Source organism: Phyllobates terribilis, unplaced genomic scaffold, assembly GCF_046119375.1.
Source record: "Phyllobates terribilis strain yellow unplaced genomic scaffold, ASM4611937v1 Scaffold_8__6_contigs__length_399053987, whole genome shotgun sequence".
Lineage (NCBI taxonomy): Eukaryota > Metazoa > Chordata > Amphibia > Anura > Dendrobatidae > Phyllobates > Phyllobates terribilis.
The window spans coordinates 53,310,507-53,382,595 of NW_027362768.1; the positions used below are offsets into that span (position 1 = coordinate 53,310,507).

The following is a 72,089-nucleotide window of genomic DNA, read 5'->3' on the forward strand; positions in this document are numbered from 1 at the left end:
TGAGGACACGGCAGATGTTTTGGGACACATGCTTGTGTAGTGCGGGGATGGCACACTGGGCAAAATAGTGTTGGCTGGGGACCGAGTACCAAGGGATGGCCATCGCCATAAGGTTGCGGACGGATTCCGTCTCCACCAGCCTAAAAGGCAGCATTTCCAACGCAAGCAGTCATGAAATGTGTGAATTTAGGACTGTGGCCTAAGGGGCGTTGGCTGCAAATTTGCGCTTTCGTTCAAAGGTTTGAGATATGGACAATTGAACGCTGCGGTGGGACGTGGACGTGGACGTTGATGCTGTTTCTTGAGAAACTGCCATAACAAGTGAAGACTGAGAGGAGGGGGCATCTTTGCATGCAGTATGGACAGGGGATTGCCTTGCACACACAACAGGGGGTTTTATTGCACGCACAACAGCGGAAGAATCAGTGGTGACTCCCGCTGACACTGGTCGTGGACCCTGGGGTTCGCCCCACAATGTCGGGTGCTTTGCTGACATGTGCCTGATCATGCTGGTGGTCGTCAGGCTGGTAGTTTTGTCATCCCTGCTGATGCTGACCTGGCAGGTGGTACAAATGGCCTTTTTGGGGTTATCAGCAGAGTCTTTAAAAAAATTCCAGACTCTGGAAGACCTACCAGTTGTACTGGCAACGTCCCTCGTGTTGGTGTTACAGGGGGCGGTTGACTGCCTTCTGTCTGCAGCCACCACCCTGCTTCTTTCTGCCTGTTGGGGTACTCTGTCTCCCTATCCCTGTGTGCTGCTGGCCTCGCTCTGTGTGTCCGTCCTCCTGCCATGTTGGGTCAGTTACTAGATCATCCACCACCTCCTCCTCTTCCACTTGCGCACCACGGTCCTCCTCTTCACTTTTTGGCAATTGTGTCTCGTCATCGTCCACCTCTTGTGGCAAATTGCCAGCGTCGCCTTCCTGTAGTCGTGGCTGTTCAAACATTTGGCCATCGCTACATGGGATCTCCTCTTCCACCACTTCAAGCAGAGCAGGCGAGGGGCCCGAATATGGAAATGGACCAGTGAACAGCTCTTCAGAGTGTCCAACTGTGGGATCAGTTGCTGTCTGATGACACTCGGCATGGTGGGAGGAAGGAGCATAAGGGTGAGGAGGAGTATGCGGTCGAGACTCACGGCTACTAACACTTGACCGTGTGGAAGACAGACCGGAGGTGGTGGTGCCCAGGTGACTGGAAGTATAATCTGCTATCCAATTAATAACCCGTTCACACTGATCAGTTCGCAATAGTGATCTTGTTGTTGTGTGCTTCCCTAGTAATTCGGTCAAGATCTGGGAGCGAGAAGATGTGGCTGTTGGTTGTGGCACATTTTCACCTTGGCCACGGTCCCGTCCTCTGCACGCACCATCACCAGAACGTCCAGTTCCACATCCCTTGCCATCCACATTGCCCATTGTAAATGAAATAAAATAGCTTACACTCGCACTATCAATGACAAAAGGGCAATAAAAAGGAGATTAGAACCGTGGAACTGCAAAACCACAGTTATAATTTCCTGGTGTATACCAGACTTGTTAAAATAGATATATTTGTGTCTGAACAGTCAGCGACACACTCAAACTGTTTTTTTTTTATGGAAAAAAGGCAAGCAGGTTGATAACACCCAGATTTGAACCATGGAAGAGGAAAACCACAGTTCTATTTCTCTGGCCTACACCAGACTCTTTTAAACATATATATTGGTGTCTGAACAGTCAGCGAGACACTCAATTTTTTTTGTGGGGGGGTTGAAAAATACCAAAAGGTTAATAAGAAGGGTATTTGTACAGTCTGAGGAAAAACAAAACAAAACAGGATATAGATGAAAAAAAATGAATTTTTCCTGGCCCCTGAGACCTGGGAATAAGTCTAGCAATTTGACCAGTAGGTGCACACAGGACTGTAATGCAGTGTTTGTTGGTATAACCACTGCGTCTCCTATACAGCCTATACAGCCTGCCTGCCTGCCTGCCTGATATCTGGGATGGATATTATTCCTGAGAAGGACTGTTTGTTTGATTTGGCAGGCTTTAGAAACCCTACGCTAACTATTTCGCAGTATAAATCTCTCCCTAGCACTGACCCTACACTGTCTCATCCGGAGCTTCTGTGTCCAAGATGGTGGCGCCCGGTTTTAAATACTCGAGGTGACGCTGTGCGGCCAGCCAATCACTGTAATGCCCACAAATAACATGGCTGCGGAATTACAGTGACTGGCTGGCAATCCCTGCATGTTCATTGGCTCTGTAAAGAGCGCCAAACGTGCAGGGCGGAGACCCAAGCTCCCGCCCGAGTAACCTGGAAATGCTCGGTGCTCGCCGAACATCCCAAGTAGTGAGATGCTCGGGCGAGTACCAAGCAGTGTCGAGCATGCTTGTTCAACACTAGCAGGATGTTCTTTTAAAATCTGGGGTGAAGCAGGGGTGCCCCTTATCACCATTACTTTTTATCTGTGCTTTGGAACCTCTTTTATGTACAATCCGTAATGATAAGAAAATTTGTGGTGTACCTCTACCTGGCGGGAAAAATCTTGAAGCAAAAATAATTGGTTATATGGATGATGTAGCAATTTTATGTCGTAATTCACCATCTTTGCAAATTTCTCTTAAACAGATTCAGTCCTTCTGCGTAGGATCTGGTTTTTAGGTTAAATATAATAAATGTAATATTTTAAATATTGGTGATATGGTTTTATACGATGTAAACATTCTGGTAACAAGTTCTATTACTATTTTAGGTGTTTCTTTTAATGAATTAAATGATGGTCTTAACAATTGGGAATCAGTAGCCCAGAAGGTGAACACAAAAATAAGCATGTGGAATTTGAGAAAATTAACTATGGAGGGTAAGGTGTTGATTATAAAAATGGTGATTTTACCCCTCCTTTTATATCTCAGTCTGGTGTTCCCTCCCCCAAAGAATATGTTGAAAAAAATTACTAAAGTTTGTTTTGCCTTTTTCTGGAGCTCAAAAATGGAGAAACTAAAGAAAAAGATCGTGATAAAACCAAAATGCAAAGGAGGCAAAGATTTTCCAGATTTTAACAGGTTCCTTTTAATAAAATTTTTCTGTTTCTGTTTTAATTCCCTTTTTAAAGATAACTATTGGTCCTTTTTTATGCATTTTAATGCTGTTTTTTTATGAGAAGGTTTGGGTGGTTTAAGAATGTTTTATCTTCCCCATACGCTTTTAATCTGCCAAAGCATTATACCATTTTACAGAAAATCGTAAAAAAATTTAATCTAGAGGGAAAAAGTGTTGAAGAAATAAGAGATAGTAAAAAATTGATTAAAGAATTTTGTAAACAGGAGGTTTTATGTGATATTGGGAATTAAGTTGGTGAACAAACTGTAAATATATGGAAAATTATTAATGTAAATTATCTTTTTAATGTGCAGAAAAATATGGCCTGGAGCTGTGCGCATCAGTGTCTTCCTTGTCGGTCATTCCAGTACAAAAGAGGATTTGTGTGATCTGCCATCTGCCCAAGAAACGGATACCAAGAAGAGGAGACAGTGAGACATTTATTATGGACTTGTGACTTTGCGAAGACATTCTGGCGAAGATTATTCCCCCTGCTGGGCAGAGTGGCAGATCTCCAGGACTTGGACTATACTGCTGTCATTTATGGACTTATGGGATGCCCGACAGAGGATCAAAAAATAATGGCATGGAAGACACTGAACTGCGCCAAACTTGCTCTCTGGAAGGCCCGAAACATATTGGTTTTTAAAAATGATGTGTTATCAGTGGATGATGTTTTGGGTTTCTGTCTAAGTGAAATGTATATTTATTATTTATTAGATAAGAAAAAGAATGTGATTTTATCAAACAAATGGCATGTAAATTTGTGGAATACAGTGATATGAATCTTTGTTGTTTATGGTTTGTTTTATAAATATTGTCATTTTCTGTGAATATATTTAATTTTAAGAAAATGTATGTAATTATATGTAAGTTTTAAATAAAAGGTTTTATCCCTGCGAATGGGAGAGCCAAATCAAAAAAAAATCTGTTCTTATTTAGTATATGTGCTTTGCTTTTACCAATATATTGTATTGTAAAGTTATCTATCTATCTATCTATCTATCTATCTATCTATCTATCTATCTATCTATCCCTTTCTTCCTGAGATAAGCTGCAATAATGCATTTGTCGATTCCTACACCGTTGCACACACACCATATACCTAGTCAGTGGCCTTGTTATCAGCTGCAACTCTTTTAACTCAACTGTCCCATCAGTACCACGCATTTAAAAAAAATTTGGAAGCCGCTATGATTTCTTTAGTGAAATGCTGGCTCCCTCTGGTGGAGCACTGACTTCTTTAATTTTCTATCTGTGGATGAAAAAAAAGATATAAAAAAGTTTGGTCTGAGATGTTGTTTTAAAGTGCTACCTATGTCTGTCAATCAGAGCATCCTATTGGTTTTCACCCAGGCAGATAGATTGCTTGCAATAGATGTAATGAGTGAATGGAACAATGGAATAATGCAAGAGAATGGGACAATGGAACAATGGAATAATGCAAGAATGGAACATCATTGCACGTGTCATAATGTGCTCCTGGCCTTTATCTGGCTGTGCTGCTGCAGTCCGCTTCAGTCTGCAGGGAGCCTGCAGACTAGGAAGAAGGTGGACCGCTGCTTGTTTGTTCACTAATTAGTTATCCTCTCCCCATCCTCTTGTCTTGACGCGCGTGGGACAGCGGGGGGAGGGGAGAATGTGTGAAAATAGGCAGACTCGTGCAGATTAAAAATGTGTGCGTGGGCTGCAGCTGCAACAAGCAGTAAAGTTGTGGGTTTTAAGGTGTCTATTGATGAACAACATGTCTTCTTAAGGGGAGACTTTGTCCCTATCCCTACAATGGGTGCCTTCTTGAAGCCAGGGTGCAGTCATAGGCCAAAACCAATTCAGGTTATCGCTTCTCTGCCTTTTTGCTAACATCAAGTATAGTATCTGTTCTCATTTAGTATATGTGCTTAGCTTTTACCAATATATTGTATTGTAATGTTATCTATCTATCTATCTATCCCTTCCTTCCTGAGATAAGCTGCAATAATGCATATGTCCTTTGCTACACAATTGCACACACACTGTAAACCTAGCCAGTGGCCTTGTTATCAGCTGCTACTCTTTCAACTCAACTGTCCCATCAGTTGGGTGTTGCTGAGTACCACGCATTTAAAAAAAAATTGGGGGGCCGCTACGATTTCTTTAGTGAAATGCTGGCTCCCTCTGGTGATGCACTGACTTCTTTAATTTTCTATCTGTGGATGAAAAAAAAGATATAAAAAAGTTTGGTCTGAGATGTTGTTTTAAAGTGCTGCCTATGTCTGTCAATCAGAGCATCCTATTGGTTATCACACAGGCAGATAGATTGCTTGCAATAGATGTAAAAAGTGAATGGAACAATGGAATAATGTAAGAGAATGGGACAATGGAACAATGGAATAATGCAAGAATGGAAGAATGGAACATCATTGCACGTGTCATAATGGGCTCCTGGCCTTTATCTGGCTGTGCTGCTGCAGTCAGCTTCTGTCTGCAAGGAGTCTGGAGACGAGAAAGAACGTGGACCGCTGCTTGTTTGTTCACTAATTAGTTATCCTCTCCCCATCCCCTTGTCTTGAGGCGTGTGGGACAGCGAGGGGGAGGAAGAATGTGTGAAAATAGGCAGACTTATGGAGATTAAAAATGCATGCGTGGGCTGCAGCTGCAAGAAGCAGTAAAGTTGTGGGTTTTAAGGTGTCTATTGATAAACAGCATGTCTTCCTAAGGGGAGTTTTTGTCCCTATCCCTACAATGGGTGCCTTCTTGAAGCCAGGGGGCAGTCATAGGCTAAAACCAATTCAGGTTATCACTTCTTGGCCTTTTGGCTAACATCAAGTGTAGTATCTGTTCTCATTTAGTACATGTGCTTTGCTTTTACCGATATATTGTATTGTAATGCTATCTATCTATCTATCTATCCCTTCCTTCATGATATAAGCTGCAATAATGCATTTGTCCTAGGCTACACCGTTGCACACACACCATGTACCTAGTCAGTGGCCTTGTTATCAGCTGCTACTCTTTTAACTCAACTGTTCCATCAGTTGGGTGTTGCTGACTACCATGCATTTAAAAAAAATTTGGAGGCCACTACGATTTCTTTAGTGAAATGCTGGTTCCCTCTGGTGCAGCCCTTACCTCTTTAATTTTCTATCTGTGGATGAAAAAAAAGATATAAAAAAGTTTGGTCTGAAATGTTGTTTTAAAGTGCTACATATGTCTGTCAATCAGAGCATCCTATTGGCTTTCAGGCAGATTGATTGCTTGCAATTGATGTAATGAGTGAATGGAGCAATGGAATAATGCTAGAGAATGGGACAATGGAACAATGGGATAATGCAAGAATGGAAGAATGGAACATCATTGCACGTGTCATAATGGGCTCCTGGCCTTTATCTGGCTGTGCTGCTGCAGTCAGCTTCAGTCTGCAGGGAGCCTGCAGACTAGGAAGAAGGTGGACTGCTGCTTGTTCGTTCACTAATTAGTTATCCTCTCCCCATCCCCTTGTCTTGAGGCACGTGGGACAGCAGGGTGAGGGGAGAATGTGTGAAAATAGGCAGACTTATGCAGATTAAAAATGTGTGCGTGGGCTGCAGCTGCAACAAGCAGTAAAGTTGTGGGTTTTAAGGTGTCTATTGATGAACAACATGTCTTCTTATGGGGGGTATTTCTCCTATTTCTACAATGAGTGCCTTCTTGAAGCCAGGGTGCAGTCATAGGCCAAAACCAATTCAGGTTATCGCTTTTCAGCCTGTTGGCTAACATCAAATGTAGTATCTGTTCTCATTTAGTATATGTGCTTTTACCAATGTATTGTGTTGTAATGTTATGTATCTATTTATCTATCCCTTCCTTCCTGAGATAATCGGCAATAATGCATTTGTCCCTTGCTACACCGTTGCGCACACACCATATACCTATTTAGTGACCTTGTTATCAGCTGCTACTCTTTTAACTCAACTGTCCCATCAGTTGAGTGTTGCTGAGTACCACACATTTAAAAAAAAATTGGGGACCGCTACAATTTCTTTAGTGAAATGCTAGCTCCATCTGGTGGATCACTGACTTCTTTAATTTTCTATCTGTGGATGAAAAAAAATATATAAAAAAGTTTGGTCTGAGATGTTGTTTTAAAGAGCTACCTATGTCTGTCAATCAGAGCATCATATTGGCTTTCACCCAGGCAGATAGATTGCTTGCAATAGATGTAATGAGTGAATGGAACAATGGAATAATGCAAGAGAAAGGGACAATTGAACAATGGAATAATGCAAAAATGGAAGAATGGAACATCATTGCACATGTCATAATGGGCTCCTAGCATTTATCAGGCTGTGCTGCTGTAGTCAACTTCAGTCTGCAGGGAGCCTGCAGACTAGGAAAAAGGTGGACTGCTGCTTGTTTGTTCACTAATTAGTTATCCTTTCCCCATCCCCTTATCTTGAGGCCACTGGGACAGCGGGGGGGAGGGGATAATGTGTGAAAATAGGCAGACTTATGCAGATTAAAAATGCGTGTGTGGGCTGCAGCTGCAACAAGCAGTACAGTTGTGGGTTTTAAGGTGTCTATTGATGAATAGTGTTGAGCGAGCACTAAAATGCTCGGGTGCTCGTAGCTCGAGCTGAGCTCACCGTGATATTCGGCTGCTCAACCCGAGCAATGAGCCCAATGTTAGTCTATGGGAGACCCGAGCATTTTTGCGGCGGCACCCCCGGCAGTCTGTAGAAAGTCTAAAAAGTGCACAAAACAATAGTGTCAGTGTTCAAATGACATGGGGACAGCATGGGGATCGCCCCAGGAAGCATTTCTGACCCCCAGGTCACTGCTGTCAACAACGTGGTCAGAGGTATTAAGCCACTTTTACAGGCTCACAATAAAATGTTCAAAAACTAAACTGAAAAGGTTTTCCTGTGAAATATGTTAAGGAACTTTCTTTCCAGGGTAAAGATTTGTGTATAAGGTAAAATAAATAACCAAAAACAAAAATACTCCTCCACACCTTGGGCTATGTTCACAAGTAGCATTTTTTATGAGTTTTTGCACTTTTGTATTGCTTTCAACCGTGACAAATGCATTCACCGGGAAATGTCATTTTAACATTTTACAACCTTATCTGGCCATGTGCTGTGTGACATATACATACAGTGCTGAAAAGACATGGGAACAGCATGAGGAAGACCCCTTGAAGCATCTCTGACACCCAGGTCACTGCCTAAAAGTGTGCCCATCAGAAGTGATCCTTGCCGCATCAGAAGATGCAGACTTGCAACTATCCCCGTGCAAGTCCTTGTCCCAGGGCAGTGTTCAATTGTACCTCCCACATTCCTTGCAATGCAAGCGCAAGTATGCAGCCTGCCACCCACCCCCAGGCTGCAATAACATACTGCTTGCTTGCTTGCAATTGAAATTGGGCCTTTTAGGCATGTGGAGGCAGAATCTGGCCACCACGTCATGGCTGCGTCGGCGACCTGGTATCCATACTCAGTCCCCAGCTGCCCGGCGGCTGGGTGTCCACGCTTGGTCCCCAGCCGCCAGGGGGCGGCCGAGTGTCCATAAACGGTCCCCAGCCGCCCCTATTTGAAGGACAGCCTAACCACAAACACGTGGACAAGTGAATGTGGCCAGGGATGGTCCATCTGACTGACGCCTTCACACTGGGTTAATATTGTGGAAGCCGGGACACAGTTGGTCACTGGGATGGAACAAGTCCTCCAGACAAAGAGGATTGCGGGTCCTGGATCAATCAGGCTTCAACACATAGTTCAGAAGGTAGACAGCAGCAGTGTTCGGCCTCTTATACAACGAGTAAATTATTCATGATCATGAGGCCATCCATCTCCTTAGCTTTCTGTTACTTGGAATGCAAGCGCATGTATGTAGTAGCGGCTAGGCCTGAGGTGGTCAGCGTTTTGGCGCATATCCTACCTCCTCTGAAGATTGCTGGATGTTTTCCTGCTACTATCCCAGTTCTATGACTCCGTTAAAACAAAGCTTCAGGTGATGAATGATGGATGAAGTGGTGGCAAATGAGAAAGAGCAGGAGGAACAGGGACCATTCATATCAATATCAGGCCAGTCAACCACACATGTCTTGTAGGATATGTTTCTGTACCAAAAGGAATGGTTCGGCTGCACAATTATAGGGCATACAGTGAGTACAATGCCTACCAAAAATTTCGAGGCACTCTAATGCCCCTTGGAAGTGACATGGAGGTCAGAGTGCCTTAACTAAACTGCTTTTTCCATTTACAGCAGCTTGGTCTCCTGTACACTGTTGGCCTGAGCAGTGAATGGATGGCTTTCCAAAAATTATGAGGAACTGCAATACCTCTTGAAGCAGACGTGGATTACAGCGTACTAAAAACCTTCAACCCATTATTGGGGAGTGGGTCTCCCTTAGTGTTCGCCTGTGGATTGAAAAGCAAAAGCTGACTAAAATTAGGAGGAAATGCAATGCCTGTTGGAAGAGTCGTGGAGGTTAAACATAATTAAAAACAACATTTCAATGCCCCTTGGAAGAACTGTGGAGTTCAGAGTGGTTAAACAAGACAGTTTTAATGCCCCTTGGAAGGGACGTGGAGGTCACAGTAGCTTAAAAAGACAGTTTTATTGCCCCTTGGAAGAGTGGTGGAGGTCGCAGTGGAATAAAAAGACAATATCAATGCCTCTTGGAAGCGTGGTGGAAGTCATAGTAGCTTGATAAGACGGTTTTAATGCCCCTTGGAAGAGTGGTGGAGGTCACAGTAGCTTAACAAGACGGGTTTTAATTCCCCCATGGAAGAGACGTGGAGGTCACAGTATCATAACAAGACAGTTTTATTACCCCTTGGAAGAGTGTTGGAGGTCGCAGTGGAATAAAAAGACAATATCAATGCCCCTTGGAAGAACTGTGGAGATCAGAGTGGTTTAAAAAGACGGTTTTAATGCCCCTTGGAAGGGACGTGGAGGTCACAGTAGCTTAACAAGACAGTTTTATTGCCCCTTGGAAGAGTGGTGGAGGTCGCAGTGGAATAAAAAGACAATATCAATGCCCATTGAAAGAGTGGTGGAGGTCACAGTAGCTTAATAAGACAGTTTTAGTGCCCCTTAGAAAAGTGGTGGAGGTCACAGTAGCTTAACAAGACAGTTTTAATGCCCCTTGGAAGAGACGTGGAGGTCACAGTGGCTTAATAAGACAGTTTTAATGGCCCTTGGAAGAATGGTGGAGGTCGCAGTGGATTAAAAAGACAATATCAATGCCCCTTGGAAGAGTGGTGGAGGTCACAGTAGCTTAACAAGACGGTTTTAATGCCCCTTGGAAGAGATGTGGAGGACACAGTAGCTTAACAAGACAGTTTTAATGCGCATTGGAAGAGTGGTGGAGATCGCAGTGCAATAAAAAGACAATATCAATGCCACTTGGAAGAGTGGTGGAGGTCACAGTAGCTTAACAAGATGGCTTAATGCCCCTTGGAAGAGCTGTGGAGTTCAGAGTGGTTTAACAAGACAGTTTCATGCCCCTTGGAAGAGTGGTGGAGGTCACAGTAGCTTAACAAGATGGTTTTAAAGTCCCTTGAAAAAATGGTGGAGGTCACAGTAGCTTAACAAGACAGTTTTAATGCCCCTTGGAAGAGACGTGGAGGTCACAGTAGCTTAACAACACAGTTTTAGTGCCCCTTGGAAGAGTGGTGGTCGCAGTGCAATAAAAAGACAATATCAATGCCCCTTGGAAGAGAGGTAGAGGTCACAGTAGCTAAATAAGACGGTTTTAATGCCCCTTGGAGGAGTGGTGGAGGTCACAATAGCTTAATAAGATGGTTTTAATGCCCCTTGGAAGAGAAGTGGAGGTCACAGTAGCTTAACAAGACAGTTTTAATGCCCCTTGGAAGAGTGGTGGAGGTCGCAGTGGAATAAAAAGACAATATCAATGCCACTTGGAAGAGTGGTGGAGGTTACAGTAGCTTAACAAGTCGGTTTTAATGCCCTTTGGAAAAGTGGTGGAGGTCACAGTAGCTTAACAAGACAGTTTTAATGCCCCTTGGAAGAGACGTGGAGGTCACAGTAGCTTAACAAGACAGTCTAATGCCCCTTGGAAGAGTGGTGGAGGTCGCAGTGAAATAAAAAGATAATATCAATGCCCCTTGGAAGTGTGGTGGAGGTCACAGTAGCTTAAAAAGATGGTTTTAATGCCCCTTGGAAGAGACATCTAGGTCACAGTAGCTTTACAAGACAGTTTTGATGCCCCTTGGAAGAGACGTGGAGGTCACAGTAGCTTAACAAGACAGTTTTAATGCCCCATGGAAGAGCTGTGCAGTTCTGATGGTTTAACAAGACGGTTTTAATGCCCCTTGGTAGAGTGCTGGAGGAGACAGTAGCTTAACAAGACAGTTTTAATGCCCCTTGGAACAGTGGTGGAGGTTGCAGAGGAATAAAAGGACAAAATCAATGCCCCTTGGAAGAGTGGTGGAGGTCACAGTAGCTTAACAAGATGGTTTAATGCCCCTTGGAAGAGCTGTGGAGTTCAGAGTGGTTTAACAAGACAGTTTCATGCCCCTTGGAAGAGTGGTGGAGGTCACATGAGCTTAACAAGATGGTTTTAAAGTCCCTTGAAAAAATGGTGGAGGTCACAGTAGCTTAACAGGACAGTTTTAATGCCCCTTGGAAGAGACGTGGAGGTCACAGTAGCTTAACAACACAATTTTAGTGCCCCTTGGAAGAGTGGTGGTCGCGGTGCAATAAAAAGACAATATCAAAGCCCCTTGGAAGAGAGGTAGAGGTCACAGTAGCTAAATAAGACGGTTTTAATGCCCCTTGGAGGAGTGGTGGAGGTCACAATAGCTTAATAAGATGGTTTTAATGCCCCTTGGAAGAGAAGTGGAGGTCACAGTAGCTTAACAAGACAGTTTTAATGCCCCTTGGAAGAGTGGTTGAGGTCGCAGTGGAATAAAAAGACAATATCAATGCCACTTGGAAGAGTGGTGGAGGTTACAGTAGCTTAACAAGTCGGTTTTAATGCCCTTTGGAAAAGTGGTGGAGGTCACAGTAGCTTAACAAGACAGTTTTAATGCCCCTTGGAAGAGATGTGGAGGTCACAGTAGCTTAACAAGACAGATTAATGTCCCTTGGAAGAGTGGTGGAGGTCGCAGTGGAATAAAAAGACAACATCAATGCCCCTTGGAAGAAAGGTGGAGGTCACAGTAGCTTAACAAGATGGTTTTAATGCCCCTTGGAAGAGCTGTGTAGTTCAGAGTGGTTTAAAAAGATGGTTTAAATGCCCCTTGGAAGAGTGGTGGAGGTCACAGTAGCTTAAGAAGAAGGTTTTAATGTCCCTTGGAAAAGACGTGGAGGTCATAGTAGATTAACAAGATGGTTTTAATGCCCCTTGGAAGAGACGTGGAGGTCACAGTAGCTTAAAAAGATAGTTTTAATGCCCCTTGGAACAGTGGTGGAGGTCGCAGTGGAATAAAAAGACAATATCAATGCCCCTTGGAAGTGTGGTGGAGGTCACAGTAGCTTAAAAAGATGGTTTTAATGCCCCTTGGAAGAGACATGTAGGTCACAGTAGCTTTACAAGACAGTTTTAATGCCCCTTGGAAGAGATGTGGAGATCACAGTAGCTTAACAAGACAGTTTTAATGCCCCTTGGAAGAGCTGTGCAGTTCTGATGGTTTAACAAGACGGTTTTAATGCCCCTTGGTAGAGTGCTGGAGGTCACAGTAGCTTAACAAGACAGTTTTAATGCCCCTTGGAACAGTGGTGGAGGTTGCAGAGGAATAAAAAGACAATATCAATGCCCCTTGGAAGAGTGGTGGAGGTCACAGTAGCTTAACAAGATGGTTTTAATGCCCCTTGGAAGAGACGTGGAGGTCACAGTAGCTTAACAAGACAGTTTTAATGCCCCTTGGAAGAGTGGTCGAAGACATAGTAGCTTAAAAAGACGGTTTTAATGCCCCTTAGAAGAGACATGGAGGTCACAGTAGCTTAAGAAGACGGTTTTAATGCACCTTGGAAGAGACGTGGAGGTCACAGTAACTTAACAAGACAGTTTTAATGCCCCTTGGAAGAGTGGTGGAGGTCGCAGTGAAATAAAAAGACAAAATCAACGCCCCTTGGAAGAGTGGTGGAGGTCGCAGTGGAATAAATGGACAATATCAATGCCCCTGGGAAGAGTGGTGGAGGTCACAGTAGCTAAATAAGATGGTTTTAATGCCCCTTGGATAAGTTGTAGAGGTCACAGTAGCTTAGCAAGAAGGTTTTTAATGCCCCTTGGAAGAGACATGTAGGTCACAGTAGCTTAACAAGACAGTTTTAATGCCCCTTAGAAGAGTGGTGGAGAACGCAGTGGAATAAAAAGACAAAATCATTGCCACTTGGAAGAGTGGTGGAGGTCAAAGTAGCTTAACAAGATGGCTTTAATGTCCCTTGGAAGAGTGGTGGAGGTCACAATAGCTTAACAAGATGGTTTTAATGTCCATTGTAAGAGACGTGTAGGTCACAGTAGCTTAACAAGAGAGTTTTAATGCCCCTTGGAAGAGTGGTGGAAGTCGCAGTGAAATAAAAAGACAATATCAATGCCACTTGGAAGAGTTGTGGAGCTCACAGTAGCTTAACAAGACGGTTTTAATGCCCCTTGGAAGAGTTTTGGAGGTCACAGTAGCTTAACAAGATGGTTTTAATGCCCCTTGGAAGAGACATGGAGGTCACATTAGCTTGCCAAGACAGTTTTAATGCCCCTTGGAACAGTGGTGGAGGTTGCAGAGGAATAAAAGGACAATATCAATTCCCCTTGGAAGAGTGGTGGAGGTCACAGTAGATTAACAAGATGGTTTTAATGCCCCTTGGAAGAGCTGTGGAGTTCAGAGTGGTTTAACTAGACCGTTTTAATGCCCCTTGGAAGAGTGGTGGAAGTCATAGTAGCTTAAAAAGACGGTTTTAATGCCCCTTAGAAGAGACATGGAGTTCACAGTAGCTTAATAAGACGGTTTTACTGCCCCTTTGAAGAGACGTGAAGGTCACAGTAGCTTAACAAGATGGTTTTATTGCACCTTGGAAGAGACGTGTAGGTCACAGTAGCTTTACAAGACAGTTTTAATGCCCCTTGGAAAAGACGTGGAGGTCACAGTAGCTTAACAAGACAGTTTTAATGCCCCTTGCAAGAGTGCTGGAGGTCACAGTAGCTTAACAAGACAGTTTTCATGCCCCTTGGAAGAGTGGTGGAGGTCACAGTAGCTTAACAAGATGGTTTTAATGCCCCTTGGTAGAGTCGTGGAGGTCACAGTAGCTTTACAAGACAGTTTTAATGCCCCTTGGAAAAGATGTGGAGGTCACAGTAGCTTAACAAGACAGTTTTAATGCCCCTTGCAAGAGTGGTGGAGGTCACAGTAGCTTAACAAGACACTTTTAATGCCCCTTGAAAGAGTGATGCAGGTCACAGTAGCTTAACAAGACAGTTTTAAAATCCCCTTGGTAGAGCTGGGGAGTTCAGAGTGGTTTAACAAGATGGTTTTAATGCCCCTCGGAAGAGTGGTGGAAGTCATAGTAGCTTAACAAGACAGTTTTAATGCCCCATAGAAGAGACGTGGAGGTCACAGTAGCTTAACAAGACATTTTTAATGCCCCTTGGAAGAGACGTGGAGGTCACAGTAGCTTAACAAGATGGTTTTAATGCCCCTTCGAAGAGACGTGGAGGTCACAGTAGCTTAATAAGACGGTTTTAATGCCCCTTGGAAGAGACTTGGAGGTCACAGTAGCTTAACAAGACAGTTTTAATGCCCCTTGGAACAGTGGTGGAGGTCGCAGTGGATTAAAAAGACGATATCAATGCCCCTTGGAAGAGTGGTGGAGGTCATAGTAGCTTAACAAGACGGTTTTAGTACCTCTTGTAAGAGCCGTGGAGTTCAGAGTGGTTTAACAAGACTGTTTTAATGCCCCTTGGAAGAGACGTGGAGGTCACAGTAGCTTAACAAGACAGTTTTAATGCCCCTTGGTAGAGTGGTGGATTTCGCAGTGGAATAAAAAGAGAATATCAATGCCCCTTGCAAGAGTGGTGGAGGTCACAGTAGCTTAACAAGACGGTTTTAATGCCCCTTGGAAGAGATGTGGAGGTCACAGTAGCTTGACAAAACAGTTATAATGCCCCTTGGAAGAGTGGTGGAGGTCACAGTAGCTTAACAAGACGTTTTTAATGCCCCTTGGAAGAGACGTGTAGGTCACAGTAGCTTAACAAGACTGTATTAATGCCCCTTGGAAAAGATGTGAAGGTCACAGTAGTTTAACAAGACAGTTTTAATGCCCCTTGGAAGAGTGGTGGAGGTTGCAGTGGAATAAAAAGACAATATCAATGCCCCTTGGAAGAGTGGTGGAGGTCACAGTAGCCTAACAGGATGGTTTTAATGCCCCTTGGAAGAGACGTGGAGGTCAGAGTGGTTTAACTAGACCGTTTTAATGCCCCTTGGAAGAGTGGTGGAAGTCATAGTAGCTTAAAAAGACGGTTTTAATGCCCCTTAGAAGAGACATGGAGTTCACAGTAGCTTAATAAGACGGTTTTACTGCCCCTTTGAAGAGACGTGAAGGTCACAGTAGCTTAACAAGATGGTTTTATTGCACCTTGGAAGAGACGTGTAGGTCACAGTAGCTTTACAAGACAGTTTTAATGCCCCTTGGAAAAGACGTGGAGGTCACAGTAGCTTAACAAGACAGTTTTAATGCCCCTTGCAAGAGTGCTGAAGGTCACAGTAGCTTAACAAGACAGTTTTCATGCCCCTTGGAAGAGTGGTGGAGTTCACAGTAGCTTAACAAGATGGTTTTAATGCCCCTTGGTAGAGTCGTGGAGGTCACAGTAGCTTTACAAGACAGTTTTAATGCCCCTTGGAAAAGATGTGGAGGTCACAGTAGCTTAACAAGACAGTTTTAATGCCCCTTGCAAGAGTGGTGGAGGTCACAGTAGCTTAACAAGACACTTTTAATGCCCCTTGAAAGAGTGATGCAGGTCACAGTAGCTTAACAAGACAGTTTTAAAATCCCCTTGGTAGAGCTGGGGAGTTCAGAGTGGTTTAACAAGACGGTTTTAATGCCCCTCGGAAGAGTGGTGGAAGTCATAGTAGCTTAACAAGACAGTTTTAATGCCCCATAGAAGAGACGTGGAGGTCACAGTAGCTTAACAAGACATTTTTAATGCCCATTGGAAGAGACGTGGAGGTCACAGTAGCTTAACAAGACGGTTTTAATGCCCCTTCGAAGAGACGTGGAGGTCACAGTAGCTTAATAAGACGGTTTTAATGCCCCTTGGAAGAGACTTGGAGGTCACAGTAGCTTAACAAGACAGTTTTAATGCCCCTTGGAACAGTGGTGGAGGTCGCAGTGGATTAAAAAGACAATATCAATGCCCCTTGGAAGAGTGGTGGAGGTCATAGTAGCTTAACAAGACGGTTTTAGTACCTCTTGTAAGAGCCGTGGAGTTCAGAGTGGTTTAACAAGACTGTTTTACTGCCCCTTGGAAGAGACGTGGAGGTCACAGTAGCTTAACAAGACAGTTTTAATGCCCCTTGGTAGCGTGGTGGATTTCGCAGTGGAATAAAAAGAGAATATCAATGCCCCTTGCAAGAGTGGTGGAGGTCACAGTAGCTTAACAAGACGGTTTTAATGCCCCTTGGAAGAGATGTGGAGGTCACAGTAGCTTGACAAAACAGTTATAATGCCCCTTGGAAGAGTGGTGGAGGTCACAGTAGCTTAACAAGACGTTTTTAATGCCCCTTGGAAGAGACGTGTAGGTCACAGTAGCTTAACAAGACTGTATTAATGCCCCTTGGAAAAGATGTGAAGGTCACAGTAGTTTAACAAGACAGTTTTAATGCCCCTTGGAAGAGTGGTGGAGGTTGCAGTGGAATAAAAAGACAATATCAATGCCCCTTGGAAGAGTGGTGGAGGTCACAGTAGCTTAACAGGATGGTTTTAATGCCCCTTGGAAGAGACGTGGAGGTCAGAGTAGCTTAACAAGACAGTTTTAATGCCCCTTGGAAGAGTGGTGGAGGTCGCAATGGAATAAAAAGACAATATCAATGCCCATTTGGAAGAGTGGTGGAGGTCACTGTAGCTTAACAAAACGGTTTTAATGCCCCTTCGAAGAATGGTGGAGGTCACAGTAGCCTAACAAGACGGTTTCAATGCCCCTTGGAAGAGACGTGGAGGTCACAGTAGCTTAACTAGACAGTTTTAATGCCCCTTGGAAGAGTGGGGGAGGTCTCAGTGGAAGAAAAAAACAATATCAATGCCACTTGGAAGAGTGGTGGAGGTCACATTAGCTTAACAAGACGGTTTTAATCTCCTTTGTTAGAGCTGTGGAGTTAAGAGTGGTTTAACAAGACGCTTTTAATGCCCCTTGGAGGAGACGTGGAGGTCACAGTAGCTTAACAAGATGGTTTTAATGCCCCTTGGAAGAGACGTAGAGGTCACAATAGCTTAACAAGGTGGTTTTAATGCCCTTGGAAGAGACGTGGATGTCACAGTACCTTAACAAGACAGTTTTAATGCCCCTTGGAACAGTGGTGGAGGTCGCAGACTAGGAAGAAAGTGGACTGCTGCTTGTTTGTTCACCAATTAGTTTTCCTCACCCCATCCCCTTGTCTTGAGGTGCATGGAACAGCAGGGGGGGGGGAGAATGTGTGAAAATATGCAGACTTATGCAGATTAAAAATGCATGCGTGGGCTGCAGCTGCAACAAGCAGTAAAGTTGTGGGTTTTAAGGTGTCTATTGATAAACAACATGTCTTCCTAGGGGGAGTCTTTGTCCCCATTTCTACAATGGGTGCCTTCTTGAAGCCTGGGTGCAGTCATAGGCCAAAACCAATTCAGGTTATCGCTTCTCGGCCTTTTGGCTAACATCAAGTGAAGTATCTGTTCTCATCTATTCTAATCTAATATATACAGTGCCTACAAGTAGTATTCAACCTCCTGCAGATTTAGCTGGTTTGATAAGATGCAAATAAGTTAGAGCCTTCAAACTGCAAACGAGAGTAGGTTTTATGAACAGAAGCACAAATCTTACAAACCAAAAAGTTATGTTGCTCAGTTGAATTTTATTAAATTTTAAACATAAAAGTGTGGGTCAATTATTATACAACCCCTATGTTTAATATTTTGTGGAATAACCCTTGTTTGCAATTACAGCTAATAATCGTCTTTTATAAGACCTGATCAGGCCGGCACAGGTCTGTGGAGTTATCTTGGCCCACTCCTCCATGCAGATCTTCTCCAAGTTATCTAGGTTCTTTGGGTGTCTCATGTGGACTTTATTCTTGAGCTCCTTCCACAAGTTTTGAATTGGGTTAAGGTCAGGAGACTGACTAGGCCACTCCAACACCTTGACTTTTTCCCTATTGAACCAGGCCTTGGTTTTCTTGGCTGTGTGCTTTGGGTCGTTGTCTTGTTGGAAGATGAAATTACGACCCATCTTAAGATCCTTGATGGAGGAGCGTAGGTTCTTGGCCAAAATCTCCAGGTAGGCCGTGCTATCCATCTTCCCATGGATGCGGACCAGATGGCCATGCCCCTTGGCTGAGAAACAGCCCCACAGCATGATGCTGCCACCACCATGCTTGACTGTAGGGATGGTATTCTTGGGGTCGTATGCAGTGCCATCCAGTCTCCAAACGTCACGTGTGTGGTTGGCACCAAAGATCTCGATCTTGGTCTCATCAGACCATTGAACCTTGAACCAGTCTGTCTCAGAGTCCTCCATGTGATCATGAGCAAACTGTAGATGAGCCTTGACATGACGCTTTGAAAGTAAAGGTACCTTACGGGCTCGTCTGGAACGGAGACCATTGCGGAGGAGTACGTTACTTATGGTATTGACTGAAACCAATGTCCCCACTGCCATGAGATCTTCCCGGAGCTCCTTCCTTGTTGTCCTTGGGTTAGCCTTGACTCTTCGGACAAGCCTGGCCTCGGCACGGGAGGACACTTTCAAAGGCTGTCCAGGCCGTGGAAGGCTAACAGTAGTTCCATAAGCCTTCCACTTACGGATGATGCTCCCAACAGTGGAGACAGGTAGGCCCAACTCCTTGGAAAGGGTTTTGTACCCCTTGCCAGCCTTGTGACCCTCCACGATCTTGTCTCTGATGGCCTTGGAATGCTCCTTTGTCTTTCCCATGTTGACCATGTCTGAGTGCTGTTCACAAGTTTGGGGAGGGTCTTAAATAGTCAGAAAAGGCTTGCAAAAGAGATCTTTAATCCACACATGTGAAGCTCATTATTCTTGGTGCCTGAACTACTTCTTAATACTTTAGGGGGACCAAACAGAATTCTTGTGGTTTGAGGGGTTGAATAATAAATGACGCTCTGAATTAACTTTTAACGTTTTAAAAAAAAAAAAACGAAAACAAAATTTGCTGCAGTGCATTTCCCACTTCAAGGCTGATCTACAGTACAAATGTCACAATGCCAAGTTAATTCCGCATGTGTCAACCAGCTAAATCTGCAGGGGGTTGAATACTACTTGTAGGCACTGTATAATCGTCTTATCCTGTCTGTCTGTCTGTCCAGGAAATCCCACGTCGCTAATTGGTCCGGCCGCGGCCAATCAGCGACGCGGGATTTCAGAACAAGATGCCGGCCGTTAGCTGCTCATCTGCTGCACCGAGGTCAGCGGCGATGCAGCCAGGAGACTACCGACGCTAGCCGGTCATCTCCCGGCTGCTCGCAGCATAAGTACCCCGACCCGCGGCGCCGCTGACCTACATGCGGCTAACCGTCGGGAGATCAGCGGCTAGGGCCGCTGATCTCCCAACGGCAAGTGTGAAGGGAGGACCGGGCAGCGGCGCCGCCGGTCGGGATACTTCTGCTGCGAGCAGCCGGGCATCTCCCCGCTGTTCGCAGCGGAAGTACCCACACAGGCAGCGCCGCTCCCCGGTCCTAACTAATATGATTCGCTGAATCAGCGATTTTGGCGCCAAATTTAAACACGTTCTCTGGTCCTCACTAGCACGGTTTGCTGATTGGTCGCGGCTGGCAGCTGCGACCAATCAGCTATCTTGGCGCCAAATTTAAACACCGCTCTGCTGATTGTTCGCTGCCACCGCCCATGACCAATCAGCGATTTTGGCACCAAATTTAAACACGCTCTCCGGCCAATTGGCGCCGGATTTAAAATAAGTAGCATAGGGCTTACTCCATCCATGTGGTCATGTGACTCACCAACTGCCCATGACCTACTGAACATGTTTTGTCAGTCACAGTGTGTGATGTACTTCTGTCACGTTTACTGAACATGTTCTGCCAGTCACAGTGCGCTGAACAGATACTTCTTTACGCTTCCTGTTTCCAATGGGTCGTAAGCGAAAATACGCCACTGAGGATGACAGAAAAGCAGCAGAAACAGCAAGAAAATGACAACGTCGAGAGCAACAGACACCACAACACTCTGCGGCCAGACAAGCCCAGGATGCGGAATCTCAAAGACAACGTCGGGAACGGGAGACACCGCAACACACTGCCGCTAGGCAGGAACACGATGCGAAATCCCATAGACAATGTCGGTTGAATGAATCTCCAGAATCCAGGGCAAACAGAGAACAACACGATCGCCAAATTTATCAAAAACGAAGGCTCTACCAACTAAGGCAAACCCAGCAGAATATTCAACAACTTGCACGTTACATAACAGACAATGAAACTATAATTATTCAACACTACTGTGGGAATATGAATGTAGTTTGTTCTAAATGCGACTCTCTGAATTTCATTGAGGAAAAACCATCTGACAATCAGTTTACTCAATGCTGCCAAAAAGGAAAAGTTATGCTACCGAGACGTCACTACTCAGATCTGTTTGAGCAGTTGATGAAAGGAACACATGAACATAGTAGAAATTTTATGGAAAATATCAGAAGTATCAACAGTTCACATGTGTTTGCTTCATTTGGTGCCAACTTTGCACCGCCCCCTGGATTCGGACCGTATTGTTTTAAAATTCATGGCCAGATCTACCACCGCACTGGAACACTTCACCCAGAAATAGGACAACCACCAAAATTTGCACAATTATATATCTTTGATACAAATGAGGCTACTGAACAAAGGATGAACCTGAAAGAAAATGAAAAGTGTAATGCTGAACTGATGAACCTAATTGCCATACATTTACAAACAATCAGCCCATTTGCTGCCACATATCGCATGCTAAAAGACGTCGAAGCTGAGGAGGAACAGAGGGCTATAAAAAATGGGATGGAAATGCCTTCTATTATCATGGCCATTAAACAAGAATGTAAACAAGATCCCCGATGTTACAGCAAACCACGTGTAAGTGAGGTCGCAGTTGTTTTTAAAACGATGATGGAGAGCCTCCTTTTCAAAGGGATATATTAGTCCATCTTAACCAGACCAAAACAACCCTTTCATACCTAAAACACAATGAATTAGCATTTTGCACAGCAACCTTGATGCTCTTCTGTATCCGCTATTCTTTCCTAGCGGTGATCAAGGGTGGCATGAAAAACTACACCAGCAAGGAACTTCAAGAAGAATTACACAACTGCACTACTACAGTTTTCTGCTGTCTGTCCGAAATCACTTCAATCCTATTTTAAACGGTGGGAAACTGACACAATAGTACTTAGTCAACGCATACGTTAAAATTGAAGCTAATTGCCTCAATTTCATACGAATGAACGAAAAACAACTTAAAGTTGAAGACTACTGCGTTCTTCAAGAACATTTGCAAAAACAATCCATTCTAAAGGGAATTCCAATTGGAAAAACAGTAATTATCCCGTCGTCATTTGAAGGTAGCCCCCGCAACATGCAACAGCGTTATCAAGATGCAATGGCAATAGTAACAAAGTATGGAAGACCTGACCTTTTTGTAACAATGACCTGTAATCCTAAATGGCGGGAAAATACCGAAAATCTAGAACCCTGGCAGCAAGTTGAACACAGGCCAGACTTAGTTGCACGCGTATTTTGACTAAAACTCAGCAGCCTTTTTAAAGACATCAAAAATGGGCTTTTTGGAACAGTCGTAGCAATGGTACACATCATAGAGTTTCAGAAACGAGGTCTTCCACATGCGCATATACTAATTATCTTAGACGCGGATTCCAAGTTTCTCACGGAGGAAGAAATTGACAACATAGTGTGGGCTGAAATTCCTAACCAAGAAAAGTATCCTGAATTGTATAATATTGTAATCTGTAATATGGTTCATGGCCCATGCGGTGTAGCAAATCCAAAAAGTCCATGCATGCAAAACGGAAAGTGTACAAAAGGGTTTCCAAAGCAGTTGAAACAGCACACTGTTAAAGATTTGGATGGCTACCCATCCTACCGGTGACAACTCATTGATAACATTGTACACAACAAAAAAATTATAAATAACTCATGGATAGTTCCATACAACCCGTACTTATTAAAACGCTACAACTGTCACATCAACGTTGAAATCTGCGCTTCAATAAAAAGTGCAAAATATCTTTTCAAGTACATCTACAAGGGGCATGACAAAGCTAACGTCGAAATACAACAGAAAACAGTCAATCACGAGGAATCATCAAGTTTTGTTGACTCAAGATATGTGAGTACTGCAGAAGCTGCTTGGAGGATATTTGCGTTTCCAATGCATTCACAGTCCCATGCCATTATACTTTTAGCTATTCATTTACCAAATCAACAGCAGCTTTATTTTTTGAAAATGCTCAAGTCGAAGATGTCTCAAAAACTTTAAGCACGACGTCAACATTAATGGACTGGTTTTTGCTGAACCAGCGTGACGAAACGCAAGGCAGTATTTGTATCGAGAGATTCCAGAACATTACGTTTGGAATAAAACTTGGAATCCAAGACAACGAGGACTTAGCAGAATAATTGGATGCATGTATACTGTTAGTGTCAAGGATCAAGAAAGATATTGCCTTCGGCTGTTACTACTGCATGTCAAAGGAGCTAGAAGTTACGACGATTTGAAAACAGTTAACGGAGTATTGCACGATACATTTAAAGCTGCAGCTTTGGCTTTAGGACTTCTATTAGATGATACTGTGTGGACACTTACTTTAGAAGACGCAGTTACCCTACATATGCCTAAGAAACTTCGCGAATTGTTTGCCTACATTTGTGTATTTGGACCGCCTACAAATCCGGCTCAACTTTGGACAAATTTCAAAGAACATATAATTGAGGATTACTGCTTACGTCTTCACAGCAGAAGTGGAAATTGTCAAAATTGCGAATCTTATGCCATGCAAGATGTCCAAAATGTCCTACTACTGCATGGAAAAACGTTTTCAGACTTTAATTTGCCACAGCCTGCAAGTCAAGTTTCACAAATTCAAGAGTATGATGAAGCTTATGAATTATTGTTGGCAACAGAGGAGAAAAACTCCTTAAATGAACAACAACGGATTGCATATGATACTATTGTGAGCGCTATAGAAAACCAAGCAGATCCAACGCGAAAATGTTTCTTTATTGACTGTCCTGGAGGCTGCGGTAAAACATACCTCTATGAAGTTTTAATGCATCACGTTAGAGGGTTGGGAAAAGTCGTATTGCCATCGGCTACAACAGGTATTGCAGCAAACCTTTTACGAGGATGTCGCACTATGCATTCACTCTTTGGGATACCAGTTCCAGTCAATGAAATCTCCATTTCCAGAATAAAACAAGACACATTTGCAGGAAGACAGTTAAACAGTGCAAATATTTTGATACTTGATGAGTGCACCATGGCACCCAAATTTGCTTTGAGTTTAATTGACAGACTTCTGCGTGAAGTTATGACTACAAATGTTGCTGAAAAAAATGAAATTCCTTTTGGAGGTAAAGTTTTTGTCATTGGCGGAGATTTTAGGCAATGCCTTCCAGTTATACCAAATGGAACAAGAACAAATATTATCGAGTCCACCTTAAAAATGTCTGACCTTTGGAAAGAGTTTAATAAACTCCAACTAACTAACAACATGCGATCTTCTGACCCAGAGTACAGCAACTGGCTTCTTAAACTTGGTAATGGTGAACTTAGCAATGAATATAACCTTGGAGAAGACATTATTGAAATACCAGAAGACATGTTGTGCACTGACTGCATCGTAACTGATGTTTTGGACAACGTGTTGAAATTGATGTGAATGACCAAAGCTGTGTTGAGAGGGCCTCTTCCTATGCAATTCTCTGTCCCAAGAACGATGACGTAGCTCTGCTAAATTTCCGTGTGATGGATAGAATGCCTGGAGAGTATAAATTGTACAAAAGTGATGATTCAGTGGATGTAGACAATGAAGATGAATGAGAGCATTATCCAGTTGAATTTTTAAATAGTGTTATGCCATCAGGAATGCCATCCCACAAACTACAACTTAAAGTTGGAACAATCGTAATGTTGCTGCGAAATCTAAATACAAGAAATGGTCTATGTAATGGAACTCGCCTTATTGTTACTGAACTCCATTCCCACATAATTCAATCAAGAGTGATCACTGGATCAGCGAAAGGAGACGAAGTGTTGATTCCACACAATGATTTATGTCCTTTGGACACCGGTCTTCCATTTAGGCTTCGGCATCGACAGTTTCCAATAAAATCAGCATTTGCCCTGACAATAAACAAGTCACAAGGTCAAACTCTACACCGTGTTGGCATATATTTACCGGAGCCCGTTTTTGGTCATGGACAACTCTATGTTGCATTTTCAAGAGTTAAAATGAGATCCAACGTCAAGGTGCAAGTTTTGGATACACATTTACAAGGAAAGTTGGTTAGAGATAGTCAAAAAGCATTCACAAAAAATGTAGTGTACAAAAATATTTTGGGTTGATATTGTTAAGAAATATATTATAGGGTCGTACTTCTTTTGTCCGTTGATTTATTTAAAAATATAGTTAGATATTCATGGAATAGTTTATATATTTTGATCATCTGTTTATTAATTTCGTTCAGTTGTATGAAGTTCTATAAACAATAATATTTAATGATAAAGTATTATTTTACCCAGAAAATCCTGTGTATTCATTATATTATTCCTAAATCTTCATAGCGGCATCTGCAGCATCTGCTACTAAAGTGAATGCAGATTTGTGCCTCTCCACGCAATTAGTCCCGGTGTGGAGAGGAGCCGGTCGGCCGCATACATATTCTAGAATACCCGATGCGTTAGAATCGGGCCACCATCTAGTTTAGTATATGTGCTTTGCTTTTACCAATATATTGTATTGTAATGTTATTTATCTATCTATCTATCTATCTATCTATCTATCTATTCATCCATCTATCTATCCCTTCCTTCCTGAGATAAGCTGCAATAATGCATTAGTCCATTGTTACACCGTTGCACACACACCATATACCTAGTAAGTGGCCTTGTTATCAGCTGCTACTCTTTTAACTCAACTGTCCCATCAGTTGGGTGTTGCTGAGAAACATGCATTTAAAAAAAATTTGGGGGACGCTGCGATTTCTTTAGTGAAATGCTGGCTCCCTCTGGTGGAGCACTGACTTCTTTAATTTTCTATCTGTGGATGAAAAAAAGAAATCAAAAAGTTTGGTCTGAGATCTTGTTTTAAAGTGCTACCTATGTTTGTCAATCAAAGCATCCTATTGGTTTTCACCCAGGCAGATAGATTGCTTGCAATAGATGTAAAAAGTGAATGGAACAATGGAATAATGCAAGAGAATGGGACAATGGAACAATGGAATAATGCAAGAATGGAAGAATGGAACATCATTGCACGTATCATAATGGGCTCCTGGCCTTTATCTGGCTGTGCTGCTGAAGTCAGCTTCAGTCTGCAGGGAGCCTACAGACTAGGAAGAAGGTGGACTGCTGCTTGCTTGTTCACTAATTAGTTTTCCTCTCCCCATCCCCTTGTCTTGAGGTGCATGGAACAGCGTGGGGGGGGGAATGTGTGAAAATAGGCAGACTTATGCAGATTAAAAATGCGTGCGTGGGCTACAGCTGCAACAAGCAGTAAAGTTGTGGGTTTTAAGGAGTCTATTGATGAACAACATGTCTTCCTAGGGGGAGTCTTTGTCCCCATTCCTACAATGGGTGCCAACTTGAATTCTCGGTGCAGTCATAGGCCAAAACCAATTCAGGTTATCGCTTCTCGGCCTGGTGGAGGTCACAGTAGCTTAACAAGACAGTTTTAATGCCCATTGGAATAGAAGTGGAGGTCACAGTAGCTTAACAAGACAATTTTAATGCCACTTGCAAGAGTGGTGGAGGTCGCAGTAGCATAACAAGACGGTTTTCATGCCCCTTGGAAGAGTGGTGGAGGTCACAGTAGCTTAACAAGGCGGTTTTCATGCACCTTGGAAGAGTCGTGGAGGTCACAGTAGCTTAACAAGACAGTTTTAATGCCACTTGGAAGAGTGGTGGAGGTCACAGTAGCTTAACAAGATGGTTTTAATGCCCCTTGGAAGAGCTGTGGAGTTCAGAGTAGTTTAACAAGACTGTTTTAATGTCCCCTTGGAAGAGTGGTGGAAGTCACAGTACCTTAACAAGATGGTTTTAATGCCCCTTGGAAGAGACGTGGAGGTCACAGTAGCTTAACAAGATGGTTTTAATGCCCCTTGGTAGAAACGTGGAGGTCACAGTAGCTTAACAAGATGGCATTAATGCCCCTTGGAAGAGACGTCGAGGTCACCGTAGCTTAACAAGACGGTTTTAATGCCCATTGGAAAAGTGGTGGAGGTCGCAGTGGAATAAAATGACAATATCAATGCCCCTTGGAAGAGTGGTGGAGGTCACAGTGGCTTAACAAGACGGTTTTAATGCCCCTTGGAAGAGCTGCAGAGTTCAGAGTGGTTTAACAAGATGGTTTTAATGCCACTTGGAAGAGAAGTGGAGGTCACAGTAGCTTAACAAAACAGTTTTAATGCCCCTTGGAAGAGTTGTGGATTTTGAAGTGGAATAAAAAGAGAATATCAATGCCCCTTGGAAGAGCTGTGGAGTTCAGAGTGTTTTAACAAGATGGTTTTAATGCCCCTTCGAAGAGTGTTGGGGGTCGCACTGGAATAAAAAGACAATATCAATGCCACTTGGAAGAGTGGTGAAGGTCACAGTAGCTTAACAAGATGGTTTTAGTGCCCCTTGGAAGAGTGGTGTAGGTAACAGTAGCTTAACAAGACGGTTTTAATGCCCCTTGGAAGAGACGTGGAGGTCACAGTAGCTTAACAAGACAGTTTTAATGCCCCTTGGAAGAGTTGTGGAGGTCGCAGTGGCATAAAAAGACAATTTCAATGCCCCTTGGAAGAGTGGTGGAGGTTGCAGTGGAATAAAAAGACAATATCAGTACCCTTGGAAGAGTGGTGGAGGTCACAGTAGCTTACTGAGACGGTTTTAATGCCCCTTGGAAGAATGGTGGAGGTCACAGCAGCATAACAAGATGGTTTTAATGCCCCTTGGAAGAGACGTGGAGGTCACAGTAGCTTAACAAGGTAGTTTTAATGCCCCTTGGAAGAGTGGTGGAGGACGCAGTGGAATAAAAAGACAATATCAAAGCCACTTGGAAGAGTGGTAAAGGTTACAGTAGCTTAAGAAGACGGTTTTAATGCCCCTTGGAAGAGTGGTGGAGGTCACAGTAGCTTAACAAGACAGTTTTAATGCCCTTTGGAAGAGACGTGGAGGTCACTGCAGCATAACAAGACACTTTTAATGCCCCTTGGAAGAGTGGTGGAGGTCGCAGTGGAATAAAAAGACAATATCAATGCCCCTTGGAAAAGTGGTGGAGGTCACAGTAGCTTAACAAGATGGTTTTAATGCCCCTTGGAAGAGCTGTGGAGTTCAGAGTGGTTTAACAAGACGGTTTTAATGCCACTTGGAAGAGTGGTGGAGGTCACAGTAGCTTAACAAGACGGTTTTAATGCCACTTGGAAGAGACGTGGAGGTCACAGTAGCTTAACAAGATGGTTTTAATGCCCCTTGGAAGAGACGTGTATCACAGTAGCTTAACAAGATAGTTTTAATGACCCTTGGAAGAGACGTAGAGGTCACAGTAGCTTAACAAGACAGTTTTACTGCCCCTTGGAAGAGTGGTGGAGGAAGCAGTGGAATAAAAAGACAATATCATTACCCCTTGGAAGAGTTGAGGAGGTCACAGTAGCTTAACAAGACGGTTTTAGTGCCCCTTGGAAGAATGATGGAGGTCACAGTAGCCTAACAATATGGTTTTAATGCCCCTTGGAAGAGACGTGGAGGTCACAGTAGCTTAACAAGGCAGTTTTAATGCCACTTGGAAGAGTGGTGGAGGTCGCAGTGGAATAAAAAGACAAAATCAATGACACTTGGAAGAGTGGTGAAGGTCACAGTAGCCTAACAAGATGGTTTTAATGCCCCTTGGTAGAGTGGTGGAGGTCACAGTAGCTTAACAAGATGGTTTTAATGCCCCTTGGAAGAGACGTGGAGGACACAGTAGCATAACAAGAAACTTTTAATGCCCCATGGAAGATTGGTCGAGGTTGCAGTGGAATAAAAACACAATATCAATGCCTGTTTGAAGAGTGGTGGAGGTCACAGTAGCTTAGCAAGATGGTTTTAATGCCCCTTGGAAGAGCTGTGGAATTCAGAGTGGTTTAACAAGACGGTTTTAATGCCCTTTGGAAAAGTGGTGGAGGTCACAGTTGCTTAACAAGACAGTTTTAATGCCCCTTGGAAGAGTGATGGAGGTCACAGTAGCTCAACTAGATGGTGTTAGTGCCCCTTGGAGGAGTGGTGGAGGTCACAGTAGCTCAACTAGATGGTGGTAATGCCCCTTGGATGAGTGGTGGAGGTCACAGTAGCTTAACAAGACGGTTTTAATTTCCCTTGGAAGAGATGTGGAGGTCACAGTAGCTTAACAAGACAGTTTTAATGCCCCTTGGAAGAGTGGAGGATGTCGCAGTAGAATAAAAAGACAATATCAATGCCACTTGGAAGAGTGGTGGAGGTCACAGTAGCTTAACAAGACGGTTTTAATGCCCCTTGGAAGAGTGGTGGAGATCAACGTAGCTTAACAAGCCTGTTTTAATGCCAATAGGAAGAGACGTGGAGGTTACAGTAGCTTAACAAAACAGTTTTAATGCCCTTTGGAAGAGTGGTGGAGGTCGCAGTGGAATAAAATGCAATATCAATGACACTTGGAAGAGTGGTGGAGGTCACAGTAGCTTAACAAGATGGTTTTAATGCCCCCTGGAAGAGAAGTGGAGGTCACAGTAGCTTAACAAGACAGTTTTAATGCCCCTTGAAAGAGTGGTGGAGGTCGCAGTGGAATAAAAAGACAATATCAATGCCCATTGGAAGAGTGGTGGAGGTCATAGTAGCTTAACAAGATGGATTTAATGCCCCTTGGAAGAGCTGTGGAGTTCAGAGTGTTTTAACAAGACAGTTTTTATGCCCCTTGGAAGAGTTGTGGAGGTCACAGTAGCTTAACAAGACAATTTTAATTCCCTTTGGAAGAGATGTGGAGGTCACAGTAGCTTAACAAGACAGTTTTAATGCCAGTTGGAATAGTGTTTGGGGTCGCACTGGAATAAAAATACCACTTGGAAGAGTGATGAAGGTCACAGGAGCTTAACAAGACAGTATTAGTGCCCCTTGGAAGAGTGGTTTAGGTCACAGTAGCTTAACAAGACGGTTTTAATGCCCCTTGGAGAAGTGGTGGAGGTCGCAGTGGAAAAAAAAGACAATATCATTGCCATTTGGAAGAGTGAAGGAGGTCACAGTAGCTTAACAAGACTGTTTTAATGCCCCTTGGTAGAGACGTGGAGGTCACAGTAGCTTAATAAGACAGATTTAATGCTCCTTGGAAGAGTGGTGGAGGTCGCAGTGGAATAAAAAGACAATATCAATGCCCCTTGGAAAAGCGGTGGAGGTCACAGTAGCTTAAGAAGACGGTTTTAATGCCCCTTGTTAGAGGTGTGGAGTTCAGAGTGGTTTAACAAGACGGTTTTAACGCCCCTTGGCAGAGTAGTGGAGGACACAGTAGATTAAAAATACGGTTTTAATGCCCCTTGGAAGAGTAGTGGAGGTCACAGTAGCTTAAGAAGATGGTTTTAATACCCCTTGGAAGAGACGTGGAGGTCACAGTAGATTAAAAAGACGGTTTTGATGCCCCTTGGAAGAGACGTGAAGGTCACAGTAGCTAAACAAGACGGTTTTAATGCCCCTTGGAAGAGACGTGGAGGTCACAATAGCATAACAAGACGGTTTTAATGCCCTTTGGAATACACGTGGAGGTCACATTATCTCTACAAGACAGTCTTAATGTCCCTTGGAAGAGTGGTGGTGGTCGCAGTGGAATAAAAAGACAATATCAATGCCCCTTGGAAGAGTGGTGGAGGTCACAGTAGCTTAACAAGACGGTTTTAATGCCCATTGGAAGAGCTGTGGTCTTCAGAGTGGTTTAACAAGACGGTTTTAATGCCCCTTGCAAGAATGGTGGAGGTTACAGTAGCTTAACAAGACAGTTTTAATGCCAATTGGATGAGACGTGGATGTCACAGTAACTTAACAAGACGGTTTTAATGCAACTTGGAAGAGACGGCGAGGTCACAGTCGCTTAACAAGGCAGTTTTAATGCCCCTTGGAAGAGTTGTGGAGGTCGCAGTGGAATAAAAAGACAATATCATTGCCCCTTGGAGGAGTGGTGGAGGTCACAGTAGCTTAACTAAACGGTTTTGATGCCCCTTGGAAGAGACGTGAAGGTCACAGTAGCTTAACAATATGGTTTTAATGCCCTTGGAAGAGACGTGGAGGTCACAGTAGCTTAACAAGACAGTTTTACTGCCCCTTGGAAGAGCTGTGGAGTTTGCAGTGGATTAACAAGACGGTTTTAATTCCCGTTGGTAGAGTGGTTGAGGTCACGGTAGCTTAACGAGACGGTTTTAATGCTCCTTGTAAGAAAAGTGGAGGTCACAGTAGCTTGACAAGACAGTTTTAATGCCCCTTGGAAGAGTGGTGGATGACGCAGTGGAATAAAAAGACAATATCAATGCTGCTTGGAAGAGTGGTTGAGGTCACAGTAGCTTAGCAAGACGGTTTTAATGCCCCTTGGAAGAGACATGGAGGTCACAGTAGCTTAACAAGACAGTTTTAATGCCCCTTGGAAGAGTGGTGGATGACGCAGTGGAATAAAAAGACAATATCAATGCTACTTGGAAGAGTGGTTGAGGTCACAGTAGCTTAACAAGACGGTTTTAATGTCCCTTGGAAGAGTGGTGGAGGTCACAGTGGAATAAAAAGACAATATCAATGCCACTTGGAAGAGTGGTTGAGAACACAGTAGCTTAACAAGATGGTTTTAATGCACCTTGGAAGAGAAGTGGAGGTCACAGTAGCTTAACAAGACGGATTTGATGCCCCTTCGAAGAGACGTGAAGGTCACAGTAGCTTAATAAGACAGTTAATGCCCCTTGGAAGAGACGTGGAGGTCACAGTAGCTTAACAAGACAGTTTTAATGTCCCTTGTAAGAGTGGTGGAGGTCGCAGTGGAATAAAAAGACGATATCAATGCCCCTTGGAAAAGTGGTGGAGGTCATAGTATCTTAACAATATGGATTTAATGACCCTTGGAAGAGCTGTGGAGTTCAGAGTGGTTTAACAAGACGGTTTTAATGTCACTTGGAAGAGTGGTGGAGGTCACAGTGGCATAACAAGACAGTTTTAATGCCCCTTAGAAGATTGGTGAAGGTCACAGTAGCTTAACTAGACTATTTTAATGCCCCTTGGCAGAGTGGTGGAGGTCACAGTAGCTTACCAAGACGGTTTAATGCCCCTTGGAAGAGAAGTGGAGGTCACAGTAGCTTAACAAGACAGTTTTAATGCCCCTTAGAAGAGTGGTGGATGTTGCAGTGGTATAAAAAGACAATCTCAATGCCCCTTGGAAGAGTGGTGGAGGTCACAGTAGCTTTACAAGATGGATTTAATGCCCCTTGGAAGAGCTGTGGAGTTCAGAGTGTCTAACAAAAGAGTTTTAATGCCCGTTGGAAGAGTGGTGGAGGTCACAGTAGCTTAACAAGACGGTTTTAATGCCCCTTGGAAGAGTGGTGGAGTTCACAGTAGCTTAACTAGACGGTTTTAATGCCCCTTGGAAGAGACGTGGAGGTCACAGTAGCTAAACAAGACAGTTTTAATGCCCCTTGGAAGAGTGGTGGAGGTCGCAGTGGAATAAAAAGACAATATCAATTCCACTTGGAAGAATAGTGAAGATCACAGTAGCTTAACAAGATAGTTTTAATGACCCCTTGGAAGAGTGGTGGAGGTTACAGTAGCTTTACAAGACGGTTTTAATGCCCCTTGGAAGAGACGTGGAGGTCCCAGTAGCATAACAAGACAGTTTTAATGCCCCTTGGAAAACTGGTGGAGGTCGCAGTGGAATAAAAAGACATTATCAAAGCCCCTTGGAAGAGTGGTGGAGGTCACAGTAGCTTACCAAGACGGTTTTAATGCCCCTTGTCAGAGCAGTGGTGTTCAGAGTGGTTTAACAAGACGGTTTTAATGCCCTTTAGAAAAGTAGTGGAGGTCACAGTAGCTTAAGAACACAGTTTTAATGTTCCTTGGAAAAGACATCGAGGTCACAGTAGCTTAACAAGATGGTTTTAATGCCCCTTGGAAGAGAAGTGGAGGTCACAGTAGCTTAAGAAGATGGATTTGATGCCCCTTGGAAGAGACGTGAAGGTCACAGTAGCTTAATAAGACAGTTAATGCCCCTTGGAAGAGACGTGGAGGTCACAGTAGCTTAACAATATGGTTTTAATGCCCCTTGGAAGAGTGGTGGAGGTCACAGTAGCTTAACGAGACAGTTTTAATGCCCCTTGGAAGAGACTTGGAGGTCACAGTAGCTTAACAAGACGGTTTTAATGCCCATTGGAAGAGTGGTGGAGGTCACAGTTGCTTAACAAGATGGTTTTAATGCCCCTTGGAAGAGTGATGGATGTCACAGTGGAACAACTAGATGGTGTTAATGCCCCTTGGAAGAGTGGTGGAGGTCACAGTAGCTTAACAAGAAGGTTTTAATGCCACTTGGAAGAGACGTGAAGGTCACAGTAGCTTAACAAGACGGTTTTAATGCAACTTGGAAGAGACTTGGAGGTCACAGTAGCTTAACGAGACAGTTTTATTGCCCCTAGGAAGAATGGTGGAGGTCACAGTGGCATAAAAAGACAATAGCAATACCCCTTGGAAGAGAGGTGGAGGTCACAGTAGCTTAACAAGATGGTTTTAATGACCCTTGGAAGAGCTGTGGAATTCAGAGTGGTTTAACAGGACGGTTTTAATACCCATTGGAAGAGTGGTGGAGGTCACAGTTGCTTAACAAGATGGTTTTAATGCCCCTTGGAAGAGTGATGGATGTCACAGTGTAACAACTAGATGGTGTTAATGCCCCTTGGAAGAGTGGTGGAGGTCACAGTGGCTTAACAAGACGGTTTTAATGCCACTTGGAAGAGACGTGAAGGTCACAGTAGCTTAACAAGACGGTTTTAATGCCCCTTGGATGAGCTGTGGAGTTTGCAGTGGATTAACAAGACGGTTTTAATTCCCCATGGTAGAGTGGTGGAGGTCACGGTAGCTTAACGAGACGGTTTTAATGCTCCTTGGAAGAAAAGTGGAGGTCACAGTAGCTTGACAACACAGTTTTAATTCCCCTTGGAAGAGTGGTGGAGGTCACAGTAGCTTAAATAAACGGTTTTAATGCCCCTTGGAAGAGTGGTGGCTGTCACCGTAGCTTAACAAGACGTTTTTAATGCCCCTTGGTAGAGACGTGAAGGTCACAGTAGCTTAACAATATGGTTTTAATGCCCCTTGGGAGAGACGTGGAGGTCACAGTAGCTTAACAAGACAGTTTTAATGCCCCTTGGAAGAGCTGTGGAGTTTGCAGTGGATTAACAAGACGGTTTTAATTCCCCTTGGAAGAATGGTGGAGGTCACATTAGCCTAACAAGATGGTTTTAATGCCCCTTGGAGAAGACGTGGAGGTCACAGTAGCTTAACAAGGTAGTTTTAATGTCCCTTGGAAGAGTGATGGAGGTCGCAGTGGAATAAAAAGACAATATCAATGCCACTTGGAAGAGTGGTGGAGGTCACAGTAGCTTAACAAGACGGTTATAATGCCCCTTGGAAGATTGGTGGAGGTCACAGTAGCTTAGAAAGACGGTTTTAATGCCCCTTGGAAGAGACATGGAGGTCACAGTAGCTTAACAAGACAGTTTTAATGCCCCTTGGAAGAGTGGTGGATGACGAACTGGAATAAAAAGACAATATCAATGCCACTTGGAAGAGTGGTTGAGGTCACAGTAGCTTAACAAGACGGTTTTAGTGCCCCATGGAAGAGAAGTGGAGGTCACAGTAGCTTAACAAGACAGTTTTAATGTCCCTTGGAAGAGTGGTGGAGGACGCAGTGGAATAAAAAGACAATATCAATGCCCCTTGGAAAAGGGGTGGAGGTCATAGTATCTTAACAATATGGATTTAATGCCCCTTCGAAGAGCTGTGGAGTTCAGAGTGGTTTAACAAGACGGTTTTAATGTCCCTTGGAAGAGTGGTGGAGGTCACAGTGGCTTAACAAGATGGTTTTAATGCCCCTTAGAAGATTGTTGGTCACAGTAGCTTAACTAGACGGTTTAATGCCCCTTGGAAGAGAAGTGGAGGTTACAGTAGCTTAACAAGACAGTTTTAATCCCCTTAGAAGAGTGGCGGATGTTGCAGTGGTATAAAAAGACAATATCCATGCACCTTGGAAGAGTGGTGGAGGTCACAGTAGCTTAACAAGATGGATTTAATGCCCCTTGGAAGAGCTGTGGAGTTCAGAGTGGTCTAACAAAACGGTTTTAATGCCCGTTGGAAGAGTGGTGGAGGTCACAGTAGCTTAACAAGACGGCTTTAATGCCCCTTGGAAGAGTGGTGGAGTTCACAGTAGCTTAACTAGACGGTTTTAATGCCCCTTGGAAGAGTGGTGGAGGTCACAGTAGCTTAACTAGATGGTTTTAATGCCCCTTGGAAGGGTGGTTGAGGTCGCAGTGGAATAAAATTACAATATCAATGCCCCTTGGAAGAGTGGTGGAGGTCACAGTAGCTTAACAAGATGGATATAATGCCCCTTGGAAGAGCTGTGGAGTTCAGGGTGGTTTAACAAGACGGTTTTAATGCACCTTGGAAGAGTGGTGGAGGTCACAGTATCTTAACAAGATGATTTTAATGTCCCTTAGAAGAGTGGTGGAGGTCACAGTAGCTCAACTTGACGGTTTTAGTGCCCCTTGGGAGAGTGGTGGAGGTCACAGTAGCATAACAAGACGGTTTTAATGACCCCTTGAAGAGACGTGGAGGTCACAGTAGCTTAAAAAGATGGATTTAATGCCCCTTGGAAGAGCTGTGGAGTTCAGAGAGGTTTAACAAGACAGTTTTAATGCCCCTTGGAAGAGTGGTGGAGGTCACAGTAACTTAACAAGACAGTTTTAATGCCCCTTTGAAGAGACGTGGAGGTCACAGTAGCTAAACAAGACAGTTTTAATGCCCCTTGGAAGAGTGGTGGAGGACGTAGTGGAATAAAAAGACAATATCAATTCCACTTGGAAGAGTAGTGATGGTCACAGTAGCTTAACAAGATCGTTTTAATGACCCCTTGGAAGAGTGGTGGAGGTCACAGTAGCTTTACAAGACGATTTTAATGCCCCTTGGAAGAGGCGTGGAGGTCACAGTATCTTAACAAGATGGTTTTAATGTCCCTTAGAAGAGTGGTGGAGGTCACAGTAGCTCAACTTGACGGTTTTAGTGCCCCTTGGGAGAGTGGTGGAGGTCACAGTAGCATAACAAGACGGTTTTATTGACCCCTTGAAGAGACGTGCAGGTCACAGTAGCTTAAAAAGATGGATTTAATGCCCCTTGGAAGAGCTGTGGAGTTCAGAGAGGTTTAACAAGACAGTTTTAATGCCCCTTGGAAGAGTGGTGGAGGTCACAGTAACTTAACAAGACAGTTTTAATGCCCCTTTGAAGAGATGTGGAGGTCACAGTAGCTAAACAAGACAGTTTTAATGCCCCTTGGAAGAGTGGTGGAGGACGTAGTGGAATAAAAAGACAATATCAATTCCACTTGGAAGAGTAGTGATGGTCACAGTAGCTTAACAAGATCGTTTTAATGACCCCTTGGAAGAGTGGTGGAGGTCACAGTAGCTTTACAAGACGATTTTAATGCCCCTTGGAAGAGGCGTGGAGGTCACAGTAGCTTAACCAGACAGTTTTAATGCCCCTTGGAAAAGTGGTGGAGGTCGCAGTGGAATAAATAGACATTTTCAATGCCCCTTGGAAGAGTGGTGGAGGTCACAGTAGCTTAACAAGACGGTTTTAATGCCCCTTGTTAGAGCTGTGGAGTTCAGAGTAGTTTAACAAGACGGTTTTAATGCCCCTTGGAAAAGTGGTGGAGGTCACAGTAGCTTAAGAAGACAGTTTTAATGTCCCTTGGAAAAGACGTCGAGGTCACAGTATCTTAACAAGATGGTTTTAATGCCCCTTGGAAGAGAAGTGGAGGTCACAGTAGCTTAACAAGACAGATTTGATGCCCCTTGGAGGAGACGTAAAGGTCACAGTAGCTTTATAAGATAGTTAATGTCCCTTGGAGGAGACGTGGAGGTCACAATAGCTTAACAAGACGGTTTTAATGCCCCTTGGAAGAGTGGTGGAGGTCAGAGTAGCTTAACAAGACGGTTTTAATGCCCCTTGGAAGAGACTTGGAGGTCACAGTAGCTTAACGAGACAGTTTTAATGCCCCTTGGAAGAGCCGTGGAGGTCACAGTGGAATAAAAAGACAATAGCAATGCCCCTTGGAAGAGAGGTGGAGGTCACAGTATCTTAACAAGATGGTATTAATGACCCTTGGAAGAGCTGTGGAATTCAGAGTGGTTTAACAAGAAGGTTTTAATGCCCATTGGAAGAGTGGTGGAGGTCACAGTTGCTTAACAAGATGGTTTTAATGCCCCTTGCAAGAGTGATTGATGTCACAGTGGAACAACTAGATGGTGTTAATGCCCCTTGGAAGAGTGGTGGAGGTCACAGTAGCTTAACAAGAAGGTTTTAATGCCACTTGGAAGAGACGTGAAGGTCACAGTAGCTTAACAAGACGGTTTTAATGCAACTTGGAAGAGACGTGGAGGTCACAGTCGATTAAGAAGACAGTTTTAATGCCCCTTGGAAGAGTTGTGGAAGTCGCAGTGAAATAAAAAGACAATATCAATGCCCCATGGAGGAGTGGTGGAGGTCACAGTAGCTTAACAAGACAGTTTTAATTCCCCTTGGAAGAGCTGTGGAGTTTGCAGTGGATTAACAAGACGGTTTTAATGCCCCTTGGTAGAGTACTGGAGGTCACGGCAGCTTAACGAGACAATTTTAATGCCCCTTGGAAGAAAAGTGGAGGTCACAGTAACTTGAGAAGACAGTTTTAATGTCCCTTGGAAGAGTGGTGGATGTCGCAGTGGAATAAAAAGACAATATCAATGCCACTTGGAAGAGAGGTGGAGGTCACAGTAGCTTAACAAGACGGTTATAATGCCCCTTGGAAGATTGGTGGAGGTCACAGTAGCTTAGCAAGACGGTTTTAATGCCCCTTGGAAGAGACATGGAGGTCACAGTAGCTTAACAAGACAGTTTTAATGTTCCTTAGGAAGAGTGGTGGATGACGCAGTGGAATAAAAAGACAATATCAATGCCACTTGGAAGAGTGGTTGAGGTCACAGTAGCTTAACAAGACGGTTTTAATGCACCTTGGAAGAGACGTGGAGGTCACAGTAGCTTAACAACACAGTTTTAATGTCCCTTGGAAGAGTGGTGGAGGTCGCAGTGGAGTAAAAAGACAATATCAAAGCCCCTTGGAAATGTGGTGGAGGTCATAGTATCTTAACAATATGGATTTAACGCCCCTTGGAAGAACTGTGGAGTTCAGAGTGATTTAACAAGACGGTTTTAATGTCCCTTGGAAGAGTGGTGGAGGTCACAGTGGCTTAACAAGACGGTTTTAATGCCCTTTAGAAGATTGGTGTAGGTCACAGTAGCTTAACTAGACGATTTTGATTCACCTTGGCAGAGTGGTGGAGGTCACAGTAGCTTAACAAGATGGTGTAATGCCCCTTGGAAGAGAAGTGGAGGTCACAGTAGCTTAACAAGACAGTTTTAATGCCCCTTGGAAGAGTGGTGGAGTTCACAGTAGCTTAACTAGACGGTTTTAATTCCCCTTGGAAGAGTGGTGGAGGTCACAGTAGCTTAACTAGACGGTTTTAATGCCCCTTGGAAGAGTGGTTGAGGTCGCAGTGGAATAAAATGACAATATCTATGCCCGTTGGAAGAGTGGTGGAGGTCACAGTAGCTGAACAAGATGGATATAATGCCCCTTGGAAGAGCTGTTGAGTTCAGAGTGGTTTAACCAGACGGTTTTAATGCACCTTGGAAGAGTGGTGGAGGTCACAGAAGCTTAACAAGATGGTTTTAATGTCCCTTGGAAGAGTGGTGGAGGTCACAGTAGCCTAACTAGACGGTTTTAGTGCCCCTTGGAAGAGTGGTGGAGGTCACAGTAGCTTAACAAGACGGTTTTAATGCCCCTTGAAGAGACGTGGAGGTCACAGTAGCTTAACAAGACAGTTTTAATGCCCCTTGGAAGAGTTGTGGAGGTCGCAGTGGAATAAGAATACAATATCAATGCCCCTTGGAAGAGTGGTGGAGGTCACAGTAGCTTAACAAGATGGATTTCATGCCCCTTGGAAGAGCTGTGGAGTTCAGAGAGGTTTAACAAGACGGTTATAATGCCCCTTGGAAGAGTGGTGGAGGTCACAGAAGTTTAACAAGTTGGTTTTAATGTCCCTTGGAAGAGTGGTGGAGGTCACAGTAGCTTAACTAGACGGATTTAGTGCCCCTTGGAAAAGTGGTGGAGGTCACAGTAGCTTAAAAAGACGGTTATAATGCACCTTGGAAGAGTGGTGGAGGTCACAGAAGCTTAACAAGATGGTTTTAATGTCCCTTGGAAGAGTGGTGGAGGTCACAGTAGCTTAACTAGACGGTTTTAGTGCCCCTTGGAAGAGTGGTGGAGGTCACAGTAGCTTAACAAGACGGTTTTAATGCCCCTTGAAGTGACGTGGAGGTCACAGTAGTTTAACAAGGCAGATTTAATGCCCCTTGGAAGAGTGGTGGAGGTCGCAGTGGAATAAAAAGACAATATGAATGCCCATTGGAAGAGTGGTGGAGGTCACAGTAGCTTAACAAGACGGTTTTAATGCCCCTTGGAAGAGACGTGGAGGTCACAGTAGCTAAACAAGCCAGTTTTAATGCCCCTTGGAAGAGTAGTGGAGGTCACAGTGGAATAAAAAGACAATATCAATTCCACTTGGAAGAGTAGAGAAGGTCACAGTAGTTTAACAAGATGGTTTTAATGCCCCTTGGAAGAGTGGTGGATGTCACAGTAGCTTTACAAGACGGTTTTAATGCCCCTTGGAAGAGACGTGGAGGTCACAGTAGCTTAACAAGACAGTTTTAATGCCCCATGGAAAAGTGGTAGAGGTCGCAGTGGAATAAAAAGACATTATCAATGCCCCTTGTAAGAGTGGTAGAGGTCACAGTAGCTTAACAAGACGGTTTTAATGCCCCTTGTTAGAGCTGTGGAGTTCAGAGTGGTTTAACAAGACAGTTTAAGTGCCCTTTGGAAAAGTAGTGGAGGTCACAGTAGCTTAAGAAGACGGTTTTAATGCCCCTTGGAAAAGACGTCGAGATCACAGTAGCTTAACAAGATGGTTTTAATGCCCCTTATAAGAGAAGTGGAGGTCACAGTAGCTTAACAAGACGGATTTGATGCCCCTTGGAAGAGACGTGAAGGTCACAGTAGCTTAATAAGACAGTTAATGCCCCTTGGAAGAGACGTGGAGGTCACAGTAGGTTAACAAGACGGTTTTAATGCCCCTTGGAAGAGATGTGGATGTCAGAGTAGCTTAACAAGACAGTTTTAATGCCCCTTGGAACAGTGGTGGAGGTCACAGTGGAATAAAAAGACAATATCAATTCCCCTTGAAAGAGTGGTGGAGATCACAGTAGCTTAACAGGACGGTTTTATTGCTCCTTGGAAGAGGTTTGGAGATCAGAGTGGTTTCACAAGTCGGTTTTAATGCCCTTGGAAAAGTAGCAGAGGTCACAGTAGCTTAAGAAGACGGTTTTAATGCCCCTTGGAAGAAACGTGGAGGTCATAGTAGCTTAACAATACGGTATTACTGCCCCTTGGAAGAGACGTGGAGGTCACAGTAGCTTAACAATACGGTTTTAATGACCCTTGGTAGAGACGTGGAGGTCACAGTAGCTTAACAAGATGGTTTTAATGGCCCTTGTAAGAGACGTGGAGTTCACAGTAGCTTAACAAGACAGTTTTAATGCCCCTTGGCAGAGTGGTGGAGGTCGTAGTGGAATAAAAAGACAATATCAATGGCCTTTGGAAGAATGGTGGAGGTCAGAGTAGCTTAACAAGACGGTTTTAATTCCCCTTGGAAGAGCTGTGGAGTACAGAATGGTTTAACAAGACGGTTTTAATGCCCCTTGGAAGAGTAGTGGAGGGAGCAGTAGCTTAAGAAGACAGTTTTAATGCCCCTTGGAACAGACGTGGAGGTTACATTAGCTTAACAAGACGGTTTCAATGCCCCTTGGAAGAGACGTGGAGGTCACAGTAGCTTAACAAGATGGTTTTGATGCCCCTTAGAAGAGACGTGGAGGTCACAGTAGCTTAACAAGATGGTTTAATGCCCCTTGGAAGAGAAGTGGAGGTCACAGTAGCTTAACAAGACAGTTTTAATGCCCCTTAGAAGAGTGGTGTATGTCGCAGTGGTATAAAAAGACAATATCAATGCCCCTTGGAAGAGTGGTGGAAGTCACAGTAACTTAACAAGATGGATTTAATGCCCCTTGGAAGAGCTGTGGAGTTCAGAGTAGTCTAACAAAAAGGTTTTAATGCCCGTTGGAAGAGTGGTGGAGGTCACAGTAGCTTAACAAGACGGTTTTAATGCCCCTTGAATGAGTGGTGGAGTTCACAGTAGCTTAACTAGAAGGTTTTAATGCCCGTTGGGAGAGTGGTGGAGGTCACAGTAGCTTAACAAGATGGATATAATGCCCCTTGGAAGAGCTGTGGAGTTCAGAGTGGTTTAACCAGACGGTTTTAATGCACCTTGGAAGAGTGGTGGAGGTCACAGTAGCTTAACAAGATGGTTTTAATGTCCCTTGGAAGAGTGGTGAAGGTCACAGTAGCTTAACTAGATGGTTTTAGTGCCCCTTGGAAGAGTGGTGGAGGTCACAGTAGCTTAACAAGACGGTTTTAATGACCCTTGAAGAGACGTGGAGTTCACAGTAGCTTAACAAGACAGTTTTAATGCCCCTTGGAAGAGTGGTGGAGGTCGCAGTGGAATAAAAAGACAATATCAATGCCCCTTGGAAGAGTGATGGAGGTCACAGTAGCTTAACAAGATGGATTTAATGCCCCTTGGAAGAGCTGTGGAGGTCAGAGAGGTTTAACAAGAAGTTTATAATGCCCCTTGGAAGAGTGGTGGAGATCACAGTAGCTTAAAAAGACGGTTTTAATGCCCCTTGGAAGAGACGTGGAGGTCACAGTAGCTAAACAAGACAGTTTTAATGCCCCTTGGAAGAGTAGTGGAGGTCGCAGTGGAATAAAAGGACAATATCAATTCCACTTGGAAGAGTAGTGAAGGTCACAGTAGCTTAACAAGATGGTTTTAATGCCCCTTGGAAGAGTGGTGGATGTCACAGTAGCTTTACAAGACGGTTTTAATGCCCCTTGGAAGAGACGTGGAGGTCACAGTACCTTAACAAGACAGTTTTAATGCCCCATGGAAAAGTGGTAGAGGTCGCAGTGGAATAAAAAGACATTATCAATGCCCCTTGGAAGAGTGGTGGAGGTCACAGTGGCTTAACAAGACGGTTTTAATGCCCCTTGTTAGAGCTGTGGAGTTCAGAGTGGTTTAACAAGACAGTTTTAATGCCCCTTGGAAAAGTAGTGGAGGTCACAGTAGCTTAAGAAGACGGTTTTAATGCCCCTTGGAAAAGACGTTGAGGTCACATTAGCTTAAGAAGATGGTTTTAATGCCCCTTCGAAGAGAAGTGGAGGTCACAGTAGCTTAACAAGATGGATTTGATGCCCCTTGGAAGAGACGTGAAGGTCACAGTAGCTTAATAAGACAGTTAATGCCCCTTGGAAGAGACGTGGAGGTCACAGTAGGTTAACAAGACGGTTTTAATGCCCCTTGGAAGAGATGTGGATGTCACAATAGCTTAACAAGACAGTTTTAATGCCCCTTGGAACAGTGGTGGAGGTCGCAGTGGAATAAAAAGACAATATCAATGCCCCTTGAAAGAGTGGTGGAGATCACAGTAGCTTAACAGAACGGTATTACTGCCCCTTGGAAGAGACGTGGAGGTCACAGTAGCGTAAAAAGATGGTTTTAATTCCCCTTGGAAGATCTGTGGAGTTCAGAGTGGTTTAACAAAATGGTTTTAATGCCCCTTGGAAGAGTAGTGGAGGACGCAGTAGCTTAAGAAGACAGTTTTAATGCCCCTTGGAACAGACGTGGAGGTTACATTAGCTTAACAAGACGGATTCAATGCCCCTTGGAAGAGACGTCGAGGTCACAGTAGCTTAACAAGATGGTTTGATGCCCCTTGGAAGACACGTGAAGATCACAGTAGCTTAACAAGACGGTTTTAATGCCCCTTTGAAGAGACGTGGAGGTCTCAGTAACTTAACAAGACGGTTTTAATGCCCCTTGGAAGAGACGTGGAGGTCACAGTAGCTTAAAAAGACAGTTTTCATGCCACTTGGAAGAGTGGTGGAGGTCGCAGTGGAATAAAAAGACAATATCAATGCCCCTTGGAAGAGTGGTGGAGGTCACAGTAGCTTAACAAGACGTTTTTAATGCCCCTTGGAAAAGTGGTGGAGGTCACAGTAGCTTAACAAGACTGCTTTAATGCCCATTGGAAGAGACGTGGAGGTCACAGTAGCTCAACTAGACCGTTTTAATGCCCCTTGGAAGAGACGTGGAGGTCACAGTAGCTTAACAAGACAGTTTTAATGCCACTTGGAAGAGATGTGGAGGTCACAGTAGCTTAACAAGACAATTTTAATGCCCCTTGGAAGACTGTTGGAGGTCGCAGTGGAATAAAAAGACAATATCAATGCCCCTTGGAAAAGTGGTGGAGGTCTCAGTAGCTTAACAAGATGGCTTTAATGCACCTTGGAAAAGTGGTGGAGGTCACAGTAGCTTAACAAGACGGTTTTAATGCACCTTGGAAGAGACGTGAAAGGTAATAGTAGGTTAACAAGATGGTTTTAATGCCCCTTTGAAGAGACGTGGAGGTCACAGTAGCTTAAAAAGACAGTTTCAATGCCCCTTGGAAGAGGTATGGAGGTCACAGTAGCTTAACAAGACGGTTTTAATGCCCCTTGGAAGAGTCGTGGAGGTCACAGTAGTTTAACAAGACATTTTTAATGCCCCTTGGAAGAGTGGTGTAGGTCGCAGTGGAATAAAAAGACAATATCAATGCCACTTGGAAGAGTGATGGAGGTCACAATAGCTTAACAAGACGGTTTTCATGCCCCTTCTAAGAGACGTTGAGGTCACAGTAGCTTAACAAGATGGTTTTAATGCCCGTTGGAAGAGACGTGGAGGTCACAGTAGCTTAACGAGACAGTTTTAATGCCCCTTGGAAGAGTGGTGGAGGTCACAGTAGCTTAACAAGATGGTTTTAATGACCCTTAGAAGAGACGTGGAGGTCACAGTAGCTTAACAAGACGGTTTTCACGCCCGTTGGAAGAGTGGTGGAGGTCACTGTAGCTTAACAAGACGGTTTTAACGCCCCTTGGAAGAGACTTGGAGGTCACAGTAGCTTAACGAGACAGTTTTAATGCCCCTTGGAAGAGTGGTGGGGGTCACAGTGGAATAAAAAGACAATAGCAATGCCCCTTGGAAGAGAGGTGGAGGTCACAGTAGCTTAACAAGATGGTTTTAATAACCCTTGGAAGAGCTGTGGAATTCAGAGTGGTTTAACAAGACGGTTTTAATGCCCATTGGAAGAATGGTGTAGGTCTCAGTTGCTTAACAAGATGGTTTTAATGCCCCTTGGAAGAGTGATGGATGTCACAGTGGAACAGCTAGATGGTGTTAATGCCCCTTGGAAGAGTGATGTAGGTTACAGTAGCTTAACAAGACGGTTTCATTGCCACTTGGAAGAGACGTGAAGGTCACAGTAGCTTAACAAGACAGTTTTAATGCCCCTTAGAAGAGTGGTGGAGGTCGCAGTGGAATAAAAAGACAATATCAATGCCACTTGGAAGAGTAGTGGAGGTCACAGTATCTTAACAAGATGGTTTTAATGCCCCTTGGAAGAGATGAGGAGGTCACAGTTGCTTAACAAAACAGTTTTAATGCCCCTTGAAAGACTGGTGGAGGTCGCAGTGGAAAAAATAGACAATATCAATGCCCCTTGGAAGAGTGGTGGAGGTCATAGTAGCTCAACAAGATGGATTTAATGCCCCTTGGAAGAGCTGTGGAGTTCAGAGTGTTTTAACAAGATGGTTTTAATGCCCCTTTGAAGAGTGGTTGAGGTCACAGTTGATTAAAAAGATGGTTTTAATTCCCCTTGGAAGAGACGTGGAGGTCACAGTATCATTACTAGACAGTTTAAATGCCCCTTGGAAGAGTGTTGGGGGTCGAACTGGAGTAAAAAGACAATATCAATGCCCCTTGGAAAAGTGGTGGAGGTCACAGTAGCTTAACAAGATGGCTTTAATGCCCCTTCGAAAAGTGGTGGAGGTCACAGTAGCTTAACAAGACGGTTTTAATGCACCTTGGAAGAGACGTGAAAGGTCATAGTAGGTTAACAAGATGGTTTTAATGCCCCTTTGAAGAGAAGTGGAGGTCACAGTAGCTTAACAAGACAGTTTTAATGCCCCTTGGAAGAGGTATGGAGGTCACAGTAGCTTAACAAGACGGTTTTAATGCCCCTTGGAAGAGTCGTGGAGGTCACAGTAGCTTAAGAAGACAGTTTTAATGCCCCTTGGAAGAGTGGTGTAGGTCGCAGTGGAATAAAAAGACAATATCAATGCCACTTGGAAGAGTGATGGAGGTCACAGTAGCTTAATAAGACGGTTTTCATGCCCCTTCTAAGAGACGTTGAGGTCACATTAGCTTAACAAGATGGTTTTAATGCCCCTTGGAAGAGACGTGGAGGTCACAGTAGCTTAACAAGACGGTTTTCACGCCCGTTGGAAGAGTGGTGGAGGTCACTGTAGCTTAACAAGACGGTTTTAATGCCCCTTGGAAGAGACTTGGAGGTCACAGTAGCTTAACGAGACAGTTTTAATGCCCCTTGGAAGAGTGGTGGAGGTCACAGTAGCTTAACAAGATGGTTTTAGTGACCCTTGGAAGAGACGTGGAGGTCACAGTAGCTTAACAAGACGGTTTTCATGCCCGTTGGAAGAGTGGTGGAGGTCACTGTAGCTTAACAAGACGGTTTTAATGCCCCTTGGAAGAGACTTGGAGGTCACAGTAGCTTAACGAGACAGTTTTAATGTCCCTTGGAAGAGTGGTGGAGGTCACAGTGGAATAAAAAGACAATAGCAATGCCCCTTGGAAGAGAGGTGGAGGTCACAGTAGCTTAACAAGATGGTTTTAATAACCCTGGAAGAGCTGTGGAATTCAGAATGGTTTAACAAGACGGTTTTAATGCCCATTGGAAGAATGGTGTAGGTGTCAGTTGCTTAACAAGATGGTTTTAATGCCCCTTGGATGAGTGATGGATGTCACAGTGGAACAACTAGATGGTGTTAATGCCCCTTGGAAGAGTGATGGAGGTTACAGTAGCTTAACAAGACGGTTTTATTGCCACTTGGAAGAGACGTGAAGGTCACAGTAGCTTAACAAGACAGTTTTAATGCCCCTTAGAAGAGTGGTGGAGGTCGCAGTGGAATAAAAAGACAATATCAATGCCACTTGGAAGAGTAGTGGAGGTCACAGTATCTTAACAAGATGGTTTTAATGCCCCTTGGAAGAGATGAGGAGGTCACAGTTGCTTAACAAGACAGTTTTAATGCCCCTTGAAAGACTGGTGGAGGTCGCAGTGGAAAAAATAGACAATATCAATGCCCCTTGGAAGAGTGGTGGAGGTCATAGTAGCTCAACAAGATGGATTTAATGCCCCTTGGAAGAGCTGTGGAGTTCAGAGTGTTTTAACAAGATGGTTTTAATGCCCCTTGGAAGAGTGGTTGAGGTCACAGTAGCTTAAAAAGATGGTTTTAATTCCCCTTGGAAGAGACGTGGAGGTCACAGTAGCTTAACTAGACAGTTTTAATGCCCCTTGGAAGAGTGTTGGGGGTCGAACTGGAATAAAAAGACAATATAAATGCCACTTTGAAGAGAGGTGAAGGTCACAGTAGCTTAACAAGACGGTTTTAGTTCCCCTTGGAAGAGTGGAGGAGGTCACAGTAGCTTAACAAGACAGTTTTAATGCCCCTTGGAAGAGACGTGGAGGTCACAGTAGCTTAATAAGACAGTTTTAATGCCCCTACGAAGAGTGGTGGAGGTCGCAGTGGATTAAAAAGACAATATCAATGCCCCTTGGAAGAGCGGTGGAGGTCACAGTAGCTTAAGAAGACGTTTTTAATGTCCCTTGTTAGAGCTGTGGATTTCAGAGTGGTTTAACAAGACGGTTTTAATACCCCTTGGAAGAGTAGTGGAGGTCACAGTAGCTTAAGAAGACGGTTTTAATGCCCCTTGGAAGAGTAGTGGAGGTCACAGTAGCTTAAGAAGATGGTTTTAATACCCCTTGGAAGAGACGTGGAGGTCACAGTAGCTTAACAAGACGCTTTTGATGCCCCTTGGAAGAGGCGTGAAGGTCACAGTAGCTAAAAAAGACGGTTTTAATGACCCTTTGAAGAGACGTGGAGGTCACAGAAGCTTAACAAGACGGTTTTAATGCCCCTTGGAATAGACGTGGAGGTCACATTAGCTTTACAAGACAGTTTTAATGCCCCTTGGAAGAGTGGTGGATGTCGCAGTGGCATAAAAAGACAATATCAATGCCCCTTGGAAGTGTGGTGGAGGTTGCAGTGGAATAAAAAGACAATATCAATACCCCTTGGAAGAGTGGTGGAGGTCACAGTAGCTTAACAAGACGGTTTTAATGCCCATTGGAAGAATGGTGGAGGTCACATTAGCCTAACAAGATGGTTTTAATGCCCCTTGGAGAAGACGTGGAGGTCACAGTAGCTTAACAACGTAGTTTTAATGTCCCTTGGAAGAGTGATGGAGGTCGCAGTGGAATAAAAAGACAATATCAATGCCACTTGGAAGAGTGGTGAAGGTTACAGTAGCTTAACAAGACGGTTTTAATGCCCCTTGGTAGAGTGGTGGAGGTCACAGTAGCTAAACAAGATGGTTTTAATGCCCCTTGGAAGAGACGTGGAGGTCACAGTAGCATAACAAGACACTTTTAATGCCCCTTGGAAGAGTGGTGGAGGTCGCAGTGGAATAAAAAGAGAATATTAATGCCCCTTGGAAGAGGGGTGGAGGTCACAGTAGCTTAACAAGATAGTTTTAATGCCGCTTGGAAGAGCTGTGTAGTTCAGAGTGGTTTAACAAGACGGTTTTAATGCCCCTTGGAAGAGTGGTGGATGTCACAGTAACTTAATAAGACGGTTTTAATGTCACTTGAAAGAGACGTGGAGGTCACAGTAGCTTAACAAGATGCTTTTAATGCCCCTTGGAAGTGTTGTGGAGGTCGCAGTGGCATAAAAACACAACATCAATGCCCATTGGAAGAGTGGTGGAGGTCGCAGTGGAATAAAAAGACAATATCAATACCCCTTGGAAGAGTGGTGGAGGTCACAGTAGCTTACAGAGACGGTTTTAATGCCCCTTGGAAGAATGATGGAGGTCACAGAAGCCTAAAAAGATGGTTTTAATGCCCCTTGGAAGAGACATGGAGAACACAGTAGCTTAACAAGGTACTTTTAATGCCCCTTGGAAGAGTGGTGGAGGTCGCAATGGAATAAAAAGACAATATCAAAGCCACTTGGAAGAGTGGTAAAGGTTACAGAAGCTTAAGAAGACGGATTTAATGCCCCTTGGAAGAGGTATGGAACTCACAGTAGCTTAACTAGACGGTTTTAATGCCCCTTGGAAGAGTGGTGGAGGTCACAGTAGCTTAACAAGATGGATTTAATGCCCCTTGGAAGAGCTGTGGAGTTCAGAGTGGTTTAACAAGACAGTTTTAATGCACCTTGGAAGAGTGGTGGAGGACACAGTAGCTTAACAAGATGGTTTTAATGCCCCTTGGAAGAGTGGTGGAGGTCACAGTAGCTTAACTACATGGTTTTAATGCCCCTTGGAAGAGTGGTGGAGGTCACAGTAGATTAACAAGACAGTTTTAATGCCCCTTGGAAGAGTGGTGTAGATCGCAGTGGAATAAGAACACAATATCAATGCCACTTGGCAGAGTGATGGAGGTCACAGTAGCTTAACAAGACGGTTTTCATGCCCCTTGGAAGAGTGGTGTAGGTCACAGTAGCTTAACAAGACGGTTTTAATGCCCCTTGGAAGAGACTTGTAGGTCACAGTAGCTTAACGAGACAGTTTTATTGCCCCTTGGAAGAGTGGTGGAGATCACAGTAGCTTAACAATACAGTTTTAATGCCCCTTGGAAGAGCTGTAGAGTTCAGAGTGGTTTAACAAGACGGTTTTCATGCCGCTTACAAGAGCCATGCAGTACAGCATATTAAAAACATTATTCCTATTATTGGGGAGTGGGACTCCCATAGTCTTTGCCTATGCCTTCCAAGCAAAAACTGCCAAAAATTAGGACGGAGGAACTTGCAATGCTGGCAAACAAAAGCCATGCTGTACAACATATTAAAAACATTGTTCCCATTATTGGGGAGTAGGTCTCCCATAGTCTTTTCCTATTCCTTCCAAGCAAAAGTTGCCAAAAATTAGGACGGAGGAACTTGCAATGCTGGCAACACAGACCACGGTCACTCTGGTGGTATAGTGGTGGTGGAGGCTGAGGATAAGAAGAAGAACAAAATACAGCCAAAATAAGGAAGTGTATACCCATGTGTGGGTGTGAAGCGATGCATGGAAATACACCTCCCGAAATAAGACAGTGGATTTGACTTTAAGTTACTCTGCTGTCATTTGGTGGTGATGAGAAGTCTGGCCCAATCCAGCCCTTGTTCATTTTGATAATGGTCAGCTTGTCAACATTGTCAGTTGACAGGCGAGTGCGCTTATCAGTTATAATACAACAGCTGCAGCTCTCGATTCGGTCACCCCCCTCACACATACCAAAGCTCGTACAATCAACAGACAACCCTGGCACACCAGCCTAACTAAAGAACTGCGACGGGCCTCCAGGGTTGCTGAGCGTAGATGGAAAAGGTCCCACTCCAATGAGCACTTCAACGCATTCCAACAGTCCCTCACTACCTTCAAGTCCACACTCACTGCAGCCAAACAAACATACTTCTCATCTCTCATTTCCTCCCTGTCTCACAACCCCAAACAACTATTCAACACCTTCAATTCTCTCCTCCGTCCCCCAGTGCCACCTTCCTCTCCTCTTATTTCAGCCAAAGACTTTGTCTCATTCTTCAAACAAAAGATTGACACCATCAGACAAAGCTTTTACCTAAAGCCCCCACAGCCCCTCCCCACACCTACTCAACCCTCCTCCTCCAAAACCACATTCTCCACCATTACGGAAGATCAACTTTCCTCTTTACTTTCCAAGTCACACCTCACCACCTGTAAACTTGACCCAATCCAGTCCCACCTCATCCCAAACCTTACCACTATCTTCATCCCAACCCACCCTAGCCCACCTCTTCAACTTGTCACTAACAACTGGTGTCTTCCCCTCATGCTTCAAACATGCCTCAATCACACCCATCCTCAAAAAGCCCTCCCTTGACCCATCCTCTCTGTCTAGTTATCGCCCCATATCACTTCTCCCCTATGCCTCAAAACTACTGGAGCAACACGTCCATTCTGAGCTGTCCTCCCACCTCTCCTCCTGCTCCCTCTTCGACCGCCTACAATCTGGCTTCTGAACGCACCATTCTACTGAAACTGCACTGACCAAAGTTACCAACGACCTACTAACCGCCAAATCTAAGCGACACTATTCTGTCCTCCTCCTCCTAGACCTGTCATCTGCCTTCGACATAGTGGACCATTCCTTCTTACTAAAAACTCTCTCATCTCTCGGCATCACAGACTTGGCCCTAGCCTGGATCTCCTCATACCTAACAGACCGGACATTCAGTGTCTCCCACTCACGCACCACCTCCTCATCTCACCCCCTATCTGTCGGTGTCCCCCAAGGTTCAGTTCTAGGACCCCTGCTCTTCTCCATCTACACCTTAGGCCTGGGACAGCTCATAGAGTCTCATGGCTTTCATTATCACCTCTATGCTGGCGACACACAGATCTACCTTTCTGGACCTGATATCACCTCCTTACTAACCAAAATCCCACAATGTCTGTCTGCTATTTCATCCTTCTTCACTGCTAGATTTCTAAAACTTAACATGGACAAAACAGAATTCATCATCTTTCCGCCATCTCATTCAACCCCCCCCAACTGACCTACCCATCATAGTCAATGGCTGCCCACTCTCCCCAGCCCATCAAGCTCGCTGCCTTGGGGTAACCCTGGACTCTGAACTCTCCTTCAAACCACATATCCAAGCCCTTTCCACTTCCTGCCGACTCCAACTCAAAAATATCTACCGGATCCGCACATTCCTCAACCATGAATCTGCAAAAACACTAGTGCATGCCCTCATCATCTCCCGCCTTGACTACTGCAACCTCCTGCTCTGTCGCCTCCCTTCCAACACTCTTGCACCCCTCCAATCCATCCTAACCTCTGCTGCCCGACTAATCCACCTGTCCCCCCGCTATTCCCCGGCCTCTCCTCTCTGTCAATCTCTTCACTGGCTCCCGATTGCCCAGAGACTCCAGTTCAAAACCCTAACTATGACATACAAAGCCATCACAACCTGTCTCCTCCATATATCTCTGACCTAGTCTCCCGCTACATACCCGCACGCAACCTCCGATCCTCACAAGATCTCCTTCTCTACTCCCCTCTAATCTCCTCCTCCCACAATCGCATACAAGATTTCTCCCGTGCTTCTCCTCTACTCTCTATCCCAACTCATCTGACTCTCGTCGACCGTGGAAACCTTCAAAAAGAGCCTGAAGACCCACCTCTTCCGACAAGCCTACAACCTGCAGTAACCACCACTCCACAAATAATGCTGCATGACCAGCTCTACCCTCACCTACTGTATCCTCACCCACCCCTTGTAGACTGTGAGCCCTCGCGGGCAGGGTCCTCGCTCCTCCTGTACCAGTCGTCGTCACATTGTGTTCAAGATTATTGTAATTGTTCTTGTACGTATACCCCTTCTTCACATGTAAAGTGCCATGGAATAAATGGCACTATAATAATAAATAATAATAATAATAATAATAATTCCCCAGCAGCACTAAAAACACGCTCCGATAACACGCTAGCGGCAGGGCAGGCCAGGCCCTCCAAGGCGTACAAAACGAGTTCATTCCAAGTGTCCAGCTTGGATACCCAATAATCAAAAGGCACAGAGGAATAACGGAGGACGCTGGTACGGTCGGCAAGGTACTCCCTCACCATCTTTTGAAACTTTCCACTCCTTGTGAGAGTGCCCCGCGCCTCAGGGCCTGTAAGCTGAGCGGGTCTCAGAAAACTGTCCCAGAACATTGACAGTGTTCCCCTGCCTCTACTGGATTGGAGTTGCGTCTCTCTCGCCTATAAGCCTTGGTTGGGCAACAAACTGTGACCTCTGCCGCTAGAGTGTTCAGATGGGAATTTTTTAACAGTTCTGCAGCAAGGGCCTTCTGGTACTGCCACATTTTTGTAGACCTCTCCTCCTCCTCCTCCTCGTCCTCCCCCCAGTCCTCAGGCCACCCACGCTGAACCGACGGTATGACAGTTGTACAGGTACTACCGTCTACAGCGCATGATACCAGCTCCTGTTCTTCCTCCTCCTCCTCCTCCTCTCCCTCATTGTCCCCCAATGCACGTTGGGATAAGATGAGGCTGGCTCTGTGTAATCGCCCGTTACGGCTTCTTGATCCATCTCATCATACTCTGGTTGCAATGCCTCCTCTTTAATTCTCTGCAGAGAGCGTTGCAAAAGACAGACAAATGGGATGCTGACGCTAATGATGGTGTCATCGCCACTAACCATCTTGGTGGACTACTCAAAGTTTGTCAGGATGGTACATATGTCAGACATCCAGGTCCACTCCTGAGGTCTTATGTGTGGAGTCTGACCTGAATATCGACGGCCTGGTTGCAGCTGGTACTTCACAACTGCTCTCTTCTGCTTACAAATCCTTTGCAACATGTGGAGGGTAGAGTTCCAACATGTGGGGACATCACACACCAGTCGGTGTGCCGGAAGCTTCAAACGCTGTTGCAACACAGCAAGGGCAATGGAAGCTGTAGCCGACTTCTGAAAATGAGCTGACAGGCGGCGTACTTTGACGAGCAGATCTCACAGCTCGGGGTACGATTTAAGAAACCGCTGAACCACGAGGTTAAGCACATGAGCCAGGCATGGTACGTGTGTGATCTCGCCTCGCCTCAGAGCCGCCACCAGGTTACGGCCATTGTCACACAAGACCATGCCTGGATGTAGGTTCAGCGGTCTCAGCCACAGATCTGCCTGCTCTTTCACAGCTATCCACAACTCACAAGCAGTGTGAGGTTTATCACCTAAGCTTATGAGTTTCAGCACAGTCTGTTGCCGCTTGGCTGAGGCAGTACTGCAGTGCTTCCAGCTTGTAACTGATGTGGTGATATCTGAGATGTAGGCTGAACATGAGGAGTAGGAGGAGGATGATGCGCAGGAGCTGTACACTGTGGGGGCAACTCTGACTGACATAGGGCCCACAATCTTCAGTGTGGGGAGGATGTGTTCCGTCCCAAGGTCCGACTGGGTCCCGGCTTCCACTATGTTTACCCAGTGTGCCATCAGGGAGATGTACCATCCCTGGCCACAAGCACTTGTCCACGTGTCCGTTGTCAGGTGGACTCTCCCAGTAACTGCGTTGTTGAGGGCACGGCAGATGTTTTGGGACACGTGCTTGTGTAGTGCGGGGATGGCACACCGGGCAAAATAGTGTCGGCTGGGGACCGAGTACCGAGGGATGGCCACCGCCATAAGGTTACGGAAGGATTCCGTCTCCACCAGCCTAAAAGGCAGCACTTCCAATGCAAGCAGTCGTGAAATGTGCGAATTTAGGACTGTGGCCTGTGGGGCGTTGGCTGCGAATTTGCTCTTTCGTTCAAAGGTCTGGGATATGGACAATTGAACGCATCGGTGGGACGTGAATGTGGATGTTGATGCTGTTTCTTGAAAAACTGCCATAACAAGTGAAGACTGAGAGGAGGGGGCATCTTTGCATGCAGTATGGACAGGGGATTGCCTTGCACGCACAACAAGGTGTTCTCTTACATGCACAACAGCGGAAGAAGCAGTGGTGACACCTGCTGACACTGGTCGTGGACTCTGTGGATCGCCCCACAAAGTCGGGCGCTTTGCTGACATGTGCCTGATCATGCTGGTGGTGGTCAGGCTGGTAGTTTTGTCACCCCTGCTGATGCTGGCATGGCAGGTGGTACAAATGGCCTTTTTGGGGTTATCAGCAGAGTCTTTAAAAAAATTCCAGACTCTGGAAGACCTACCGGTTGTACTGGCAACGTCCCTCGTGTTGGTGTTACAGGGAACTGTTGCCCGCCTTCTGTGTGCGGCCACCACACTGCTTCTTCCTGCCTGTTGGGGTACTCTGCCTCCCTCCCTCTGTGAGCTGCTGGCCTCGCTCTGCGTGTCCTACTGCCACGTTGGGTCAGTTACTAGATGATCCACCACCTCCTCCTCTTCCACTTGCGCACCACAATCCTCCTCCTTACTTTGTGGCAATACTTCATCTCGTCATCATCCACCTCTTGTGATAAATTGCCAGCGTCGACTTCTTGTGGCCGTGGCTGTTCAAGTATTTGGGCATCGCTACATGGGATCTCCTCTTCCACCGCTTCAAGCGAAGGGCACAAATATGGAAATGGACCAGTGAATAGCTCTTCAGAGTGTCCAACTGTGGGATCAGTTGCTGTCTGACGACACTCAGCATGGTGGGAGGAAGGAGCATCAGGGTGAGGAGGAGTATGCAGTCGAGACTCACGGCTACTAAAACTTGACCGTGTGGAAGACAGACCGGAGGTGGTGGTGCCCAGGTAACTGGAAGTATTATCTGCTATCCAATTAATAACCTGTTCACACTGATCAGTTCGCAATACTGGTGTTGTAGTGTGCTTCCCTAGTAATTCGGTCAAGAAGTGGGAGTGAGAAGATGTGGCTGTTGGTTGTGGCACATTTTCACCTTGGCCACGGCCCCGTCCTCTACATGCACCATCACCAGAACGTCCAGTTCCTCGTCCCTTGCCACCCGCCTTGCCCATTGTAAATGAAGTAAAATAGCTTACACTCACACTATCAATGGAAAAAGGGTAATAAAAAGGAGATTAGATCCGTGGAAGAGGAAAACCACAGTTCTATTTCTCTGGCCTACACCAGACTCTTTAAACAAATATATTGGTGTCTGACCAGTCAGGGAGACACTATTACAGTTTTTTGAACGGCATAAAATGCCAAAAGCAGGATAATACAGAGATTTAACAAGTGCAACAGCAAAACCACAGTTCTATTCCTCTGGCCTACACCAGACTATTTTAAATAGATATATTGGTGTCTGACCAGTCAGGGAGACACTATTACAGTTTTTTTTTACAGCAAAAAATGCCAAAAGCAGGATAATACAGAGATGTGACCTGTGGAACTGCAAAACCACAGTTCTATTTCTATGGCCTACACCAGACTCTTCTAAACAGATATATTGGTGTCTGACCAGTCAGGGAGACACTATTACAGTTTTTTTTTACGGCAAAATATGACAAAAGCAGGATAATACAGAGATTTGACCCGTGGAACTGCAAAACCACAGTTCTACTTCTCTGGCCTACACCAGACTCTTTTAAACAGATATATTGGTGTCTGAACAGTCAGGGAGACGCTATTACTGTTTTCTTTTACGGCAAAAAATGTCAAAAGCAGTATAATACAGAGATTTGACCCGTGGAAATGCAAAACCACAGTTCTATTTCTCTGGCCTACACCAGACTCTTTTAAACAGATATATTGGTGTCTGACCAGTCAGGGAGACACTATTACAGTTTTTTTATGGCAAAAAAGACCAAAAACAGGATAATACAGAGATTTGACCCATGGAACTGCAAAACCACAGTTATATTTCTCTGGCATACACCAGACTCTTTTAAACAGATATATTGGTGTCTGACCAGTCAAGGAGACACTATTACAGTTTTTTTTATGGCAAAAAATGCCAAAAGCAGGATAATACAGAGATTTGACCCATGGAACTACAAAACTACAGTTCTAGTTATCTGGCCTACACCAGACTCTTTTAAACAGATATATTGGTGTCTGAACAGTCACAGACACACTCAATTTTTTTTTTTTTGGGGGGGGGGGGGGGATACCAAAAGTTTAATAAGACGCGTAATTTAACAGTCTGACTGAGGAAAAAAAAAAGAATACAGGATTTAGATGAAAAAAAAAAGGATTTTTTCTAGTCCCTGAGACCCGGAGATAAGTCTAGCAATTTAACCAACAGGAGCACACAGGACTGTAATGCAGCGTTTGCTGGTATAACCACTGCGTCTCCTATACAGCCTGCCTGCCTGCCTGATATCTGGGATGGATATTAGTCCTCAGAAGGACTGTTTGTTTGATTTGGCAGGCTTTAGAGACCCTACACTACCTATTTTGCACTATATATCCCTCCCTAACTCAGCAGCATTCTCCCTACACTGTCTGATCCGGAGCGACTGTGTCCAAGATGGCGGCACCCGGTTTTAAATACTCGAGGTGACGCTGTGTGGCCAGCCAATCACTGTAATGCCCACAAACTACATGGCTGCGGCATTCCAGTGACTGGCTGGCAATCCCTGCATGTTCATTGGCTCTGTAAAGAGCGCCAAACGTGTAGGGCGGAGACCCGAGCTCCCACCCGAGTAACCCGGAAATGCTCGGTGCTCGTCGAACATACCGAGTAGAGAGAGGCGAACACGAACAATTTGAGAAAAATTCGGCTGTTCGAGGTTATGTTCGATAACTGTTCGTGCACCAAAATCATAACTGGATTTTTTCTCAGTAATGATGAAAATTAATGTTAATACGCAGTTTGAGTGTACAGCGGGGTGGGGGGAGGGGCAGGGGATGGATCTCTGCAGGAACAATGAAGATCTCCATTTTTTTTTCTCTTTCCCGCATTTGCAGTGGGGAGGTGCAATCTGTCAGCCTATCAGCAGCGCACACACGGAGCGAAGTGCTTTTTTTCACACAAGCAAGGGCATGTGTCATTGGCAGTGTATGTCACATGTCCTTGGCCTATAAGACCAAGCCATTTTCCCCGTCGCCACCATTTTCTCACTGCTGCAGCTGCGTGTTAGACGGCACCGCTGTTGCTGTGTGCGCTATACCTTGTTAATTTCAAGCCAATTTTCGCACAAATCTACAGATAGCTTGGGAGTAGGGAATAGTTGTGATTGCAGTCCTTTTAAGGACTAGGTTACAGCATTTCCTACGACTTTTATCAGGCAGGTCTGTGCTCTTAAATAGATAGATTGTGGGAGTAAAGACTAATTGTAATTGGAGTCCTTTTCAGGACTAGGTTACATCAGTTCCTATCAGTTTTTGCCAGGCAGGTTTGTGCCAGTGCTGTGCAAGTTTTTTTCACAGCATTTGGCTGAATCTAGCAAAGCTAATCCTTTTTGGCCTATTGCAGAGTGTGTTAGTCAGTGGAGTAGCCTATCTGTGTTGCAAGATATACCACCTGTGTATAGAATACCAATTTTTTTATTGCACCTAGTGAAGTAAAATCTTTTGGGCATAGCATCATTCTATTAGTCCATCTATACTGACCTCCATCAGGTTGCAAATTGAATAGAATTTTTTTCTGCATCTAGCTCTGAAAAAATATTGGGCTTCTAGCTGTGTGTGGGACTTGTTCTATTAATCCATCTATACAGACCTCCATCAGGTTGCAAACTGAATATATTTTTTTCTGCATCTACCTCTGAAAAAATATTGGGCTTCTAGCTGTGTGTGGGACTTGTTTTATTAATCCATCTATACAGACCTCCATCAGGTTGCAAACTGAATATATTTTTTTCTGCATCTACCTCTGAAAAAATATTGGGCTTCTAGCTGTGTGTGGGACTTGTTCTATTAATCCATCTATACAGACCTCCATCAGGTTGCAAACTGAATATATTTTTTTCTGCATCTACCTCTGAAAAAATATTGGGCTTCTAGCTGTGTGTGGGACTTGTTCTATTAATCCATCTATACAGACCTCCATCAGGTTGCAAACTGAATATATTTTTTTCTGCATCTACCTCTGAAAAAATATTGGGCTTCTAGCTGTGTGTGGGACTTGTTCTATTAATCCATCTATACAGACCTCCATCAGGTTGCAAACTGAATATATTTTTTTCTGCATCTACCTCTGAAAAAATATTGGGCTTCTAGCTGTGTGTGGGACTTGTTCTATTAATCCATCTATACAGACCTCCATCAGGTTGCAAACTGAATATATTTTTTTCTGCATCTACCTCTGAAAAAATATTGGGCTTCTAGCTGTGTGTGGGACTTGTTGTATTAGTCCATCTATACTGACCTCCATCAGGTTGCAAACTGAATATATTTTTTTCTGCATCTACCTCTGAAAAAATATTGGGCTTCTAGCTGTGTGTGGGACTTGTTCTATTAATCCATCTCTACAGACCTCCATCAGGTTGCAAACTGAATATATTTTTTTCTGCATCTACCTCTGAAAAAATATTGGGCTTCTAGCTGTGTGTGGGACTTGTTCTATTAATCCATCTATACAGACCTCCATCAGGTTGCAAACTGAATATATTTTTTTCTGCATCTACCTCTGAAAAAATATTGGGCTTCTAGCTGTGTGTGGGACTTGTTCTATTAATCCATCTATACAGACCTCCATCAGGTTGCAAACTGAATATATTTTTTTCTGCATCTACCTCTGAAAAAATATTGGGCTTCTAGCTGTGTGTGGGACTTGTTCTATTAATCCATCTATACAGACCTCCATCAGGTTGCAAACTGAATATATTTTTTTCTGCATCTACCTCTGAAAAAATATTGGGCTTCTAGCTGTGTGTGGGACTTGTTCTATTAATCCATCTATACAGACCTCCATCAGGTTGCAAACTGAATATATTTTTTTCTGCATCTACCTCTGAAAAAATATTGGGCTTCTAGCTGTGTGTGGGACTTGTTGTATTAGTCCATCTATACTGACCTCCATCAGGTTGCAAACTGAATATATTTTTTTCTGCATCTACCTCTGAAAAAATATTGGGCTTCTAGCTGTGTGTGGGACTTGTTCTATTAATCCATCTCTACAGACCTCCATCAGGTTGCAAATTGAATATAATTTTTTTCTGCATCTAACCCAGCCAATAGTTTTGGCCTAATACCACAGTTTGGCCACTCAGCTCTGCTCGGTTCCCATCCATTGTTTTTTTGTGCAAACAACTCCAGAGTTGTGAATTAGTTAACCACCAAAATGAGTGGAAAAAGGCCTGCTGCTGGTGGAAAGGGGAATAGGCGTGTTGGGAAGGGGAAAAAAGGTTGTGTCCGTGGGGTAGGTGTTAAAGCAACAGTAATATCTGCAGAAGAAAGACCATCTTCCAGCCAAACTAAAATGTCTACTTCTTTTAGCGGACAATGTGATAAGATCCCTTTCTTACGGCCACGCCAATCGCTACAAATTCCAGATGAGGCACAAAAACAGCAGGTGCTTCAACGGATATCAAGTGCTCCTTTAAGTGGGCTCTCCTCCACATCAACTTCAACATCACAAATACTCCAGTCCTCAAAGGTGTCACCCCAATCGCACTTGCTTCCTCACAGCTCCCAAATCTCCAGCTGCCCGTCTGAGTATGAGGTAGAACAGATGGTTGAGTCTGCAGAGCTGTTTACTCATACTATAGCCTGGGAATCAGAGGTCGACTCCAGCGCTTCTGTGAATCCAGACGAGGAAATGATCTGCACTGATGCCCAGAATCTTTATGAGTCGGATCCAGGACCAGACGCAGAAGGTTCTGACCATAATGTAGACCCTCATTCCCAAACTGTAACTCCTGTTGGTGGAGACAATGAGGAAGACGATGATAAGACTCAAATACCTGATTGGAGCGACAACTTTAGTTTTTTGTCAGGGCAGGAACAGGTTGGCTCTGAGGACGCCGGGTGTGATAACGCACAGGGTGATGATGATGAGGTTGGAGATCCCACTTACTGTCAACCCACAGTCAGCCAAGAGATGAGGTCAGCAGAGGAGGTGGAGGAAGATGCTAGTGACGACGAGGTCAGGTTGCGCCTTCCTGGACAGAGACGTAGTACTGGAAGGACGTCAACAACTGCATCCTCAAACACAACTCTGCCTCTCACCACAAGTCGTGGTGGCTCTTCAGGTCGCATGGGTGCTAAGCCTTGCATAGCCTGGGCATTTTTTCAGATCGATAAAGATGACCCAACTCGTGTTATCTGTAACATTTGTCAGCAAAAGCAAAGTAGAGACCAAAAAATACATAGTTTGAGTACTTCATGCATGAACCGGCACATGGACATGAAGCATAAGTTGCAGTGGGAAGCTCAGTGTGCTACAATGCGGCCTAGCCGGCCGGGCCAACCACCATCTGCCATATCTTGTGCATCCGCGGCCTCTTCATCCTCTGTGACTGGGGGGACAGCAGTCACACCTGTTTTGGGGCGCAGACCTGCCACCTCTTTACCCGCAACAGCCAGCGTGATTGGCAGGTCATCATTTTCTTTGGAGGTGGTAACACCAGCTGGTGTTGAGCGCTGTCCGACATCGATAGCACCACCTTTGGATCAAGGCAACCTAACATGTCCGCCTGCATCTTCCTCACAGACCGGCAGTTTGCCGGGGACACCCTTATCAACCCCGTCTAAGCACAATAGCCAGCCCTCGGTCCCTCAGATGTGGACAAGTAAAAGACCATTTCCTCCTAGCCATGAGAAAGCTAAGAGGTTGAATTTCACCATCTGCAAGCTCTTGGCTACAGAAATGCTGCCTTTCCGCCTGGTGGACACAGAGGATTTTCGAGACCTTATGTCCATCGCAGTGCCCCAGTACCAGATGCCCAGTCGGCACTACTTCTCAAAGAAAGGTGTGCCTGCGCTCCACCAGCATGTCGCACACAACATCACCGCTTCTTTGAGAAACTCTGTGTGTGACAGGGTGCATTTCACCACAGACACTTGGACGAGTAGGCATGGACAGGGGCGTTACATGTCGCTGACTGGGCACTGGGTAACTATGGTGACAGCAGGACAAGGGGCTGCTGTCCAAGTCTTGCCGTCCCCACGAGTTGTGCGTCAATCCTCTTTATGTCAAAGTTCCTCCACTACTTCTGCCTCCTCAACCTCCTCTCGGTCTTCCACCTGCACCCAAAGCCTGTCTGGTCATGCCACAAGCTTTCTAACTGCGCAGAAGGGATCCTGCACACCTCCTTACTATGCTGGCAGTAGGGCTCAACGTCATCAGGCGGTTTTTACATTGAAATGTCTGGGAAATGTGAGTCACACAGCTGAGGAGTTGTGGTCAGCTCTGGAGAACCAATTTCATGAATGGTTGTCTCCACTGGACCTGAAACCAGGGAAGGCCGTGTGCGACAATGCTGCAAACCTGGGTGCGGCCCTTCGCCGGGGCAATGTCACACACGTGCCTTGTATGGCTCACGTGTTGAACCTGGTTGTCCAGCAATTTTTAGCCCACTATTCCAGACTAGATGGCCTTCTGCAGAGGGCACGGTCGCTGTGTGCTCACTTCCGCTGTTCGCATCCCGCAGCTTAGCGACTTACATCTCTACAGAAGTCGTTGGGCCTGCCACTTCACCGGCTAAAATGCGATGTGCCTACCCGGTGGAATTCAACTCTGCACATGTTGTAGCGACTGTGGCAGCACCGATAAGCCCTGGTGCAATACGTTCTGACGTATAGCCTGGGCCAACGAGATTCAGAGGTGGGGCAAATCACGCTGGAGGAGTGGTCTCAGATCAGGGACCTATGCACCCTTCTGCACAGTTTTGAAATGGCGACGAAGATGTTTAGTGCTGACGATGCCATTATCAGCATGACTATTCCGGTGATTTACATGCTGGAGCACATGTTAAACAGAATTCGGAGTCAGGTGGTGGCACAAGAGGAGGTGGAGGAAGTAGAGGAGGAGGAGTTGTATGCGGAAGGGCTAACATCTGCAAGGTCCAGACGGTCGGCAGCACCAAGGCGGCAGGCATGTGAGGGTGGGGGAGATGGTTTTACCAGGGCGCATGGTAGCAGCCAAACTAGTGAGGAAGGTGCAGGAGCCCAGGAAGAAGTGGAGGACGAACTGATGGAAGACTCATCAGATGAGGGAGACCTTGATCACATTTCTGTTGTGCGAGGTTGGGGGGAGAGGACAGAGGAAGGAAGCATGATTGTTACCTCGCCACCAACACAACAGGGACTTGGTGCTCCTGGATGCGCAACACACATGACTGCCTTCTTGCTGCACTACCTGCAACATGACCCTCGAATTGTGAGAATTAGAAATAATCCTGACTACTGGGTTGCCACACTGTTAGATCCCCGGTACAAAAGTAAATTTGCAGAAATTATTCCTGCCATAGAAAGGGATGCACGCATGCAGGAGTATCAGCAGAGACTGTTGCAGAATCTTACATGTGCTTTTCCACAAAATACCAGTGGTGCACGTAGTGAATCTCACAGTTCCAACTTGCCAACCGTGGGACCGTCAAGTGTTCAGCACTCAAACCGTAACAGAACCACAGTATCTGCTGGTAACATCAATTTTGCGGAATCATTTCACCACTTTTTTAGCCCATCCTTTGCAAGGCCACAGGAGACAAGAAGTCTGACACATAGTCAACGCCTAGAGACGATGGTACAGGAGTATCTCCAAGTAAACATTGAAGCCACGACTGTGTCACTGGACCCTTGCTCTTTTTGGGCTTCCAATCTGGATAAATGGCCGGAGCTAGCCACTTACGCCTTGGAGATCTTGTCATGCCCCGCAGCCAGCGTTCTGTCTGAACGTGTGTTCAGCGCTGCTGGTGGTGTGCTGACAGATAAGCGCACGCGGCTCTCCACTGATAATGTAGACAGACTCACGTTCATAAAGATGAACAAATCATGGATCCGAAAGGACTTTTCTACCCCTGTGTCATCCTGGGGAGAGTAAAAGCTTGATGATTGGTTAAAATCACCCTACCAACCATTTTAAGCTTTCAAATTACTAATCATGTTTATCTGTATCTTGGCTGGAAAATAATTTGGGCTTTGTAGCAGTGTGCAGCACTGATTCTATTAGGCCATCTATAATAAGCTCCACCAGATTTAAAATTACTAATCATGTTTATCTGTATCTTGACTGGAAAATAATTTGGGCTTTGTAGCAGTGTGCAGCACTGATCCTATTAGGCCATCTATACTAAAGCTTCACCAGATTTAAAATAAATAATAATTTTTAGCTGCATCTAGCCCGGAAAATAATTTTGGGGCTCCGAGATGCGCAAGACACATAAGTGCCTTCTTGCTGCACTACCTGCAGCATGACCCTCATATTGTTAGAATTCGAAGTAATCATGACTAGTGTTGAGCCACCCCCGTAGTGTTCGAGTTCGGTTCGGTTCGTCGAACACCCGTGTGTTCGCCGAACTGTTCGTCGAACTGTTCGTCGAACACCTTCGAACACCGTTAAAACCAATGGCAGGCAAACAAAAACACATAGAAACACATAGAAAACACTTTCAAAGGTGTCCAAAAGCTGACAAACTGCTCAGAAGACATAACTAACACATGGAAAAGTGACAAGTACATATAGTCATGCGAAAATAAAAGAGGTGGAGGAATAAAAGGAGGGGGAGACACAGATATAGGCATGTCATGCCCTTCTAAAATCCAAAAAGTGAGAAGCCGACACGGCCAGTCCGCTCCTGCCCGTGCCACCTCCGTGTCGCCGGGTTTGTGCCAGAGCCGCGGTGAACCCTGATGGTCAGCCCCCCTCTCCCAATACTGGTGCCTGTCCGCTAGTGGGTCGAGCGAGCCCCCCTGTGGTGGAGGCAGCTCTAAGCTTTTTAATTTAAATTGTCTCTCTAATTTGAATGAATACACTTTAAATCCATTTACAAGGATCTATTGGAGGGCAAGTCTCATGCCAGCAGCCGCGTAATTCCAGCTCCAGTAGCGTCCACTAAAGCTGCTGCAGTTAAAAAGCTTTTATAAGGATCGAGCTCGGCTGTCCACCGCAAGGCATCCTACTGCCAGTCCCAGCCCCTATTTCTTGGGGTGCCTCCTGATGCTCTTCACTGAGTATCCCATGGTCCCGAAGCATTTCCTTTGAAAAAATTAAGTGTCTAAACTACAGGTGGTGTAGCTTGCTTAACAGCCGGGATAATCCGCTGACTAGCAGACACTGCTACTAGGCACAAAGTATTTCCTGGGCTAGATGCAGTTAAAAATTTGTAATTAGATACTCTCGTTGGATGCTGAGAAAGCATTCCATAGAGTCTCCTGGCACGCCATATATGATTCTCTTAAAAAGCTTGGGGTAGGGGTCTAGGGGACCCTTTTATAGCCAAAATCACGGCCCTGTATCACAATACGTCACCTAGGCTGAAGATAAAAGGAACTGTAGCACCCTGAGGGCTCGGTTGCTACAGAGGTATTGCACCTCACCCAGAGGTGTGATATCTCACTCTCAGGTAAGGATGGAGTGTGGATCAGGACCCGACACCTGCATGCATTACACCACATTGCCGTGGGGCAGGGCGACCAATATGCCTCTGAGATGGGCACGACAGTCCCTGTCCCTGGCTGGAGTGGGGAGAGGAAACACTGAGGAAGGGGAACCCAGTAGTGCAGGAGCAGGGAGGAAGCAGTTCCTGGGTGCATTGAGAATGGAGTATAAAAGGTGGGCACCATTTTAGTTCAGTGCAGAGTAGTCTGAGCAGAAGTGGCAGGGAGCAGGGGCTCTGCATGAGCTCTGCTCCGGAGGAGGGCCTAGTAACAGAGGCCCAGGCCTGGAAGAGGGAGAAGGAAGGAAGAGGAGCGGAGAAGGCTCCAGGAACGAGGAATGAAGGGATCCCAGGGGTGCGGACGGGCGAGTCGCCACCGCACGCCCGAATCCACCTGCGTGGAGGGGTCAGGCCAAAGGGGGAGACCGGTCCCCGAAACTAGTGGAGGCAGGAAACGACCTTCAGCTAGAAACCGGAGGCTGTGACATTTTATGTGGCGCAGCCCCTCGCTACACCCGCTAGGAAGGCACCACATAGGGTCAGGGAAACTGGCGCCAAGTTTACCAAGAGGAGGCCCGAGGCAGCCGGACAGAAGGGTTGGTAAGAAAGGCCAGACAAAGGACACACAAAGGGGGTCCTGTGAAGCGCTCCAAAGTTATCTGGGAGTTGTCTGAGCCCCTCACCTGGTGAGCACAGTACGACGTGGGCAGCCGTTACCTGCAGACGTGGTCTGGATAATAAGAACTGTGAGTAAAGGCCCTGGACTGCATCACTGACTCCGTGTCGTTACTGCTGCTGCCCTGCACCATCACCCCCATCCTCCGCATACACTGCCCTGAGGCTATACTCCTCCCATGGGGAGTTATGCTACGCTCTGCTGCACCCACAACACCAGCCTCAGCGGTCTGCCCTGCAGCGGCGGTTCACTCTGACCGCAATCCACGGGTGGCGTAGTCGGACATTTAAACATCAAAACCACATAAATAGTTCCGCCACTGGTTTGACCACCCTGAGCCACGGAACCGGGTCGCCGCCACGAAGACTACAACCACCAGCATCCACCAAAAAGGGTCCGGCTCCGGGTGTCCCAAGGCCCAGGGGGTGCATCAGAACATTTTCATCACCTTTCACAATCACCAATGGGACAAGGCAGGGATGTCCTCTGTCCCCTCTCTTATACATCCTAGTGACGGAGCACCTGCTCTCATCAATTCGCCATAACCCCAATATTAGGTGGATTGAGGTGGGAGGCACCGAGTACAAGTGCTCTCTATTTGCTGATGATGTCCTAGTATATATCACTCAATCACATATATCCATCCATGCTGTTATGGCTGAAATAGATCACTTTGTTACATGGTCAAATTTTAAAATCAATGCAGCGAAGTCTGAGGCCCTCGATGTCTCCCTCCCCAAATCCATATAGGATTCCATCCAGTCCAACTTTCCCTTTGCCTGGCCCTCACAGGGTATCAAATACTTAGGAATTCCTATTCATAGAGACCTCTCCCATCTATGTTATCTTAATTTTGGGCCCTTAATTGAACAACTCCATACAGACCACGGTTGGCAAGTTAGAACTGTAAGATTCACTACGTGAACCACTGGTGTTTTGTGGTAAAGCACATGTACACTGCGTTCCAAATTGTTATGCAAAAAGTGTTTAGGAGTGATAAGAGAAGAATTTGTTTGTTTGTCAGTTAAACTCATTGATGGTGATGTGTGTCAGGGCTCTTTATATCACTGTAAGCAATTGCAGACACCTGTGCTAATTAGTTTGGCAGGTGTGTCCAATGAAAGGCAAGACTACTTAAGAAGGCTGTCTCATATTATTAAGCATCCTACATTTTCTGCCAAAATGGGAAAGAAAAAGGATGTGTCGGCTGCTGAGAAGCAACAAATTGTGGAGTGTTTAGGTCAAGGCATGACTACAATCAACATTGTGCGATGATCAGGATGAAGTGTCTTGGCAATCAAGAAGTATGTAGCTGATTCACAGTACACACGTGTGCGTGCTGATAAGGGCAAATTGAGGACTCTTTCCTACAGGCAATTACGTCAGGTTGAAAGAGCAGCGGCAAAAAAGCCTTGTCATAGCAGCAGACAAGTTTTTGAAGCTGCTTGTGCCTCCAACGTCCCCCGAACAACAAGATGCAGGGTCCTTCAGAGGTTTGCAGCTGTGCATACGCCATCCTGTCGACCTCCTCTATCCACTTCACACAAGCAGAAATGGCTCCAGTGGGCCAAACATTACATGAAGACTGATTTCAAAACTGTTTTGTTCACGGATGAGTGCCGTGCAGCGCTCGATGGTCCAGATGGATGGAGTGGAGGATGGTTGGTTGATGGACACCCCACGCAAACACGGCTACAGCGCCAACAAGGAGGAGGTGGAGTAATGTTTTGGGCTGGAATCATGGGGAGAGAGATTGTCGGCCCCTTTAGGATCCCTGAAGGTGCTAAAGATGAACTCCATAATGTATGTGGATTTTCTCAAACAGCACTTCCTGCCATGGCTCAAGAAGAAGAACCGTGTATTTCACAGCAAGATCATTTTTCTGCATGATAATGCACCATCTCATGCTGCACATAAAACATCTGCATCTCTGGCTGATATGGGCATAAAAGGGGACAAACTTATGGTGTGACCCCCATGCTCCCCTGACCTGTACCCCATTCAGAACCTTTGGAGCATCATTAAAAGGAGTGTCTATGATGGCGGGAGGCAGTTCACATCTAAGCAACAGCTCTGGGAGGGTATTCTGTCCTCATGCAAAACAATTGAAGCAGAAACCATCCAAAACCTGACAAATTCAATGGACGAGAGAGTTCAGAAGCTCCTTTCGAACAAGGGGTCCTATGTGAAAATGTAACATCACCTAGAATAAAGTTTTGAGTTGAAAACTGTTTGATTTCAGTTTCTAACAACCTGCTAATGCTTATAATTTCAAAAATGACCATTTTTTTGGTCTTTATTAAAATGAAAAGGTTGATCGAAAAGTTTGGGGGATCTAAGAGTGTGGCAACCCAGTAGTCATGATTACTTCGAATTCTAACAATATGAGGGTCATGCTGCAGGTAGTGCAGCAAGAAGGCACTTATGTGTCTTGCGCATCTCGGAGCCCCAAATTTATTTTCCGGGCTAGATGCAGCTAAAAATTATTATTAATTTTAAATCTGGTGAAGCTTTAGTATAGATGGCCTAATGGGATCAGTGCTGCACACTGCTACAAAGCCCAAATTATTTTCCAGTCAAGATACAGATAAACATGATTAGTAATTTTAAATCTGGTGGAGCTTATTATAGATGGCCTAATAGAATCAGTGCTGCACACTGCTACAAAGCCCAAATTATTTTCCAGCCAAGATACAGATAAACATGATTAGTAATTTGAAAGCTTAAAACGGTTGGTAGGGTGATTTTAACCAATCATCAAGCTTTTACTCTCCCCAGGATGACACAGGGGTAGAAAAGTCGTTTCGGATCCATGATTTGTTCATCTTTATGAACGTGAGTCTGTCTACATTATCAGTGGAGAGCCGCGTGCGCTTATCTGTCAGCACACCACCAGCAGCGCTGAACACACGTTCAGACAGAACGCTGGCTGCGGGGCATGACAAGATCTCCAAGGCGTAAGTGGCTAGCTCCGGCCATTTATCCAGATTGGAAGCCCAAAAAGAGCAAGGGTCCAGTGACACAGTCATGGCTTCAATGTTTACTTGGAGATACTCCTGTACCATCGTCTCTAGGCGTTGACTATGTGTCAGACTTCTTGTCTCCTGTGGCCTTGCAAAGGATGGGCTAAAAAAGTGGTGAAATGATTCCGCAAAATTGATGTTACCAGCAGATACTGTGGTTCTGTTACGGTTTGAGTGCTGAACACTTGACGGTCCCATGGTTGGCAAGTTGGAACTGTGAGATTCACTACGTGCACCACTGGTATTTTGTGGGAAAGCACATGTAAGATTCTGCAACAGTCTCTGCTGATACTCCTGCATGCTTGCATCCCTTTCTATGGCAGGAATAATTTCTGCAAATTTACTTTTGTACCGGGGATCTAACAGTGTGGCAACCCAGTAGTCAGGATTATTTCTAATTCTCACAATTCGAGGGTCATGTTGCAGGTAGTGCAGCAAGAAGGCAGTCATGTGTGTTGCGCATCCAGGAGCACCAAGTCCCTGTTGTGTTGGTGGCGAGGTAACAATCATGCTTCCTTCCTCTGTCCTCTCCCCCCAACCTCGCACAACAGAAATGTGATCAAGGTCTCCCTCATCTGATGAGTCTTCCATCAGTTCGTCCTCCACTTCTTCCTGGGCTCCTGCACCTTCCTCACTAGTTTGGCTGCTACCATGCGCCCTGGTAAAACCATCTCCCCCACCCTCACATGCCTGCCGCCTTGGTGCTGCCGACCGTCTGGACCTTGCAGATGTTAGCCCTTCCGCATACAACTCCTCCTCCTCTTCTTCCTCCACCTCCTCTTGTGCCACCACCTGACTCCGAATTCTGTTTAACATGTGCTCCAGCATGTAAATCACCGGAATAGTCATGCTGATAATGGCATCGTCAGCACTAAACATCTTCGTCGCCATTTCAAAACTGTGCAGAAGGGTGCATAGGTCCCTGATCTGAGACCACTCCTCCAGCATGATTTGCCCCACCTCTGAATCTCGTTGGCCCAGGCTATACGTCAGAACGTATTGCACCAGGGCTTGTCGGTGCTGCCACAGTCGCTGCAACATGTGCAGAGTTGAATTCCACCGGGTAGGCACATCGCATTTTATCCGGTGAAGTGGCAGGCCCAACGACTTCTGTAGAGATGTAAGTCGCTGAGCTGCGGGATGCGAACGGCGGAAGTGAGCACACAGCGACCGTGCCCTCTGCAGAAGGCCATCTAGTCTGGGATAGTGGGCTAAAAATTGCTGGACAACCAGGTTCAACACGTGAGCCATACAAGGCACGTGTGTGACATTGCCCCGGCGAAGGGCCGCACCCAGGTTTGCAGCATTGTCGCACACGGCCTTCCCTGGTTTCAGGTCCAGTGGAGACAACCATTCATGAAATTGGTTCTCCAGAGCTGACCACAACTCCTCAGCTGTGTGACTCACATTTCCCAGACATTTCAATGTAAAAACCGCCTGATGACGTTGAGCCCTACTGCCAGCATAGTAAGGAGGTGTGCAGGATCCCTTCTGCGCAGTTAGAAAGCTTGTGGCATGACCAGACAAGCTTTGGGTGCAGGTGGAAGACCGAGAGGAGGTTGAGGAGGCAGAAGCAGTGGAGGAACTTTGACATAAAGAGGATTGACGCACAACTCGTGGGGACGGCAAGACTTGGACAGCAGCCCCTTGTCCTGCTGTCACCATAGTTACCCAGTGCCCAGTCAGCGACATGTAACGCCCCTGTCCATGCCTACTCGTCCAAGTGTCTGTGGTGAAATGCACCCTGTCACACACAGAGTTTCTCAAAGAAGCGGTGATGTTGTGTGCGACATGCTGGTGGAGCGCAGGCACACCTTTCTTTGAGAAGTAGTGCCGACTGGGCATCTGGTACTGGGGCACTGCGACGGACATAAGGTCTCGAAGATCCTCTGTGTCCACCAGGCGGAAAGGCAGCATTTCTGTAGCCAAGAGCTTGCAGATGGTGAAATTCAACCTCTTAGCTTTCTCATGGCTAGGAGGAAATGGGCTTTTACTTGTCCACATCTGAGGGACCGAGGGCTGGCTATTGTGCTTAGACGGGGTTGATAAGGGTGTCCCCGGCAAACTGCCGGTCTGTGAGGAAGATGCAGGCGGACATGTTAGGTTGCCTTGATCCAAAGGTGGTGCTATCGATGTCGGACAGCGCTCAACACCAGCTGGTGTTACCACCTCCAAAGAAAATGATGACCTGCCAATCACGCTGGCTGTTGCGGGTAAAGAGGTGGCAGGTCTGCGCCCCAAAACAGGTGTGACTGCTGTCCCCCCAGTCACAGAGGATGAAGAGGCCGCGGATGCACAAGATATGGCAGACGGTGGTTGGCCCGGCCGGCTAGGCCGCATTGTAGCACACTGAGCTTCCCACTGCAACTTATGCTTCATGTCCATGTGCCGGTTCATGCATGAAGTACTCAAACTATGTATTTTTTGGCCTCTACTTAGCTTTTGCTGACAAATGTTACAGATAACACGAGTTGGGTCATCTTTATCGATCTGAAAAAATGCCCAGGCTATGCAAGGCTTAGCACCCATGCGACCTGAAGAGCCACCACGACTTGTGGTGAGAGGCAGAGTTGTGTTTGAGGATGCAGTTGTTGACGTGCTTACAGTACTACGTCTCTGTCCAGGAAGGCGCAACCTGACCTCGTCGTCACTAGCATCTTCCTCCACCTCCTCTGCTGACCTCATCTCTTGGCTGACTGTGGGTTGACAGTAAGTGGGATCTCCAACCTCATCATCATCACCCTGTGTGTTATCACACCCGTCGTCCTCAGAGCCAACCTGTTCCTGCCCTGACAAAAAACTAAAGTTGTCGCTCCAATCAGGTATTTGAGTCTTATCATCGTCTTCCTCATTGTCTCCACCAACAGGAGTTACAGTTTGGGAATGAGGGTCTACATTATGGTCAGAACCTTCTGCGTCTGGTCCTGGATCCGACTCATAAAGATTCTGGGCATCAGTGCAGATCATTTCCTCGTCTGGATTCACAGAAGCGCTGGAGTCGACCTCTGATTCCCAGGCTATAGTATGAGTAAACAGCTCTGCAGACTCAACCATCTGTTCTACCTCATACTCAGACGGGCAGCTGGAGATTTGGGAGCTGTGAGGAAGCAAGTGCGATTGGGGTGACACCTTTGAGGACTGGAGTATTTGTGATGTTGAAGTTGATGTGGAGGAGAGCCCACTTAAAGGAGCACTTGATATCCGTTGAAGCACCTGCTGTTTTTGTGCCTCATCTGGAATTTGTAGCGATTGGCGTGGCCGTAAGAAAGGGATCTTATCACATTGTCCGCTAAAAGAAGTAGACATTTTAGTTTGGCTGGAAGATGGTCTTTCTTCTGCAGATGTTACTGTTGCTTTAACACCTACCCCACGGACACAACCTTTTTTCCCCTTCCCAACACGCCTATTCCCCTTTCCACCAGCAGCAGGCCTTTTTCCACTCATTTTGGTGGTTAACTAATTCACAACTCTGGAGTTGTTTGCACAAAAAAACAATGGATGGGAACCGAGCAGAGCTGAGTGGCCAAACTGTGGTATTAGGCCAAAACTATTGGCTGGGTTAGATGCAGAAAAAAATTATATTCAATTTGCAACCTGATGGAGGTCTGTATAGATGGATTAATAGAACAAGTCCCACAAACAGCTAGAACCCCAATATTTTTTCAGAGGTAGATGCAGAAAAAAATATATTCAGTTTGCAACCTGATGGAGGTCAGTATAGATGGACTAATACAACAAGTCCCACACACAGCTAGAAGCCCAATATTTTTTCAGAGGTAGATGCAGAAAAAATATATTCAGTTTGCAACCTGATGGAGGTCAGTATAGATGGACTAATACAACAAGTCCCACACACAGCTAGAAGCCCAATATTTTTTCAGAGGTAGATGCAGAAAAAATATATTCAGTTTGCAACCTGATGGAGGTCTGTATAGATGGATTAATAGAACAAGTCCCACACACAGCTAGAAGCCCAATATTTTTTCATAGGTAGATGCAGAAAAAAATATATTCAGTTTGCAACCTGATGGAGGTCTGTATAGATGGATTAATAGAACAAGTCCCACACACAGCTAGAAGCCCAATATTTTTTCAGAGGTAGATGCAGAAAAAAATATATTCAGTTTGCAACCTGATGGAGGTCTGTATAGATGGATTAATAGAACAAGTCCCACACACAGCTAGAAGCCCAATATTTTTTCAGAGGTAGATGCAGAAAAAAATATATTCAGTTTGCAACCTGATGGAGGTCTGTATAGATGGATTAATAGAACAAGTCCCACACACAGCTAGAAGCCCAATATTTTTTCAGAGGTAGATGCAGAAAAAAATA

General features: G+C 45.1%; 3 pseudogenes; all 3 read left to right on the forward strand.

The window, feature by feature from the left end:
• The first annotated feature begins 5,862 nt into the window (after positions 1–5,862).
• Positions 5,863–5,964, forward strand: LOC141160324 (U2 spliceosomal RNA; annotated as a pseudogene).
• Positions 5,965–6,795: 831 nt separating this feature from the next.
• LOC141160398 (U2 spliceosomal RNA) lies at positions 6,796–6,896 on the forward strand (annotated as a pseudogene).
• Positions 6,897–17,889: 10,993 nt separating this feature from the next.
• Positions 17,890–18,032, forward strand: LOC141160322 (U2 spliceosomal RNA; annotated as a pseudogene).
• The last annotated feature ends 54,057 nt before the right edge of the window (positions 18,033–72,089 follow it).